The following is a 72,089-nucleotide window of genomic DNA, read 5'->3' as shown; positions in this document are numbered from 1 at the left end:
ATATCTTGCCTAGTTGATAACCTTGTCATATAGGTAAATTCACTTAGTTGCATATCTAGAGAATTTACCTTTTGTGTCAAGCCTAAATTGAAAAAGAACTAAAAATTGATTAGCACCTATTCACCCCCCCCCCCCTCTAGGTGCGGCATACGATCCTTTCAATTGGTATCAGAGCCTCGGCTCTTATTTCGGGCTTAACCGCCTAAGAGTATGCCGGAAGATGGGGCTTCGGAAGAGGCCGGTAAGATGGTCACCATGGAGGACATCAATTCGTTGAGATCCTCCATGGACGCTCAAATGGAAAGCATGAGAAAAATGATTTTCGAGCTTTTGACTCTGGTCCTTCCTAAGGCTCCCACCATAGAGGTAAAGGACACGGGTGTGTTAGAAGAGGGAGGTGCTTCGGCATTACCCTCCTCTACTAAACCCGTGGAAGGTGATAACTTAAACACTAACAAATCTCCCATTGCATCTCCTAGGGATACTAGTGGAGGTGAGAGCTACAATCGAGTAGCTCCACCATTTCTATCTCCCGATATACCGGTTCCTCATCCCCATTTGAACATTCGAGGCGACCCACCTAAGTTTTCCGTTGAGAATTTCGATACTTGGCGATTTGAGTTTCGCTCTCATGTTTGCAGTGCCTCCAATGAACTTTGGAGAATCATCTTGGAAGGCTTCAACCCTTACAACCCCGACAAGTTGACTAGAAGAGAAGCGGTTGATAGTCAACTCAACAACACCGCCTTGCACATGATTCAAACTAGTGTGGGGACAAAGGATTTGCCTCGTGTTCGAAACTACACCACCGCCAAGGAAGCTTGGGAAGGCTTGGCCGCTAGTTGCATTGGAAGTGAGAGCACGAGAAGGAACAAGTATAATGCTCTTCGGAATCAAGCCGAAGGATTCATGAGGCTACCGGATGAAGATCATCAAGTCATGTATTCAAGACTTCTCATCGTTGCCGACTCCTTCCGGCTTATTGGTGCAACCCACATCAATGACTCTTGGATCAAGGAGAAGTACATTGAATGCATGATGCCGTATGTACCCATTGATGTCAAGACCCTTGTTGGGAGAGAATGCTATTCCTCTCTCTCATCTCAAGATGCCGTGCACGAGATGCAAGCCCTCAAGGTGCTCGAGCAAAACTCTCATGATTCCCTCAATCGTGCCATTGGGATGTCAAAAGGGAACAATCTTGCCTTGACGGTCAACTCCGTTGAAGAAGTGATTCCTCAAGAATCTTATAGGGCATCTTGGAGCATGTCCTATCCGGAAGATTTGCAATGCCACTACCATGACCACATGGCCTTCCATGCAAAGTCGTTTTGGATTGATCCGTCCAAGGCCAAGGAAGACAACATCAAGAGAAACAACAAAAGTGGGTTCACTAGCTTTGGTCCAAAGACAAGATCATGCTACAATTGTGATGACAAGCGCCACTTCATTGCCGAATGCCCCTATGAGAATAGAGAGCTTCATAATGGGAGGCTCATTCCCAAGGACAAGAGCAAAGACACAAAGGGCAAATATTCAAAAGCCCCCAACAAGAAATTCTACAACAACAAGACCAAGAAGGGCAAGAGGCCCTCAAGAGTTGTGCTAGTAACAAAGGAAGAATATTCTTCTGATGAAGTGGGAAGCTCTAGTAGTGAGGAAGATGAAGAAAGCTCAAAGGAATTGGCCGCCATCGTCACCACCAACATTCCCTCTTCATCTCTCTTTGACTCTCCAAATGAGAATCTTCATATCAAGAATGCACATTGCTTCATGGCAAGGTCCTCCTTGGACACATCTATTGTGCTATCAACTCAAGAAGAGTATACCTCCGGAGATGATGATGTCGATGATGAAGAAGATGCAACCTCTAATGGATTGGTCGCTCTTGCCTCTCTCTCCACTAACTCTTCATCACCAAGTGAATCCCCCAATGAGGTCATTCATGTGGAGGAAGAAAGTTGCCTCATGGCTAAATCCTCCGAGGTATCATCCCCTAACCCCTCTATGCCTAACATATCTAGTGATCTAGGGGTTGATGATGCTAGTCTAAAAGTGAAACAAGAAATGCTAGAGTTTGATGATTTCATTCTCAACCTACAAGGTAACACTAAAAAGCATGTTTCAAATCTCATGGTTCGTATAGCTCAACAAAGTGATATTCTTGAGAAAAAGGGTCAAATAGAGAGAGAAGATTCTCTTGAAATCCATGCTCTTAAAAATGCTCTTGAGGAAAGTCAAGAAACTATAGCTTCTCTTGAGGAGAGGCTAGAAACTCTTGAAGAGCCTCAAGATAAAATTAACAAGCTCACAAAAGCTAGAGATCTTGCTAGGGCTAAGTCTAAAGTGCTTAAAAAGGAAAAGGCCCAATTTGAGGTTGATCATGAGAAACTTGTGAAAGATCTAGATGAACTAGACAAAGCTCACAAAGCTTTGAAGAGTGAATACACTCTCTTATCCAAGTCTTATGAGCAACTTCAAATTAGGCTTGCCTCATATGATGTGCCTAGTTCCTCTACTCCTTCATGTGATCATGCAAATGTTATTGAGGAAAATGCTAGGTTGAAGGATGAACTTGCTAAGGCCTCCTCTCCCCAAAGTAAATTTTCGTTGGATGATCTCTTGAGTAAGCAAAGATCAAACAATGGGAAGGAGGGCCTTGGTTATGGGGCCAAGGCAAAGAAGGCAAACAAGCAAAAGGTCAAGCCCGCACAAGAGAAGAAGAAAGATATCACTAATGGTGAAGCCCCTAAGGGCAAAACCATGAATGATGATGATGCGGGAAATGCTAACCCTCACTATGTTTTATTTAAAGATTATTATGGTGATGTTTATGCTAAATATGTTGGCCCATATGATGGTTATGTTGCTTGGTCTATTTGGGTCCCAAAGACCCTTGTTGCTAACAAAAGAGGACCCATTGAGAAATGGGTACCTAAATCCAAGAATTGATCTCATGTAGGACTATGCCGCCGGAGGGTCAAAATGGGTACTTGATAGTGGATGTACAAGTCATATGACCGGCGGCAAGAACCTCGTCAAGGAGTTGAGGCCCAATACAAATAATATCACCGTCTCCTTTGGCGATAATTCTACATCCGAGGTAATGGGTTTTGGCAAGGTTGTGGTTGCACACAACATTACTCTTGTGGATGTCATGCTTGTCAAAACCCTTGGTTACAATTTGCTCTCCGTTTCCGCCTTTGGCAAGATGGGTTTCGCCGTCTTTATTGATAATGATATTGTGGTCCTCTTGTGGAGCAAGACTCTAAAAGTCGCTTTCGTTGGGTATTGCGAACATAACTTGTATGTGGTGGACTTTTCGGGGACCACCACTTCAAGTGCGATGTGCCTATTCGGAAAGGCGGATGTGGGTTGGTTGTGGCATCGCCGCCTAGCCCATGTCAACATGAGAACTTTGCAAAGTCTTCACAAGGGAACCATATTGTGGGACTAATGGAAAATGTTTCTTTTGCCAAAGATCGTGTTTGTAGGGCTTGTGTTGAAGGCAAAATGCATGACTCTCCGCATCCAAGCAAGACTATCATCTCTTCCAAGAGGATCTTGGAGCTCCTTCATGTGGATCTCTTTGGTCCCGTTACTCATGCAAGTCTTGGTGCGAAGAAACATTGCTTGGTGATTGTTGATGATTACTCAAGATACACTTGGGTCTACTTTCTCAAGACGAAAGATGAGACTCAACAAATATTCATTGACTTTGCTACCGAGGTGCAACGCCAACACAACCTCCTCATTATGGCAACTAGTAAGTAGCACGTGCAATATATAATTCTAAAATATTTTCATATTTTATTTAGTATGCAGATGTTTATAATTTGTTTTTCTAAATTAGTCACCAAGACCAAAGTTTGGCTTTTGAAAAAACTAATACACCCTAAACGAAGGAATAGAAGGAGCAATATATCGGATTACTACAACTAAATTTTTAGTAAGTATGAAATAGAAGTGTACCCTCATAGAAAGTGATACAACTTTTTCATGGACATGTCATTAAGAGTATATATAGTATTGCGATTAGATGTCGAAAAATATTAAGGGTCTATCTTACCTAGTGTGACTTGCATTCAAAGCTAGACTATCTATGTTATATATTTTTGCGATATTTTTGAATTTCAAAATACTTTATACCATATTTATATATAAATTTATTACCTCAATAAATTTTATGTGACCCACACATGGCATCGTTATATTTTATATGAGCATTTTTTTGGTATTTGGCAGAATGCACATCAAGCTCTTTGTTAATCCTATCTAGTAATATAAATTAATATGTTTGCAAAGACAAATTCAGCTATGGTTTCATTATACTCCTAAATATTTTTCTTCTATCTTTTTGGTTTCTAAAGTTCATTTAAATTACGTGGCCTAAACATCTTTTGTAGATTTATTTTCTTCTCTTTTTAGCATCGTCTGCGTCCAATAAAATCTTGTGCCGATTTATTTTTCTATTTTCTTATATTTTCCCTCATCTCCATATGAGCGGGGAAATTAACCATACCACGAGCATGAAAATTTTGGTACATAGATGTATGGAATATGACTGAAAAAATTAGCCATAAGTTAGCTGAGTTTTAACATTAAGAACTGAGTTTTACTGAACTCACAATTTAACTTTGGATATTTCTATGCTTTAGATGCTATTTTCCGCTAGCCACATTATTTTTGTAGGCATTATTCATTTTCTAAATTACATCTATGTACCAATTTTCCCCGCTTGGTATGGTTATGTTTTTCAATCTTATTCCATACTCCCTCCATCTGCTAATAAGTGTATGTTTCCTTTTGAGGAAGTCAAATATTTTTCTGGAAGTTAAACATTTTTGAATTTAACCAAATTTTTACACAAACACAACATTATATGTGACATCAAATTACTATATAATTAAACTATATGTCGATATGAATTTAGCGGTATTAATTTAGTGTCATAATTTAGTGTCAACAGTAAAACGTGCTGGTCTGCTATGGGTATTACATGGGACTTGACTCTGCCGTTGGCTGATAGGATCATAGCTGCAGCAAATGTTTGGAGAAAGCCTTTCTTCCTGGAGTATGTCATCCTTGGGGCTTGGAACATGGAAGCAGAGAAATAGGAAACACTTTGATAATGTTGATGTCTCCATTCATTATTGGCTTGGTCAGCTTAGTGTGGATCTGGATCTTCTCAAGTCTAGGGCGAAGCAAGACCTTAGACACAACATAGATTCTTTTGTTAGAGAAATAAGAGTGTAATCTTTTTCAGTCCTTTATGGGTCCTAAAAATAGGACCCTTGTAAATATGTTGTAACTTTAACCTTCTTTTTAATTTAAGTGCAGTAGGAGTCTCTCCTGCTGTAGGTTCCTCAAAAAAAAAATTAGTGTCATAAATATTGCTACTTTTTTCTAGAAATTTAGTTAAAATTATAAATTTTAACTTAAGACATATCCTAACGTACACTTATTCTAGGATGAAGGGAGTACATCTTACTTGTATTTTATTTATCGAACCCGTTTTTTCTCACTTATTTGTTCAGTTCATGCTCATGTTCAACCTGGTAAAATACCATTGTCAAATGTCAATGGTCAGCCCCCTGTAAGAGTAAATCAAGCATCGAAGAAAAGTAAAGAGTAATCATGGAAGCAGCCACACTCGTCTCTACATCTCCCTCTTGTGAAAAGCAAGTACGGTAAGCAAAATCCCCTTTTCTACTGTATAGCAGTGAGCCAAGTCTACCCAATCTCCCAATCCATTGGCTCTCCCGTGCATGCATCTTCAAAATTTACCTTTTCCATGCTCTTGGAGGCGAGGCTTGACCAAGACGGGACGCGCGGTGGAGCAGAGGATATGTCATTGCCCACCAGCGAGGCCGCTAGTCATCGCCGATGGTTTGAAGTTGTAGGAGAGGCCCTCGCTGTTGTGGCCGCCGCTTCGGAGGCGCGTGGTTGCCGGCAGCTCGGCCACCAATACCGGGATTGTCCGTGCTGCCGGCAGGTCGACAACAGAGGTCGCAGCTGCGCCAACCCCATTGTCCGGCCCTGACGAATTCAGTCTGAGGGCATCTTCAGCGGGCCGACGCATATTTATGTCCGTTAGCGTTGGGCACGGACATTAAAAACGTCCGCATGTTCGCATGCGTCTGCCCCTTTTTCAGCGGCAGGGGACGCATTTATTCGACCGCATGCGTGATTAGAGAGGAGAGAGAGGGGCAAGATTCTATTTGTGTGGTTAGGAATAACCGCATGCGTGATGAAAGGAGAAGAGAGATGGCTACATGCAGACCAAACGGATACAAACGGACGCGCGGACGCGTCGGCACAGACGCATTCCTGGCGCATATTTGGTCCATGTTTGCGTCAGGACGGACACTGCGGACGTTTTGCGTCTAGCCGCTGGAGCGCGTTTTTTTGTCCGCGTAGACGCAAACGGACGAAAAACGTCTATTTGCGTCGCCCCGTTGGAGATGCCCTGAAGACTGCAACGCCACGCGCGGTGCCGCCAGTTGTTGGCCTTCCACAAAAGAACGTGTCATGTACAGGGCATGCTTGCCTGTATACGTACATATACTGATATACGCGATCCGGAGAGAGCTAAAAAGGTGCCAATCTGGATGTATAGAAGATGTAGCGGTGACACTTCAGCTCAACCAAGCCCTCTGGGCTGACAACAACAAGGTCCTCGAAGAACTAAGGAACGCTGCAAGGGAGACAAAAATAGAGCTGTTGTGAAAATGTGAGGTATGAGCAGCGAGAGGGATGCAGGTGATAGGATTTCAACCGGATGGAGGCATTGTGTGCGGAACGCAGGCCGCCGGCAACAAGTTTTATTTTAATATAAAAAATATCAGAAGCACTGCAGCTTGTGGAGTTGTCGGGAAGGATCGAGGAGCTGCCAAAACCTGCCAAAACCTGTGCGCGGGAGAGTGAGCGGGAAGTGAGTAGGAGCGAATCCATGCGCTGACAACCATTCGATGTGGCGATGTGGACGGCTAAAAGAGACTTTGCGTTGCTTGGTGGGTGGCTGGATTGGGTTTAAAATTCAAATTTCAAAACTGGTGCATTATAGTAGTAGAGATAAGAAGTGACAACGGCTCCGAGTTCAAGAACTATACACTCAATGATTTTCTTAGTGATGAGGGGATACGTCATCAATATTCCGCTGCTTACACCCCTCAACAAAATGGTGTTGCGGAGAGGAAGAACCGGACTCTTATGGATATGGCAAGATCTATGATGGCGGAGTATAAATCCCGCTATAACTTTTGGGCCGAAGCCATCTCCACCGCTTGCCACTCTTCTAACCGGCTCTATCTCCGCAAGGGATTGAACAAGACTCCATATGAAATACTCACCGGCAACAAGCCCAATATCTCATACTTCAAGGTGTTCGGTTGTAAGTGTTTCTATAAAATCAAAGGAGTTCGTTTGTCTAAATTTGCTCCTAAAGCTTTGGAGGGTATATTTGTTGGTTACGGTGCCGAATCTCACACTTATAGAGTCTTTGATGTATCCTCCGGGATTATCATTGAATCTTGTAGTGTGAAGTTCGAAGAAAATGATGGCTCCCAAGTGGGGCAAGTTGATGTATGTGCAGGTGATGAAATACCTCAAGATGCCATAGTAAGAATGGGTGTGGGATTTTTCCGCCCCATTGAGGGACACGGTGTGGCGTCTCGGGAAGAACTATGCTCTACCACGGTGGAGCCCTCATCCTCTCAACATCAACAAACCCCATCTCTTGAAGCTAATGATGCACCAACCCAAGAACAAGAATAAAACCCTCTCTCTCATGAACAAGATCAAGGACAAGATCAACCAAGAATTCATGATGGCTCCGATGAGTATCCATTTGATATTTGCGCTTCACCAAATATTGTCCAAGATCAAGCACATGAGGATGAGCAATCTCAAGAAATTGAGGAAGCTCAAATTCAAGGTCAAGACGGGGACCCAAATGATCAAGTTGATCAAGTGACACCTCCAAGGCCAAGAAGAACCAAGGAGGAGATCGAGGCCCGTCGTTTAGCAAGAAGAGATAGGACCCTTGAAATTCGTGGACACACTCATGACAAGGTCCTTGGTGATGTTCGAGCAAAAGTCTCCACAAGAAGGCAATTGGCTAACTTTAGCAATCATCATGCTTATATCTCCGTAGTGGAACCCAAGAAAGTGTTTGAAGCCCTTGAAGATTCGGATTGGGTGGAAGCTATGCATGAGGAACTCAACAACTTCAAGCGCAACAAAGTGTGGACCTTAGTAAAGAAGCCAAAGGAGTGCCGCAATGTTATAGGCACTAAATGGATATTCAAGAACAAGCAAGATGAGTTTGGAAATATTGTGAGGAACAAGGCAAGATTGGTGGCTCAAGGTTTCTCTCAAGTTGAAGGAATTGACTTTGGAGAGACCTATGCTCCTGTGGCTCGTCTTGAGTCCATCCGTATCCTTCTTGCTTATGCATCGCATCATAACTTTAAGTTACAATAAATGGATGTGAAAAGTGCTTTTCTTAATGGTCCTTTGCATGAAGAGGTGTATGTTAAGCAACCCCCGGGGTTCGAGGATCTCAACTTTCCTAACCATGTCTACAAGCTTGATAAAGCATTTTATGGTATCAAACAAGCTCCTAGAGCTTGGTACGAGCACCTTAAGGAATTGTTGGTAGACCGTGGGTTTGATGTTGGGCTAATCGACCCCACTCTTTTTACTAAGAGGGTCAATGGGGAGCTTTTCGTTTGCCAATTATATGTTGATGATATTATATTTGGCTCTACTAACAAAGCTTTCAATGATGAATTTTCAAAGCTTATGACCGATAGGTTTGAGATGTCTATGATGGGAGAGATGAAGTTTTTCCTTGGTTTTGAGATCAAGCAATTGAGAGAAGGAACCTTCATCAATCAAGCAAAATATCTCCAAGACATGCTCAAGAGGTTCAAGATGACCGAGTTGAAGGGTGTGGCCACTCCTATGGTTACCAAATGTCATCTTGCACTAGATCCCAATGGTAAAGAGGTGGATCAAAAGGTATATCGCTCCATGATTGGATCCTTGCTTTACCTTTGTGCATCTAGACCGGACATAGTGTTGAGTGTTGGTGTGTGTGCAAGGTATCAAGCTTCTCCTAAGGAGAGCCACATGATGGCTCTCAAAAGAATCTTTCGATATTTGGTTGATACCCCGAGATATGGTATTTGGTACCCCAAAGGCTCAAGTTTTATTCTCAATGGATATACCGATGCGGATTGGGCGGGTGACAAGGATGATAGGAAATCAACTTCCGGGGCTTGCCAATTCCTTGGTAGGTCCTTGGTGTGTTGGTCTTCTAAGAAGCAAAATTGCATATCTCTCTCCACCGCCGAAGCCGAATATGTTGCCGCCGCAAGTGGATGCACTCAATTGTTATGGATGAGGCAAACTTTAAAGGAATACGGTGTCATTTGTGACAAAGTGCCTCTATTATGTGACAATGAAAGTGCCATCAAGATTGCCTATAATCCGGTGCAACATTCAAGAACGAAGCATATTGAGATCCGGAATCATTTCATTAGGGATCATGTTGCCCGTGGTGATATTGAGCTTATCTATGTTCCTACCAAAGATCAACTTGCCGATATATTCACGAAGCCTCTTGATGAAGTAAGGTTCTCTTATTTGAGGAATGAGCTAAATATCATTGATTCAAGGAGTCTAGCTTGACCATCTTGCAAACACACCTTTGTCTCAAAACTTTATTTGGTTTAGATGTGGGCATGGAAATAGGGGGAGTGCGGTTTAAATTATTGAGCTATCCCTCCCCCCATAATGCCAACATTAAGAAATCATTCTCTTAATATCATGTTGATATGTGAGCTTCAATGATGAGTAGTGGCTTGGACCCAAGATATATCTTCGCGGTGTCATGTCACAACACTCATATATGGTGGCCTAGGCCACCACACTCTTCTTTGTGAAGAGTTGGAGTTATTTGGATTTTATCGCCTTTTATTTGACAACTCCATGTTCTTATGGGAAATCACTCTAGTTTGGCCTTATTTGCTCATATCTTGCAAACTTGAGTGATCATGTACCATTAACAGTTTGAGTCTTCTAAACCTAAGCCTACACTCATCTATAAGCCATTTCCATCTTTCTCATTTGTCATGGTTGATAAAAACTTGGAGTTTGAGGTTTCTCGGTTGGATGATCTAGGTTGCTCCATCTTATTGGTAAATATGCATCTTATATGTGAGGTGATAGTCTATTGCACCACATATGGGTCCGCAAATAACCAACTAAAGATAGGCGGGATTGACGGTGTTCTGAAATCTTCCAGAACACCGGATAATCCGGCCCCCTGGCGACCCGGAAAATCCAGCCCGGCCGGATTATCCGCCCTAAACTAGGGCCGGATTATCCGGCCTGGGCTGATCTTGAAAGGGCTGAGGTCGAGGCCGCGGGGGGGAAACGGTTCAGACCACCCCCCACGCGCCTCTCTCTCCTCTCTCTCCTCTCAAGATCGCCGGAGCTTCCCCTCCTCGCCGGAGTCGCCCCGTCCACTCCCTCCCGGAGTTTTTGGGTGGATCGGGTGCCCCTCCCTCCTAGCTACCTCCTCCTCCAAGCAGCTTTCGCAATGGAAGCGGGTATGACTCACAATCCCTAACCCTAGGTGTTGTGATTTGTATGTGCTATTTTCTTGGTGGATTTGGTGTCTAGTTGTTCCAAATTGCTTGTAGTGTACTCCTCTTGCATGCTATAAGGCCGATCTGTTCCAAGACAAGTTGTTGATTGCAAAATCTGCTAGATTCGCAGGGCTGGATTATCCGGCCCCCGCGAGGACCGGATTATCCGGGGTGGCCGGATTATCCGCCCCCTTGGGGCACCGGATTATCCGGCCTGGAGCTTCATCGCCACTGCAATTTTGATTCAATCTATCTTGTTTTAGACTTGTACCAGCTTATAGTATGTTTCTAGAGTGCATTACTGTATCATACATGACTTATGAGCATTATCTTCTCTTTGCTATCCATCTTTGCTATTCACAGGTCGTACTTCTCGGGGTACTTCTCGGAGACGCCTAAGGTCTGATCGGTCAAGTGATGAGTTCGTGCCCAACGCTCCTCGCAAGTCAACCTCATCTAGGCACAAGAACAAGGCATCAAGGGAAAACTACAAGGCCATGGACCCTATTTCTTATTCTGCTATCCGCATGAAGAACTGGTATGAAGACCTCCCAAGGGATGAAGAGACAGAGGGCAGGAAATTCTGGTGCATGGAACAGGAGTTCATCTATAAGGATATCTATGAGCCCATGAAGAAAGTACGTCCCATGCAAGCTATCGATGTGGAAGTTCTGGCAGTCAACGATCACTTTGCAGATGCCATCTGGGTGGCCGGTAGGATGGGCTTGAAGGATTTGATGAAGATTCGATGTGACTATAGTCCAGAGTTGGTGAAGCAGTTCTTTGCCACTTTGGCCATCCAGAAAGATGATGACCGTACTATGGAATGGATGTCTGGCTCCACTCACTGTACTGCCACCTTGCGCCGTTTTGCTGCTATTCTTGGAGTTCCTGCAGAAGGAGGCCGCCGTCTCCATGGACCTCAGAAGACAGATAAGAATGCACTGTTTGACCTCTATACATCTGCTGGAAAAGTGGGAGAGACCAAGGGGCTGCTTAGCATTTATAGTCAGTTACTCAGGTTCTTTCGGTCCACCATCGCTCCTAGTGGTGGTAACAATGATGCTCTCCGGGGAACTCTTGTGGATCTCATGTACCTCAGCTTTCGGTGTGCTCGTGATGAGAATGAGGAACGTAACTACACTATTGATATCATGGACTACATCTTCCATGAGATTCATGATGCCATGGTCTCCCGCACCACTATACCTTATGCGCCCTACATCCAGCTCCTCATCAACAACACTGCGGGCGTGAGTGGTGAAGACTTGAGCGGGTACCCTATGATGAATCACTCTGTCAAGAAGGCCTACAAGCTTAAGCCTGTCTCTTCTGCTGTACCTCCACCTGACTCCTTCATGGGTGCTGCTCGTTCTAGTGGATTTGCTCCTACTCGCCATCCCGACCTCCCTGCTATGAAGAAACAAGTGAACAGGCTCAGTTGGTTTCAGCGTTACATCCTTTGCATGAACATTGAGATCCATAAGGAGAACTTTGCGGCCAGCCGGGAGCGGGCTGAGATTAAGCATACTCAGGCGGTTATCCTACACAAGCTCAGTGGTGAGCAAGGACCCCCTCCTCAGCCTCCATCTCACCCAGGTTACAGCGGGTGGCATTCCGCACAAGTTCCGTGGAGTGATCTTGATAGTTGCATTCAGAGGTCCAGTCTCACTCGCCGTTCTCCGGATGCACCTGACACTGATGAAGAAGCAGAAGAAGAAGAAGAAGAAGAGGCGCAAGAGTCCGATGATGATGATGCCTCCGAGTGATCCCCATGGGGCGAGTAGCATCGCGCTTGTCCCCTTTTTGGCGTCTCGATGCCAAAGGGGGAGAAGCGTTGATGCGTGCAGTTGACACGTCCGAAGGGAACCCCAAGAGGAAGGTGTGATGCGCACAGCGGCAAGTTTCCCTCAGTAAGAAACCAAGGTTTAATCGAACCAGTAGGAGTCAAGAAGCACATTGAAGGTTGATGGCGGCGGGATGTAGTGCGGCGCAACACCAGAGATTCCGGCGCCAACGTGGAACCTGCACAACACAACCAAAGTACTTTGCCCCAACGAAACAGTGAGGTTGTCAATCTCACCGGCTTGCTGTAACAAAGGATTAGATGTATAGTGTGGATGATGATTGTTTGCAGAAAACAGGTAGAAACGATTGCAAGTAGATTGTATTTCAGTATAGAGAATTGGACCGGGGTCCACAGTTCACTAGAGGTGTCTCTCCCATAAGATAAACAGCATGTTGGGTGAACAAATTACAGTTGGGCAATTGACAAATAAAGAGGGCATGACCATGCACATACATATTATGATGAGTATTGTGAGATTTAATTGGGCATTACGACAAAGTACATACACCGCTATCCAGCATGCATCTATGCCTAAAAAGTCCACCTTCAGGCTATCATCCGAACCCCCTCCAGTATTAAGTTGCTAACAACAGACAATTGCATTAAGTATTGCGCGTAATGTAATCAGTAACTATATCCTTGAACATAGCACTAATGTTTTATCCCTAGTGGCAACAGCACATCCATAATCTTAGAGATTTCTGTCACTTCCCCAGATTCACGGAGACATGAACCCACTATCGAGCATAAATACTCCCTCTTGGAGTTAACAGCATCTACTTGGCCAGAGCATCTACTAGTAACGGAGAGCATGCAAGATCATAAACAACACATAGACATAACTTTGATAATCAACATAACAAGTATTCTCTATTCATCGGATCCCAACAAACGCAACATATAGAATTACAGATAGATGATCTTGATCATGTTATGCAGCTCACAAGATCCGACAATGAAGCACAATGGGGAGAAGACAACCATCTAGCTACTGCTATGGACCCATAGTCCAGGGGTAGACTACTCACACATCACTCCGGAGGCGACCATGGCGGCGTAGAGTCCTCCGGGAGATGAATCCCCTCTCCGGCAGGGTGCCGGAGGCGATCTCCTGAATCCCCCGAGATGGGATTGGCGGCGGCGGCGTCTCTGGAAGGTTTTCCGTATCGTGGCTCTCGGTACTGGGGGTTTCGCGACGGAGGCTTTAAGTAGGCGGAAGGGCAGGTCAGGAGGCGGCACGAGGGGCCCACACCATTGGGCCGCGCGGCCAGGGCAGGGGCCGCGCCGCCCTAGGGTTTGGCTGCCTCGTGGCCCCACTTCTTCTCCTCTTCGGTCTTCTGGAAGCTTCGTGGCAAAATAGGACCCTGGGCGTTGATTTCGTCCAATTCCGAGAATATTTCGTTACTAGGATTTCTGAAACCAAAAACAGCAGAAAACAGCAACTGACACTTCGGCATCTTGTTAATAGGTTAGTTCCAGAAAATGCACGAATATGACATAAAGTGTGCATAAAACATGTAGATATCATCAATAATGTGGCATGGAACATAAGAAATTATCGATACGTTGGAGACGTATCAGCATCCCCAAGCTTAGTTCTGCTCGTCCCGAGCAGGTAAAACGATAACAAAGATAATTTCTGGAGTGACATGCCATCATAACCTTGATCATACTATTTGTAAAGCATATGTAGCGAATGCAGCGACCAAAACAATGTATATGACATGAGTAAACAAGTGAATCATATAGCAAAGACTTTTCATGAATAGTACTTCAAGACAAGCATCAATAAGTCTTGCATAAGAGTTAACTCATAAAGCAATAATTCAAAGTAAAGGCATTGAAGCAACACAAAGGAAGATTAAGTTTCAGTGGTTGCTTTCAACTTATAACATGTATATCTCATGGATATTGTCAACATAGAGTAATATAATAAGTGCAATATGCAAGTATGTAGGAATCAATGCACAGTTCACACAAGTGTTTGCTTCTTGAGGTGGAGAGAAATAGGTGAACTGACTCAACATTAAAAGTAAAAGAATGGTCCTCCATAGAGGAAAAGCATCGATTGCTATATTTGTGCTAGAGCTTTTATTTTGAAAACATGAAACAATTTTGTCAACGGTAGTAATAAAGCATATGTATCATGTAAATTATATCTTACAAGTTGCAAGCCTCATGCATAGTATACTAATAGTGCCCGCACCTTGTCCTAATTAGCTTGGACTACCGGATCATCGCAATGCACATGTTTTAACCAAGTGTCACAAAGGGGTACCTCTATGCACTTTGTACAAAGGTCTAAGGAGAAAGCTCGCATTGGATTTCTCGCTATTGATTATTCTCAACTTAGACATCCATACCGGGACAACATAGACAACAGATAATGGACTCCTCTTTTATGCATAAGCATGTAACAACAATTAATAATTTTCTCATATGAGATTGAGGATATATGTCCAAAACTGAAACTTCCACCATGGATCATGGCTTTAGTTAGCGGCCCAATGTTCTTCTCTAACAATATGCATGCTTAACCATAAGGTGGTAGATCTCTCTTACTTCAGACAAGACGGACATGCATAGCAACTCACATGAAATTCAACAAAGAATAGTTGATGGCGTCCCCAGTGAACATGGTTATCGCACAACAAGCAACTTAATAAGAGATAAAGTGCATAAGTACATATTCAATACCACAATAGTTTTTAAGCTATTTGTCCCATGAGCTATATATTGCAAAGGTGAATGATGGAATTTTAAAGGTAGCACTCAAGCAATTTACTTTGGAATGGCGGAGAAATACCATGTAGTAGGTAGGTATGGTGGACACAAATGGCATAGTGGTTGGCTCAAGTATTTTGGATGCATGAGAAGTATTCCCTCTCGATACAAGGTTTAGGCTAGCAAGGCTTATTTGAAACAAACACAAGGATGAACCGGTGCAGCAAAACTCACATAAAAGACATATTGTAAACATTATAAGACTCTACACCGTCTTCCTTGTTGTTCAAACTCAATTCTAGAAATTATCTAGACCTTAGAGAGACCAAATATGCAAACCAAATTTTAGCATGCTCTATGTATTTCTTCATTAATGGGTGCAAAGTATATGATGCAAGAGCTTAAACATGAGCACAACAATTGCCAAGTATCACATTACCCAAGACATTTATAGCAATTACTACATGTATCATTTTCCAATTCCAACCATATAACAATTTAACGAAGAAGAAACTTCGCCATGAATACTATGAGTAGAAACTAAGGACATACTTGTCCATATGCTACAGCGGAGCGTGTCTCTCTCCCATAAAGTGAATGCTAGGATCCATTTTATTCAAACAAAACAAAAACAAAAACAAACCGACGCTCCAAGAAAAGCACATAAGATGTGATGGAATAAAATATAGTTTCAGGGGAGGAACCTGATAATGTTGTCGATGAAGAAGGGGATGCCTTGGGCATCCCCAAGCTTAGACGCTTGAGTCTTCTTAGAATATGCAGGGGTGAACCACCGGGGCATCCCCAAGCTTAGAGCTTTCACTCTCCTTGATCATGTTGCATCATACTCCTCTCTTGATCCTTGAAAACTTCCTCCACACCAAACTTAGGACAACTCATTAGAGGGTTAGTGCACAATAAAAATTAACATGTTCAGAGGTGACATAATCATTCTTAACACTTCTGGACATTGCATAAAGCTACTGGACATTAATGGATCAAAGAAATTCATCCAACATAGCAAAAGAGGCAATGCGAAATAAAAGGCAGAATCTGTCAAAACAGAACAGTTCGTATTGACGAATTTTAAAATGGCACCAGACTTGCTCAAATGAAAATGCTCAAATTGAATGAAAGTTGCGTACATATCTGAGGATCACTCACGTAAATTGGCATAATTTTCTGAGTTACCTACAGAGAATTTTGCCCAGATTCGTGATAGCAAAGAAATCTGAAACTGCGCAGTAATCCAAATCTAGTATGAACTTTACTATCAACGACTTTACTTGGCACAACAAAACACTAAACTAAGATAAGGAGAGGTTGCTACAGTAGTAAACAACTTCCAAGACACAAAATAAAAACCAAGTATTGTAGTAAAAACCATGGGTTGTCTCCCATAAGCGCTTTTCTTTAACGCCTTTCAGCTAGGCGCAGAAAGTGTGTATCAAGTATTATCAAGAGACGAAGCATCAACATCATAATTTGTTCTAATAATAGAATCAAAAGGTAACTTCATTCTCTTTCTAGGGAAGTGTTCCATACCTTTTTGAGAGGAAATTGAAATTTTATATTACCTTCCTTCATATCAATGATAGCACCAACAGTTCGAAGAAAAGGTCTTCCCAATATAATGGGGCAAGATGCATTGCATTCAATATCCAAGACAACAAAATCAACGGGGACAAGGTTATTGTTAACAGTAATGCGAACATTATCAACTTTCCCCAAAAGTTTCTTTGTAGAATGATCAGCAAGATTAACATCCAAATAATAATTTTTCAGCGGTGGCAAGTCAAGCATATTATAGATTTTCTTAGGCATAACGGAAATACTTGCACCAAGATCACATAAAGCATTACAATCAAAATCTTTAACCTTCATCTTAATGATGGGCTCCCAACCATCCTCTAGCTTTCTAGGAATAGAGGCTTCGCGCTCTAGTTTCTCTTCTCTAGCTTTTATGAGAGCATTTATAATATGTTTTGTGAAAGCCAAATTTATAGCACTAGCATTAGGACTTTTAGCAAGTTTTTGCAAGAACTTTATCACTTCAGAGATGTGGCAATCATCAAAATTCAAACCATTATAATCTAAAGCAATGGGATCATCATCCCTAATATTGGAAAAAATTTCAGCAGTTTTATCACAGGCAGTTTCAGCAGTTTTAGCAATTTCAGGCAGTTTCTCGCGCTTTGCATTAGAAGTGGAAACATTGCTAACACCAATTCTTTTATTATTAATAGTAGGAGGTGCAGCAACATGTGTAGCATTAGCATTACTAGTGGTGGTAATAGTCCAAACTTTAGCTACATTCTTCTCTTTAGCTAGTTTTTCATTTTCTTCTCTATCCCACCTAGCACGCAGTTCAGCCATTAATCTTATATTCTCATTAATTCTAACTTGGATGGCATTTGCTGTCGTAACAATTTTATTTTCAATATCCTTAGGTTTAGCAGCCATTTTATTAATTAAAGAAGATTGTGACGCCGACATGTATGAGATTCGGTTTTCAGCATTTGCAAGTTTAGTTTGCAACCCAGAAATCTCCATATTCAGATTTTCAAGTTGATTTCCTATATTCTTCAACAAGGTAGATTGTTCATTCATAGTTTTAGTAAATAATTTATTTTGCTCATATTGTGATTGCATAAAGCTCTTGGTAGATCTTTCAATTTCTAACATCTTTTCCTCATTAGGTGAAACATATCTACCATAAGAGTTACCATTAGCAGGATATGGCCTAGAATTTTGAGCAACCAATGAGGCTAACGGAACATTATTAGGATCAATATTAGTCCTATCATTCACAAGCATAGACATAATAGCATCAATCTTATCACTCAAGGAAGAGGTTTCTTCGACAGAATTTACCTTCTTACCTTGTGGAGCTCTTTCCGTGTGCCATTCAGAGTAGTTGATCATCATATTATCAAGAAGCTTTGTTGCTTCACCAAGAGTGATGGACATAAAGGTACCTCCAGCAGCTGAATCCAATAAATTCCGCGAAGAAAAATTTAGTCCTGCATAAAAGGTTTGGATGATCATCCAAGTAGTCAGTCCATGTGTTGGGCAATTTTTAACCAAAGATTTCATTCTTTCCCAAGCTTGAGCAACATGTTCAGTATCTAATTGTTTAAAATTCATTATGCTACTCCTCAAAGATATAATTTTAGCAGGGGGATAATATCTACCAATAAAAGCATCCTTGCATTTAGTCCATGAATCAATACTATTCTTAGGCAGAGATAGCAACCAATCTTTAGCTCTTCCTCTTAATGAGAAAGGAAACAATTTTAATTTTATAATGTCACCATCTACATCTTTATATTTTTGCATTTCACATAGTTCAACAAAATTATTGATATGGGCAGCAGCATCATCAGAACTAACACCAGAAAATTGCTCTCGCATAACAAGATTCAGTAAAGCAGGTTTAATTTCAAAGAATTCTGCTGTAGTAGCAGGTGGAGCAATAGGTGTGCATAGGAAATCATTATTATTTGTGGTTGTGAAGTCACACAACTTAGTGTTTTCAGGAGTATTCATTTTAGCAACAGTAAATAAAGCAAACTTGATAAAGTAAATGCAAGTAACTAATTTTTGTGTGTTTTTGATATAGCAAACAAGATAGCAAATAAAGTAAAACTAGCAACTAATTTTTTTGTATTTTGATTTAGTGCAGCAAACAAAGTAGTAAATAAAACTAAGCAAGACAAAAACAAAGTAAAGAGATTGGGAAGTGGAGACTCCCCTTGCAGCGTGTCTTGATCTCCCAGCAACGGCGCCGAAATTTGCTTGATGCGTGCAGTTGACACGTCCGTTGGGAACCCCAAGAGGAAGGTGTGATGCGCACAGCGGCAAGTTTCCCTCAGTAAGAAACCAAGGTTTAATCGAACCAGTAGGAGTCAAGAAGCACGTTGAAGGTTGATGGCGGCGGGATGTAGTGCGGCGCAACACCAGAGATTCCGGCGCCAACGTGGAACCTGCACAACACAACCAAAGTACTTTGCCCCAACGAAACAGTGAGGTTGTCAATCTCACCAGCTTGCTGTAACAAAGGATTAGATGTATAGTGTGGATGATGATTGTTTGCAGAAAACAGTAGAACAGTATTGCAGTAGATTGTATTTCAGTATAGAGAATTGGACCGGGGTCCACAGTTCACTAGAGGTATCTCTCCCATAAGATAAACAACATGTTGGGTGAACAAATTACAGTTGGGCAATTGACAAATAAAGAGGGCATGACCATGCACATACATATTATGATGAGTATTGTGAGATTTAATTGGGCATTACGACAAAGTACATAGACCGCTATCCAGCATGCATCTATGCCTAAAAAGTCCACCTTCAGGTTATCATCCGAACCCCCTCCAGTATTAAGTTGCTAACAACAGACAATTGCATTAAGTATTGCGCGTAATGTAATCAGTAACTATATCCTTGAACATAGCACTAATGTTTTATCCCTAGTGGCAACAGCACATCCATAATCTTAGAGATTTCTGTCACTTCCCCAGATTCACGGAGACATGAACCCACTATCGAGCATAAATACTCCCTCTTGGAGTTACAAGCATCTACTTGGCCAGAGCATCTACTAGTAACGGAGAGCATGCAAGATCATAAACAACACATAGACATAACTTTGATAATCAACATAACAAGTATTCTCTATTCATCGGATCCCAACAAACGCAACATATAGAATTACAGATAGATGATCTTGATCATGTTATGCAGCTCACAAGATCCGACAATGAAGCACAATGGGGAGAAGACAACCATCTAGCTACTGCTATGGACCCATAGTCCAGGGGTAGACTACTCACACATCACTCCGGAGGCGACCATGGCGGCGTAGAGTCCTCCGGGAGATGAATCCCCTCTCCGGCAGGGTGCCGGAGGCGATCTCCTGAATCCCCCGAGATGGGATTGGCGGCGGCGGCGTCTCAGTAAGGTTTTCCGTATCGTGGCTCTCGGTACTGGGGGTTTCGCGATGGAGGCTTTAAGTAGGCGGAAGGGCAGGTCAGGAGGCGGCACGAGGGGCCCACACCATAGGGCCGCGCGGCCAGGGCAGGGGCCGCGCCGCCCTAGGTTTTGGCTGCCTCGTGGCCCCACTTCGTCTCCTCTTCGGTCTTCTGGAAGCTTCGTGGCAAAATAGGACCCTGGGCGTTGATTTCGTCCAATTCCGAGAATATTTCGTTACTAGGATTTCTGAAACCAAAAACAGCAGAAAACAGCAACTGGCACTTCGGCATCTTGTTAATAGGTTAGTTCCAGAAAATGCACGATTATGACATAAAGTGTGCATAAAACATGTAGATATCATCAATAATGTGGCATGGAACATAAGAAATTATCGATACGTTGGAGACGTATCAAGCGTTCTATTAGGAACTCTCTCGGGGATTTGCATGGTTTGGGCACAAGCATATGCGTTTATCATTCCTTTATTGCTTGTGTTCCCTCTTATTTGAACTATTTGCTTTGGTTGTGTTCCGTTTAAAACTATGTGCTATGTGGTGTGAGACATTGTTATGGTTTTCGGATTTCTATATGTTGAGATCAAGACTATTATATTATGTGTGATGCTATATCTCCGTATCATATATCTACACATGGGTATGATTTCTAGCACCATATCTCAACTTCATATATGTATATGTCTCTTGTTAGAGCTCATGATGGATACCTCTTGTGTTGAGGCACCTTGCTCCTATGTGTAGTGTATTTGTATTCAAATGCAAATTACTTATATGCACACATGTAGGGGGAGTGCCTCTATGTTTTGCCATCATGCTTGTCTCTATAATGATTCTTTTGCAAATCCGTATATTGTCATCAAACACCAAAAAGGGGGAGATTGAAAGAACATCTCTCATATTATGTTTTGAGTGTTTGATGTCAATGTATGTGATACACTAATGGTTGTTTAAGTGATACAGGAATTACATAGATACATTTGTATGTGTGTTGGATGTGGTCAGTGTTGTCAAAAAGCAGTTGCAAAAATAATCATCAGGCCGGATAATCCGGGCCGGATAATCCGGGCCGGATATTTCCAAAATATTCGGCCCCCAGAATTTTGGCTAAGGACTTGAGGAAATGCAGCTCAGTATAGGGGCCGGACATTTGCCCGGATATTGTCCCGGTTTTGTACCAGGGCCGGATTATACGGGCCGGATATTTCAAGAATATCCGGCCCCCTCGAAAATGGCTAAGGACCTGAAGAATTGCTTCTCAGACTAGGGGCCGGACATTTGCCCGGACATTGTCATGGTTTTGTACCTGGAGGCCGGATTATCCGGGGGGGGGGGGCGGATTATCCGGCCCTTACTTAGGGCGGATTATCCGGCCCCCCGAAATGCTCAACGGCTGGATTTTGGGGAGGGGTATTTATACCCCTCTTCTTCTTCCTTACCTCTTTGCTCAATCATTGCACAAGAAATCTGCCAAGCTTCACCACCATTAGAGCCACCTCAAGAAACACAAGATTTGCAAGATCTCCTTCCTCCCCCAACCAAAGCTCTTGATCTTTGGAGATTCGAAGGAGAAGCCACCGATCTACATCCTCACCGAAGCGATTCTCATTTCCCCCTCATTTGTTTGAGGGATCTCATGCTAGTGTTCCTATTTGGTTCCCTAGTTGATTTGTGTTGATGTGTTGTTGTTGATTGTTGTATTGTTACAGATTTGGGAGCCTCCAATTCGGTTGTGGATGTGTGCCCCAAGAACCTTGTAAAGGCCCGGTTTCCGCCTCGAGGAAATCCCTTAGTGGAAGTGGGCTAGGCCTTCGTGGCGTTGCTCACAGGAGATCTGAGTGAAGCCTTCGTGGCTGTTGGTTTGGCTTGCGTAGCAACCACACTCCTCCAAACGTAGACGTACCTTCTTGCAAAGGAAGGGAACTACGGGAATCATCTCCGTGTCATTGCGTGCTCCACTCTCGGTTACCTCTATCCCACTCTATCTCTTATATATTGCGTAGCTATATCTTGCCTAGTTGATAACCTTGTCATATAGGTAAATTCACTTAGTTGCATATCTAGAGAATTTACCTTTTGTGTCAAGCCTAAATTGAAAAAGAACTAAAAATTGGTTAGCACCTATTCACCCCCCCCCTCTAGGTGCGGCATACGATCCTTTCATCAGAGCAGCGCCTCCTCTTTCGTTCGTGCAGGCGGCACTGTAATCATGGCCAGCAAACTGAAACCGCTGGCGGCATCGCAATCATGGTGGTACAAATTTCGACCCTCGCTCTTCTGTAATTATGGTTATTAAGATCGTAGTTATTGTCAATTTTTCTTTCCTTCATATATAATGTGCAGCTAGCAGTCTTCTTTCTTTACCCCTTCCATCTCGTCTTTGGCCTCCCACTGTTCTTCAGCAATGACCTTGCTTAGGGTTGCTTTTCTGTCTTCCCAATATCTTTCTTCTTCTCAGTAGTTCCATGACACCAGTATTAGGTACCGATTTGACTTGTTGTTGTTTGTTTCAGGGATTGCCGTGCTCGTTCGTTTGGGATTCAGAAACTGCTAAGAGCACGTGTATGACTTTCAGCTATGACCATGGCTGCAGGACAGGTACAATCCCATGACACACTTCAACATGAAGCCATTTCTTTTCTGTATTCATAACCCGTGTATATCATAGGATATACCTTAATAAAGTAAAAAATGACAAAACGTTCACTTGAATGGGAAAAGTTATGCATTGGCACTGTCCTATTGCCCAGGCTGCTTCCCCATCTGACCATGTAAATTTCCGACCTCTGCGCCGTTGACATACATATGAAACTCGTGTTTAAAGGTCGTAGATAGCTGTCCAATTTTCATACGGTTATATTGTTTGTTGGATGAATTCACTGAAGACGATGGGTTAAACTTGTACATTGTGCAAGGAAAACTTAGAGAGTTGATTACAAGAGGTGAAGTCCGTTGCTCACAGCCAAGTAATGGTTTTAGGTCATGATTTTCCCCTACTTTTCCATTAATCTAGGTGAAAGAAGGCCACATCACAGTGGCCTATAAAAGTCATATTTGGTTGTTTATTTAACCTTTATTGCTTCCATGTTTTGCAGCTAATTAGCATCTTGGTGGCTGATGTTCAATTAGTGCTAGAAGTTATGGAAGATATTGGCAAAAATGTCCTCGAAATGATGTCTAATCAACATTCATGTGTTTTGTCTGAGTACCGAACTCCATGACGTTTGATCAAATGCGAAATTTTAGGTAAAGGCCATATGTTCCTTGCCATGGTATCTTTCAGCTCTCAGATTCTATTATGTGCTTATATCCTGTCACTATTCAGGGAAGTTCATATGGCTACACTGATTTAAATTGGGGTCCATATGTGTTCTCTCAGGCGAGTGAGGGCTGGATCTTGCCCTCTGCTCTTTATTTTGAATTGTTGCACTGAAGTGAGGATTTGATCTTGCCTCGAAACCAATCCAAGGGACCATTTACTGCCAATATTGAGCAACCAAGTAACCTGAAACAGCACCAATGGAATATATAATTTATTTTTCTGTCGTGAGTGATGCTGGTTTGTATATCTCAGAGATGATCTTCAGGAAGTACTAGAAATTCACTCTTTCAGAACGCTCGAGGTAAAACAAGCAATATTTTTATCAGTTCCTTTTAGGAGTAATCATTTAACTGTTATGTAGGTACTATTAAGAAATCAGGCCACATAGCACTCTGAAAGAAAGGAGCTTTGGCTGTTGGACTCACTGCATCAGTTCACAAGTATGCAGTACCACGAGAATGGACACTTGAGGGATGTGCACCGGTCGTGTTAACAGAGACATATGCCTTATACTGATGAGTTGGTAAGATAAACGAACAAGATAGATAGTAAATACGCTTCAATGTATAAGCATTTAAATTTCAGTAGTTAAGGAAAAGAATAGACAGACCAGTAGCTGATAAACAAAGGAAAGAAGCCGTCCTCGAAACCTCCCATCCTCTTGAGAGTCGTCCATCTTCTCAGTCGCCCGGCTCCTCTGCCCTCCTCCTCCGGCAGCGCTGCTGTCGCGAGTGAGCTTGGGAGAGGCAGCCAGGTCCCCCTGTATAGTAGGATTAGATTTAGGTTTAGAGTTGTGTCTCCCGAAGTGGGGTTTGGCGTCATGCCGATGCAGTGTCTGCCTCGGCTGTCAGCGAGCAGCAGCTGGGGTCTGGTGAGGATCTTTATTTTCTTTCTCCGGTGGTGGAGGGAGAGGGAAAAGGTCGGATCTGGAAGGACGCCTTCAAATAAGCTCGGGAAAGCAGGGATTCTTGCAGATCGGGAGGCACTGCCTTCTTTTTCTTGCCGTCATGGAGACGGGGGGAAAAGTGAGGGGATCCTCATGGAGATGCTCGATCCTGTCGCTATGCGGGAAGAAGGAGTACAAATTCTCTTGAGTACTCCTGAAGCACTGATCTACGGCGGAGTTCATCAGCGGAAGCCTCGTTTTGCTGAAGCTATCTATGGCCACGGGAGCCGCTCCGCGCTCGGTTGCTGGAAGAGCCCGGGCTTCTTCCTCCTTCATTGGAGGATCTTGGATCTCGGCGTAGGGTTCCTTGCTGGCTACACTCCAAGTGGTTGCGTCCCCGGAGGTGCTGCCGGTGCCTATGCTTCGAGGTCGTCGGCGATGCGCGGTGAAGAAGAAGCCCTTGATTGCTTTCCTGCTACTTTTTCTAAGGGCTTAGTTGCAAAGTGCATGGACCAGACTGTATTTTCCTTTATTATATTTAGGGTCCTATATGTAATTGTGTTATCACCGCTGAAGTAATATATGCTTCTGGGCCCTTCGGGGCCTATTCCCGTTCAAAAAAAAAAAAAAAAAAATTTCAGTAGTTACTATTAATCTCTTCTCCTCTGAATTTTCCAGTGTACTGCATGTATTCATTGGAGGCATGGAGCCACAAAGCATTAGCCTGTGATAGTGCAACCTTGGATGTACTGATCCATGTTTGAAGGTCGTAGCTTACATCACTAGAGAGCAGTGCCATATTTCCTAGAAAATTTCGTTGGATTCAAATTAAGAGCTATGGCATATGACAGCTTGAAGAGGGCCACTTTCACACAAGTCTTGAGTTGCGTGTTCTGATCCTTCCCGTCAGTCATGGCAGAGATCATGTTTTGGTAAATTCATGGCGTAGATTTTTGCTAGAATAGCTGGTCCCACAAACGTTGGATGGATGTACTGGATGCATGCTAGGTGTAGTGCGCGGTTGGAAAATCATGATTCAGGAAACTCATGCCTGTACATGGACTTTGTTTCTTTCCTCTTATTTTTTATGTGGATTAACTTCAAGTCAAACCGTATGGTGGTCATGTCAGTGTTGTTTTGGCTAGCTGAAAGTAGATAATCTGGGATTGCTATATAGAAGATCTTGGACAAGCCTATTGTTTAGTTACGCTGAATAAGTGTAGGCTTTTATGCAAGCAGTAATTGTTAAATGATGGGTGACTCTCTTTTGGTTAACTCCCTAGCTATTGTAAACAACCGCCAGGTTATCTGTGTATAAACCAACATCTATAATAAATTTGTAGGCAACCAAAACAATTTAAAACTGATGTCTATATATAAAGTCAATTACTTCTTGACACCGCTGCCATTGATCCTTCCTTCATTCAAGCACCCAGTGCAATCTTCTTAGACCGAGTTAGAGAGAACAAACAAGCTACTGTGGTAACAAACATATCATTATAATTAGAAAACCATCACTCACAAAAATTTCGACATTGCGAACACACAGTCTTTATTATTTACCATTGATAACATATGGTAACTGAGAATCATAATATACTATCACCTTTAAACTGGCAATACGCTCACAGGCCACAAAGGTCAAAAAGACCAAGAAAGCAAAAAAAACAATTGTAGCCCATTACCCCCATATAAAAATACTACATCTCATTTTTTTAACAAAATATTAAACTGTCCATATGGTCTCTAACCATATCTATAATTCTCTCACATATAGACGGGCGCAGCAACGCGCGCAATCATGGTCTAGTGAAACAAGAAATCAAAGAGATTTGGAGGCATATAGCTATAGTACTACTTACAGGATAATCTTGAAATGTAAACTCCGGTTTCCATTCACCCCTAGCAGTCGTGATGAATGATATGTCTAAAACGTATCTTTAATTTTTGATGATCCATGTTTGTTTTACACCAATTTATATATGTTTTGCTCATGTTTCGTTGCACTTTTATACATTTTCCGGTACTAAACTATTAACAAGATGTCACAGTGCCTGTTCCATGTTTTCTGCTATTTTGTATTTCAGAATTTTTTTACAGGAAATATTCTCGAAATTGGACGAAACAAAAGCCGAAGTCAATATTTTACCGTAACGAAGATGAAGCCCGAACGGGAGATGAAGAGGAGCCACAGGGGGGCCAAACCACCCCTTGGCGCTGCCAGGCCTAGGCCAGCGCCAAGGCACAGTGTGGCCCACCTAGGTGGCCAACGACATCGCACATCCGCCTATTTATTCACGATCTCGGGAAAACCCTGAATACCCGAGTCTCCATCCAAGAAAAGTTATGTTGCGGCCGCCATTGCAGAACCCATCTCGGGAGGGTTCTGAAGCTCTTCCCGACACCCTGCCGCGGGGTGAAATCATCACTGGAGGCATCTACATCACCATGACCGCCTCCAAAGTGATGCATGAGTAGTTCATCCCTGGACTATGGGTCCATAGCAGTAGCTAGATGGTTGTCTTCTCCAATTTATGCCTCATGTTTAGATCTTGTGAGCTGCCCTACATGATCAAGATCATCTTTATGTAATGCTACATGTTGTGTTTGCTGGGATTCGATGAATAATTGTATACTATGTTGAGGTCGATTATATATTCATGTTATATGTTATTTGTGATCTTGCATGCTTTCCGTTGCTAGTAGATACTCTGGCCAAGTAGATGCTTGTGACTCCAAGAGGGGGTATTTATGCTCGATAATAGGTTCATGCCTCTAGTTTTCTGGAAGAGTGACAATAACTTCTAAGATCGTAGATGTGTTGTTGCTATTAGGGAGAAAACAATAATATTTTATCCAAGGGTAATTCTATTGTTTACTTTACACAAATTGCTTAATGCGATAATATGTTGCTTGCAACTTAATACTGAAAGGGGTTCGGACGATAACCGGAAGGTAGATTATTAGTCATAGACGCATGTGGATTACGGTCTACGTATTATGTTGTAATGCCCAAACGAATCTCATAGTAATCATCTTGTCATGTATGATCGATATTCTGTCAATTGCCTAGCTGTAATTTCTTCACCCAGCATGTTATTTATCTTTATAGAGAGACACCTCTAGTGAACTGTGGACCCCGGTCCTTTCCTTTACACTAACAAATTCACCTACTTCAATCATGTTCTGTTTACTTACTGCAAGCTATGTTCTCTTTAATTATTGCAAAAATCTCCTTCCACTCGATACATTTAATCATTTGTGTTCAGCAAAGCGGTGAGATTGACAACCTCACTGTAAGTTGAGGCAAAGTATTTTGGTTGTGTTGTGTGCAGGTTCCACGTTCTTGCTGATGCCGGTTGACATAGGCATGACGAATAAGCATGCCGAATAAGGCACCCGGATTATCTGGCAAGGATGATATGAGGCCCACGACCCGAAGATTTCGAGGCCCAGAAGCCCGGAGAATTTCAGATAAGGAATATAGAGTTGTATTAGGAGTTATGTAACGATACGGGAAAGGCCCAACGCGTCTTCTCGATGTTTGTAACTTATACGACATGAAATCCCTCGGCTCCGCCTCCTATATAAAGGGGAGCCGAGGGAAGAGAAAATGATGGATTCATTGTCAACAAAACCACCGTAACTCTAGTTGAAACATCTTTGTCGACTGAAACCTTCAAGATCTACTTGCCCTCTACTTCTTACGAAACCCAAGTCTGCAATCTGTAGGCATTGACAAGTTAATACCTTGTCAATTGGCGCCGTCCGTGGGGATTGGAGGTCGGAAGGTCGTAATTTCGATGGAATCGTCAACATCATCATCTACTGTTAGCAACGTGATGGACGGAGGTAAATGAGTCCAACCTGATCTCGCCGATTTTGTTCCTCACCCACCCGCCCGTTTGCACGCATATGCTCCTTTGAATGAATTGAATAAAAAGGGTGTTGGTTTTGAGTGGGGCGCAGCCCAAGATCATGCTTTTGATGAACTGAAAAGATTGTTAACTTTTGCACCGTTACTTGCACTTCCTGATTTCAATAAGCAATTTGAGATTGAATGTGATGCTAGTGGTATTGGAATTGGCGGTGTGTTGATGCAAGAGGGTCGCCCAGTTGCATATTTTTCTAAGAAACTTTCTGGTGCTAAGTTGAACTATCCTATATATGAAAAAGAATTGTATGCTTTAATTAGAGTTCTTGAGATTTGGCAACATTATTTGTGGCCAAATGAATTTATCATACATTCTGATCATGAAGCTTTAAAATATCTGAAAGCCCAATCTACATTGCATAGGTGTCTTGCTAAGTGGGTTGAGTTCATTGAGTCTTTTCCATACATTATTAAGCATAAGAAGGGAAAAGATAATACTGTTGCTGATGCTCTATCTAGGAAAAATATGCTATTAACTCAACTTGATGTTAAAATTCCTGGATTAGAAGTACTATGTGATTTGTATGCCACTGATCATGATTTTTTTGAACCATATCGCTTGTGTGCTATTGGTAATGCATGGGAGAAATATCACATACATGATGGGTTCTTGTTTAGAGCTAACAAACTATGTGTTCCAGAATTGTCTGTGTGTTTGCTCTTATTGCAGGAATCACATGCTGGAGGTTTGATGGGTCACTTTGGGCGTGAGAAGACGCTACTCATGCTAGCTGACCACTTTTATTGGCCAAAGATGAGGCGGGATGTGGACAGGTATGTGAAGAGATGCATTACTTGCAACAAGTCCAAGTCCAAGCTGAAGCCTCACGGTTTGTATACTCCGTTACCGACACCTACTACACCATGGGAAGACATTAGTATGGATTTTGTGTTGGGTTTGCCGCGTACTAAAAGAGGTCATGATTCTATATTTGTGGTAGTGGATAGATTCTCTAAAATGTCACACTTTATTGCCTGCCACAAGAGCGACGAAGCGTCGCATATTGCTAACCTGTTTTTCAGGGAGATTGTACGTCTACATGGAGTCCCGAAGACTATTGTTTCTGATCGTGACATCAAGTTTATGAGCTACTTCTGAAAGACACTTTGGGGAAAGCTGGGGACAAAGCTACTTTTCAGTACTACTTGTCATCCCCAAACTGATGGTCAAACTGAGGTGGTGAATAGAACAGTGTCACAATTGTTGAGATCCATGATCAAGAAGAACCTGAAGGAGTGGGAAGATTGTTTGCCGCATGTGGAGTTTGCTTACAACAGGGCGGTACATTCTACCACAAAGCTGTGTCCCTTTGAGGTGGTGTATGATTTCAAACCCATTACTCCACTTGACTTGTTGCCTCTACCCATACATGAGAGAGTCAATATGGAGACATCAAAGAGGTCAGATTTTGTACGAAAGATACATGTGAAGACTAAAGAGTTGATAGACAAGAAAGGCAAGAGCAATGTTGCAAGGGTGAACAGGAAGCGGAAGGAGATGTTGTTCAAGCCTGGTGATATGGCATGGGTACATTTTCGCAAGGATAGGTTCCCGAAGCTACGGAAGTCCAAGTTGCTTCCTCGTGGTGCTGGTCCTTACAAAGTGCTTGCCAACATCAATGACAATGCATACTCTATAGATCTTCCAATTGATGAGTTTGGTGTCAGTAATTCTTTCAATGTGGCTGATTTGATACCATATGACGGAGAAGACCTTGGAGCGTCGAGGTCGACGCCTTTTGAAGGGGGGAGATGATGAGGACATCCCTACTACACTACTACCTCCGTCATTGCAAGATGAAGACGATGCTGCTGTGAAGCTCAAGTCCAATGAAGTTAGGATTGGACCTATGACAAGAGCTCGTGCGAAGCTACTCAAACAACATGTGAACTTGTTCCTAAGTGATATTTTGATCGATGAGAACTTTATACTGCCCTAAGTCTTTTTATTTATGTATGATCAGGTACGAAGAGGGAGCAAGCATCGCACGAGGAGGAGAGGAGCAACTGGATAAGAAGCTGAACATGTAGCTGGACATGGAGCTGGACATGAAGATATCCCATGGACGCGCGAGGGAGGAGAGGGAGGCATGCGCGAAGGAGGAAGAAGTCCAGGCCGGTGCACAGCCCGGTCAGACCGGCCGCCACGCCGGCGCGCCCGGTCCCAGATCCGGTCCAACCGGACTCCGGACCGGACGAGGCCGGCGCCGACCGGATTCTCAGCCGGTGCTCACCGGGCAACATCCAGGGGCTCTGGACCCCTAGCTCGGTCACCACCCGGTGCCAGACCCGGTTGAAACCGGCCTGCCCGGTCCCAAACCCGGTCGACCGCCCCCCTGACCGGCTGTGCCCGAGTCTGTCTCGACCAGATCCGATCTGGGTCGGTATTCAATGTATTTTCTCGAACCTTGGTCGTCCTGAACCCCTATATAAGTGTCCAGGACGCCCCCCAAATTAGGTTTAGACCACGTTTAAGATAAACTCTAGTTCATAGTTGATTGCTTTGCAACTCTATCGAATTCATACACCATATTGCATCGATTTGGTGCTTGATACTGAAAGTCTTGTGTGATCTGCTGTTCCATTGAGAATTACAGTTGCAACTTACCGCTTCGTGGTCGGCGGTTACGTGCGCAAGTGTGTGGAGTTGCGAATATTTTGCAGGATTGAGAGCTATTGCATTGGAGACAGGGATTGATCGAGAGACTTCGTCGGCGTCATATAATTTATCTCCACCTCCTCATCGTGTTATCTCCGATGTGTTCATCGTGTGTTCATCACCACCACCATCGCTTACAGAGAAGATCGAGCAACCCCATATCATTTGGTGTCAGCTAGGGGAATCGAGGCCAATCCAGAGAAAATACAGGCTATCTTAACGATGAGAAAACGTACACTCTCACATTTATTTTGCCAAGACTTTGAACATATCTTTCCACTATTTTAGTCAACCGTTCTCCACCATAAGTGCGCTGGCCTCCCATCAAACTTTGCATTGGCTCTAGTAATACGTAGCATTGATTGTTAATCATAGTATAGCAAGGGTATTTAGTAACCCTATCAAACTTCAGTAATGGGGGTTCCAGGTAAGTGTCACAATTCTTTATGGCATCACATAATGTGGACTGAGTTATGTATTCAGTACTTTTTTTTTGCGGGTAATGTATTCAGTACTTACCATGCGACTGTAGCAGTTGAGCAGTACAGTGTATGAAAATGCAAGAGATGTACTTTTAACTCCACTCGTACTGAACCAAGTAGAACTTTCAGCGCTGACCATAGTTGCATATATCCAGAGGTTCAGCAGGTGGTACAAGATAATCAAGTTGAGCTGGCTGTAGGGTATCAAGGTACTTGCTCCTGCTCGACGCGGCTGTGGCGCTCAGTGGCAGCTCAATAATGCCGCTGCGAGATGTACTTGGATGATTGGCGACAAACAAAGGCCATGGCGATGGCCTGAGTATGTGCCCATGTTGCTTGATGCTCGCAGCTACATCCAGTTTGAATTCAGGTGTCAGCAAAGCAATGCCATTATCAGACCATCTTGCCGAACACCTTGTCGACACCATGGTGTCCAGTTCGAGGACAGAAAATGGTTGCCGTGACCTGGTTGTTGCGGCCTCTGCAGGGGCTTTGGGGATGGAGTCGTCGTTGTGAGGACTAGTGACACTGCCGCGAGGTTGTCGCCATTGTGAGCATGTGCCAGGCCACCCGTCGAGCAGGTGGCGGGTGTCAGAGCAGCAACTCCAACGGTGTCATGGTCTCCATCACTCTCTCCCGAGGCAGCAAGCTTGGGGAAGACATCGACGGTGGCCTCACTGCTTGGGCACTCCATCAAGCACGTGGTCGGCATTAGAGAAAATTGGCAGCTCACGTCGATGGTGGTGACGCTCTGGTCTGCCCTGCACACGAGCAGTGGGCTGTGGGAAGACGTCAGTGAGAATCTCCGCAGGTATGAGGCTATCGCTGACGCTCAGCCTTGTCGACAGCCATCGATGTGTCCTTCCCGATTTCATCCTCCCTTATCCGAGCAAGGACCGATGCGCTGGTGATGCTAGAAGGTGACCGCGACCGCACGGCTGTTTGAATATCATCCTGCAGGCCCTCAACATACTGGTGGATGAAGCACTTGATGTTGAGATTGGAGTTGAGATCCAACACACGGTGAAGACGCTCCAGAATGCTTCAGCTCCATCAACGAGCACGTGTGTAGGTGGAAAATACTCAAGGACATTTCTTCAAACGGGTGGTAGACTTGAAGTGGGGTGGTCATTGTTTTGTGAATTTTGTTGGCTCTGATATCGAATTTTCACGACCCAATCACAGGGATGTGACGAAAAGGAGAATCGGTAACAATATATGGGTACAATTTGAGGATACAAGAGAGTTTGAGGCGAGGAATTAGCAAAGCAAGGAGGTGAGTTACAAGAGCAGAAGGTGAACGGTGAGGAACTAGAGCAGGGGAAGAGAAGCTTGGGAGACGTTTCAATCCTTCGATCCTTAGTAAAGCCCAATCGATGAGTACCAGCATAAACGGACCGTAGTGAAAAGCGTGCGAGGAATAACAGACAGTCAAACCAAGAAACAAGGTAAAGGAAAGGAAAATAATCTGATGCACCGAGTATATATATTGTTTCCTGCAGCGTATAATGAACACATGAGTGTATAGAAGAGAGACAAGCGAGCCAGCAGCACAGCAGCGAAGACCAAATTAACCTCTGATAATAAATCTACTAATCCATAATCATCATCATGTACTACTATATATAAGTAGTGTAGTTCCTAGGCGTTGGTCCGTCTCTGCTAACCAGCCCTTGCCGGCTCTGGTTGTGATGGCTTGGCCCTTGTATGTACACATTGAGCACCAACTAACTCTCTGGCGTCTTTTACCACGCTATGCTTATATCTTCGTTGAGGTCAAACAATAAGTGGCCTTTCTCGTCGCGGCTGTTGTCCTCAATCTTTGGCACCTGCTAGCCAAGAAGATGAGTTTCAGTTGGACATTGAAATCCCAAAACAGATCGAACATGCAGCACAAAACAGTGTAGAGGTTATGAAAGAAGAAGAGTGCTTAAGCAAGTAAAGATTCTGATGGGGGGATCACGTGGAAGGGCTGAAAAGTAACAACAGTGGAATAAAATAGTAGTAACAAACAAAATAGTCGTGATCGCTAGGGGAAATACAGATTAGCTCTCGGATGCCACACACTCTTATAATTAGAAAGATAAAATAAAAATAAAAATATTAAAAAAAGTTCAAAAAAATTTGAACTTTTTTGGGAATCAAAGATGATCGGGTATTGTACTTGAAACAAAATATTCCCTAATGCCATCATCTATAGTACCACGCAAAGCATTATCTTAAGGAATCTGCTGCTGGCAAACACAGTTAGTACACTAAAATACATACTAGAAGAGTTTATCTGTAATTAGTTTAGCTAGTAATTCGATTTGAACGAAACGAGTCGCATCCCTCGTGGCATCAAGAGGAGGGACCCACGTCCAGACTGACACCTAGTAAAAGCCGAGTCCGCTTTACAACAATCCTATGAGGCTATATGAGCCAGCAAAAGGTTTCTTCTCCTTCCCAATAAAGAAATTCAACGAGTTAACTCAAAAAAAAAAAAACACAAACCATAGAACCGGCTGGACCGCCCGCGAAACAGCACCGGTAACCTCCAAGAAAGAGGAAGCCGGTCTATATCTTGCGTGGCAAGCCAGAAAGAAACAAAATTTACTGCCCAAGGAAGAAAAAGAAAACTTAGGTCAAACTGGATGCTCCCTGATTCTCTCAGAACGGGGAAGAATACTCGCAGCCCAGGACAAGCTCGGGTAAAAGACGGAGGAAAAAAAAATGATATACTGGTTCCAAATCCGCAGCTAACGACACACAATAATTAGCCATCAATTTCAAATCCTCTTTCCTGGTGGTACAAGAAGAAGAAGAAAAGGATTATTTTTTTCATTTACGAGATTTCGGTGGCTGCTGTATTGGTTGGACGGGGCGAGGAAATCGGGAAAACCGAACTAGCCTGCGTGCGGCTACGCACAGCGCCGAGGCGACGGTTTCTCTCTCTCTCTCTCTCTCTCTCTCTCTCTCTCTCTCTCTCTCTCTCTCTCTCTCTCTCTCTCTCTCTCTCTGCTTTCCGCGGACCGCACGAAAACCAACCGGTCACGAAAACGACCCGGAGTCAGTAAAACGCCGCGTGACAATTTGCGGAAAGAAGTGTTTATTTTTTTCTATGGAACACAAGAACTTCATCTTCTAGATTCTATCCATACTCGTAGAACTGCAACTTGAAGGTCGCATCTGAAACCTACGGCAAAACCAAGATGAAAGCTTTCCACAATTGCGAATCTAGAAACGTTTTATGGCAACACAAGAAACAGAGCAATCAGCTATACTGCAAAGAATGGGCAAGGTAATAGAACTCACCGCAACTTGAACGGCCGTCGCCGCATCCTGGCCGTGGGCGTGGGCGTCCCGCCGCGAGCGCTTCGCCGGTGAGCTGCACCCCTCGTCGCCGCTGGATCTGCTCGCCTTGCGCTTGGCCCCTTCATCCCCGCTGGACGACGCCCCGGATCGAGCGGCGATGGCGTAGTCAAAGGGGGTCTCCGGGCTCGACGCCGCCATCAAGGCCTCCTTCCGCGCGCCCACCTTGACGCTCGGGGAAGGAGCGGATCCGGACGCCGACCTCCGCCGCGCCTGCCGGACGCGGGGGTGCAACCACGCCCTCTCCTCCTCGCTGGAAGATGCGCCGGATCTGGAGGGGACTGGCTGCCACAGCCGCGCCAAGAGGCCAACCCAGGACGGTGACCACCCGTTGGGGCGCAAAGACACAGGCACCGGGTCCCGTGGCCGCTTCGGCCATCCCTCCGGCAACGGCGGCAGCTCAGCCTCCCGCTCCGCAGGCGCAGCGAGTTCCTTGGAGGGCGGAAGGATCCAGTCCGGCCACTCCGTCAGCGTCCTGGTCCGGAGGGTGAGCAGTATCCTGGCGGCCGCGGCCGCGACCGATCTGTCGTCCTCCTCCATGGAGAGAGAGAAAGAAAGAAAGGAACACGCTCTTCTCACGCCGCCGCCGCCTCGCCGAGAAGGAGGTGTGTTTTATCTTGCAGAAATACAGGAAAAGAGGGAGGAGAGGAGAGGGGAGGTGGGTTTTATAACTAGCTAGAGGCCGAGGCGATTTGGCGAGGGGGAGAAGGAGACGGACTGCAGTGGGCCGCCGCCTAGACCCGGTGTTCGTGGATCTCTCTTGCTGCCCTGTGGGTCCCGTGCCTTTAACTTGCAGGTTGGCCGCCGGGGGAGTCGGTAAACCACGCTCTCGTGACATCGACTCGCTGGCACGTGGGCCCCACGCTTCACTGGGTGCTGGGTCAAGGTTCGATGCGATTAGGTCTTCACGTGGGGCCGATGCGTCCATGATTACGTACCACTTTTTCATTTATTTTTATACGGTTTCGTGAGGGAGTTGTCTCCACGCGACCACGCTCTCGGATTGTGAGGAGCGGAGGAACAGCTGTTTTGTACTTTTGGACTAGTTGAATACTCGTGGATTGCTACGGATCCTATTTTTCTTCATGGTATGTTAATATAATATATGCCAAAACTTATATATATGAAAAAGAGTGCCACACGATATTCTAAAAATCCATAAAATTCTACCTCGTTTGAAGTAAAAAAAAAATATTACTAACATATTTGACATCGTTTAAATATAAAAATAAGCACTCAACACACTATTTTTTATTAAAAAATGTGTACTCCTCGATGCTCCATAGATATTATTGTACGATGCTAGAGATATATTTTTCAGCTTTATATTCATGGTACTTGAGCAAGCCTACCAAAAAATCTTCCTCATCCTGTAAACATCCTGCATAACAATACTTGTCCTTAGCATATATAATTCACGTGGCAAACTTTCACCGCAGAATACCCATCATGCATATTGGATTCACCACTTCTTTACCATTCCATGAGAGAATAATGTAAATATAAAATAACCAGATATTCATCTAGATATTCGTCTAGATGAATGCCTTATCCTTATGCTAAATAGTAAAGAAACGTTAATAAAACATTTTTAGAGACGATATTCACCTGTATGGATTTTCTGAAGTACCAACCCGTGGTCTAGTTGAATGTTCGTGTATTGCTACCAAAAATAAATATTCAAAAGCAACTATATTTTTGTTAGAAAATATTCATGGAAAAATACATAACACCAATATAATGATGTGCTAAATTCGACTATTATGGATTTCATCGTCTAAGAGTGAAATCCATAATTGCCTAGCTATGTGTACGACGGTAAGCTGCATGATCCAGCTTGCTCTAAATCCATTATGTACTCCAATATCATGAAGTTAGACATTTCATAAAAAGAAAACTATAATTCAAAAAGTATATAGAGATTCAATTTAATATATACTTACCTTTACAAACAACAAGAGCAAGTGGACCGCCACATGAATTTACGTCATGAACAAAAAGCTCCATGATGGACTAAATTCGTCCACAAACAATTTGCATATAGATAATGTAATAAAATCACTCACAAATAAGTTGTGTTGTCTACAAATAAAATTAATAAAAAGATATTGGTAATGTACTTTTTAAATCTCACAACCAATTGAGTTGGTTCCTATCTAGTTATGTAGACAACTCAATCTATATTTGCACAAATATCTCGGACAATTCAGTCTTTGGAGTGTTAACCGCGCAAATTGCATAGACCACTGCTTAAATGACCGTCGTACTTTTAAATTATTAACAACGCAAACCGCATCCTCTTTCTGGCGCTGCAAGAGCAACCACAGATTCATCGCCATCCTTCTCCACCACCTTACATGTGGCCTTTCTTCGCTTTGGTGCCACTGCTCGAGACCAGCTTCTCTTTGTCCTTCCACATAGAGCGAGTCCATCACTCCACGGAGGCTTTCCAGGTGCATAGAATTTTGCTTCCGCTGTAAATGCATTCGCCATTATGTCGTATACCACTTCGGTTCTCGAGCAAGAAACTTTTCCGTGCATGTAGAGTATAGAAATAGAGAATGTAATTTCATATAGTTAGTCTATAACATTCTTCCAACAAATTATCAAACTTAACTGCATATTTCCATATCAAATATATTCGAGATACCTGGCCACCACTATATACAAGTTGGTCCTCCTTTTTGTATATGATGTTATCCTCATAAACATTTTACCGGTGGTATATACAAAGAGAGGAACATGATCCTTATGTGGCATGCATTTCTGTCATGCATAAATATCATAAATTGCTAGGAAATCTTCGGTTTCTTTGAAATTATCGATTATGTATGGTGCAAAAAAAAATCCCTATTCGAAGAAATATTCTTATAGATGTGCATCGACCTACCCATTTTCTGTGCTCCAGTAATAGCCCCTAATCATTTTCTCTGCTCCAGCAGTAGCTCGGCCTAGTCTTCCGTGGAGCCCATCTAAGTGAGATGTTTTCCTTTCACCTAATAATTGACGAGAGTAAGAACCCCAAGATAATACAATGGCAAATAAATAACTCTGCATATAAAATCTTGAACATATTTCAGAGATATAAAAATGTTATGATAGGTACATACGTGCAAATGAATCTCAAAAGCATGAATATGTGTGAAAGGCAAAAAATGTTAAACTTTGTAAATATCTTTTGTACCATCCAGGAATTGTGCTCCTCAACACTGATTTTTCATCAGACCAGTAGTCAAGAAATGTCAAAGGATCTTCGATCTTCAGAAGAAGATATAGTTAGAATACTTCCCAAAATCTATACCCAACTACAGTAATCTACAACACTTCACATAGCTGAAATTCATAACATTTGTAGTTACACATGTGAGAGGACAACATGAGTAAACTGGTAGAGATTATATCGATATGTGCGAAATCAAATCAAAAAATCAACCAGAGAAGATTTATGCAAAGAATAAAAAAATTGTCAGCAACACAAGCATTATCAATTATACATATACATACTCTATAGTTTACTCCAATTCGCTGAAGTGGTAAGAATCAAAGATACATCTCCTATGCCCATATAATCGTTGCATCATCTTATATTGGTGAACTAAGAAATTAACTTTGTTAGAGGATTAATAACTCGTTGTACCCATTCTCATATATACTTTAGTTTGCCTAGAACTTCCACAATTGGTAAGATCAAACTTTTATACAAAATAAGAGCTAAATTAGACACGGGTCTTTGAAACTACTAATTGATAAGTTGACTCGTATTTTCCTATATTGGGAGTTCAATCCACAAACAATTATATTGTCTTTTTTTGAACAAGAGATAGACCCCGAAGGGTCTAGGCGGTGCATTCATTGACGGCAGAGTGTTTACAAATTACAGAAGGACCCCTAAAAGAATTAGAAACTACAAAGCAGTCCTTCAAGTTTACAGCACACACCCTTGACAAAAAACAGGAAAAGCAATCAGGTCCAGAGTTGCTGCCGCCATCGATCTGAAGCCAACGCCGGCCATCTCCAACCTCACCGGGGACGAGACCACTTGGGATGTGGAAGACGTGGACCGCCGCCGTGACTCCATAGAAGGGCCTCCATGCTTGGAGGTTGAAAAGGGGATGCATCCACCGCATCCTGGATAGCCGCTCTTCGGCTCTAGGATTCGGAGGCCAAACCTGGGCCACCGATGTTGTGTTCTTCGAATTTCTGCACCGAACCACCACTTGGGCAACCCAGCGATGACTGGAACGGAAAGAGGCAGCTCCATCCCAAACTCCCTCCTCGCCACCACGGCAGGCCAGGGAGAAATACGGCACAAAGCTCCTCCGCTTCAGACAACGCCAGAGCAGGAAAGGACCTGCGAGCTTATTGGAGGCAGAGCACCGGCTACCTCTCCACCCTGCAGCAGTCCACCACGGACGCCACGCAGAGGAAAAAGGTCGCCGCATCCTAGCGCCGCTCGCCGACGCCAAGCAGAAGCTCCAAAACGGCATGACGCCAAACGCCACGAAGGGACACAAACTCTAGACTTAAACCTAAACTACACCTATACAGGGAGGGGTCCCTCGCCCACCACAACACCGGCAAACGCCAGAGAAGGGACGGGGAGGGGCCGACCGGCCCGGATCTGGTGGAGAACCAAGGGAGAGCGGTGGAGGGGACGAGAGCTTTCCAGTTCAGTTGTTTGAGTCTAAGTTTATATTGTCCAAAGAGAACATCAAATTGCTTTACCAATGACAACCCTGAAATTGTACCTTTGCAATCAGAAATCCCACTCCAACATCAGGCTCACATGCATCAGCTCATTTGGTAGTGTGCACACCTGCTATAGCACATATCTGCAGTAGAGATTTGTATTGATTCGGATTTAATAGGTGATTTAGTGGTAAATAAGGTAAGGTGGAGGAGCGATTTACCTTGAAAGTGATTAGAGGCCGTAAGATTAAATTGGATGGTCCGGATTGTTTTAATGACGACCACCAAAGTGCCACTAGTAGGAAAACCCTTATAGGCAAAAGCTTAGTTCTGTGGCGCACCACTAAAAATGCGCCACAGAAACTGTTTTTGTGGCGCACCAAGCAAGGTGCGCCACAGAAATAGCTTAATTTTGTGGCGCAGCAGCCGACCATGCGCCACAAAAACTTGGCGGGCCCCACAACCTGTCACCCCAATTATCAGTGTACGTATTTCTGTGGCGCACGCGGTGCGCTGCGCCACAGAAATTACTGTTTCTGTGGCGCACTTTCTTTGGTGCGCCACAGAAGTATTTGATTCTGTGGCGCACTTGTTCTGGTGCGCCACAGAACTAAGGGAACTTAGCTATATCATCCCGTGCCCTCCCCCGCCCACGCCTGTTCACCTACGATCCGCACCGCGCGCCTCTCCCCTCTCCCCTCTCCTCACCGCGCGCCGCCATGGTCGTCGCCATCGCCGTCGCCGTCGCCGCCGCCTTCCTACGCGAGGCCGCCGCTGCCGCCACGCTCCTCCCATCCCCGCCACGCAAAGCACAAGCTGCCGCTACGGCGAGGAGGGGCCGCCGCGAGGAGGGGCCGCCGTCGCGTCAAGGTGGAGGAGCCGCCGCGACCTCCACCCTTGCCGTCGTCGTCGGTGAGCTCCTCCACAACTGTTGTTGTCGTCGGTGAGCTCCCTCCCTCTTCCTCCCCTCCCCTCCCTCTTCCTCCACCGCGCGAGCACAACGAGCTCGACGAAATGCTCGCTACGGATGTATTGCTGCTGTTGCTCTGGATGCATTGCCCCTAATCGTTTTGCTTCATATGGTGTTCATATGCATTGCTGCTGCTGCTAGTGATGCTTATTGGAGTGTTCTATATGTTGTTCTGAACCTGTACAATGTGACAATGAAATTGTTCTGAACCGTACCTGTATATGGTGTTCATATGCATTGCTGCTGCTGCTAGTGATGCTTATAGAAAGATGTGACAATGAAATTGTCTATGCTTATAGAAATTGGAGTGTTCTATATGCTTATAGAAATTGTCTATGCCTCTGCCTCTGCCTCTCTGTACTTGTTCTATAAATCCTTGTCTGAACCTGTACAAGGTAATGAAGACTTGCTCACTTGGTATTGCTTGCTAGTTGGACATTTGGTTGGTTTTGATGCTACTGGTTCATTTAAATGCATGAAATGCTACTATGGTATGCTACTGGTTTTGATGCTACTGGTTTTGATGCTAGTTGGACATTTGTGACTCTCTCATGCTATCTGGTTGATCCATGACTAGATTACCAGTAGCTTTTGCTGTTGAAAACAAAATAGACATTTAAATGTCTATATTCTGATGGTATAACTAGCTGTGTGGTGCTAGGTGAGTTTGGATGGCTAGTTAGGGATTAATCCATGTTGGATTTCTCTGGTAGTGTCACCATCCTGACATACCAATGTTCCCTTGGTGCTTTCCTTCGGCTGATCTTCGGTTTGCTTCCACCAAATGGCTTAGTAGCAGGATGATGATACAAAGCTGGGTATTCTACCCATTTTGGCCTGGCAAGCATGTGGTGACTCACCGGCTGTGTGTCTTTGTTGGGCATGCACTGCTTGCACAGTGAGCTGTTGTTTGCATCTGCCCCATGCTATATATGTGTATTTGACCATGCTTATGATGGATTTCTTTTAAGGACTCTAGCTAGATTAGAGGGGAAAAAGTTGCTGCTTTGTTGCCTATGATAATGGATCATAAAATGTTTCCCTTTGTCCCCTGGTTGCCTCCTTAATTGATGCCTTATGATCCAAATTACTATATTATTGGATTGAGTGATATGGCTACTGCTTGTTTGCTCTCCAAATTACCAAGTGATGAATATATAATCCCTTTGGAGCATCTGCCCCATGCTATATATGTGTATTTGACCATGCTTATGATGGATTTCTTTTAAGGACTCTAGCTAGATTAGAGGGGAAAAAGTTGCTGCTTTGTTGCCTATGATAATGGATCATCAAATGTTTCCCTTTGTCCCTGGTTGCCTCCTTAATTGATGCCTTATGATCCAAATGACCCAAGTCCCTTGCATGATCCCATTTGTCCCTAATGTTGCTTAAGATGAATAAATTCCCTCTAATCACCATTTGGAGATCAAGACTAGTTCTTGATTTCCATTAGCTAGACTCCAATATTAAAAATGTCTCCCAAATATGGAGACAAACATTTTAACATTACCCCAAGTGATTTACTTGTCGATGATTAGATGGTTGGTCGATCACTCGTACACTCGGGGTGGAGCAAGTGAGGCTTGGTGTGATGGCACAAATATCAATATCTTGTGCATCCTACCTGGCCTCACTTACTCCATCCCTGGATGTTAATATTTGTTTCGACCAACAAAGTATGAGGCATTCCATTTAGTTGATACCACTTGGCTCTTTCTTCCATTTTAGTGCCGATGATTAGAATGTTCGGTCAACTGTACACTCCGGGGTGTCGCTAGTGAGCCTGGTGTGATGGCACAAATATCAATCTCTTGTGCATCCTACCTGGCCTCACTAACGCCATCCCGGGATGTTCATATTTGTTTCGACCAACAAAGTATGAGGCATTCCATTTAGTTCATACTAGCTACTTCTTAATTGCATTGGCCTTTCTTCCATTCTAGCTAGTGCCGATGATTAAATTGTTTGGTCACTTGTACACTCTGGGGTGGGGCCAGTGAGCCTGGTGCGATGGCACAAATATCAATCTCTTGTGCATCCTACTCCGGCCTCACCGACCCCATCCCGAATGTTAATATTTCTTTCGACCAACAAAGTATGAGGCATATGATATCTAGTTGAGATACCACTTGGCTCTTTCTTCCATTTTAGTGCCGATGATTAGAATGTTTGGTCACCTATACGCCGCAATATACTTTGTAGACGAGCTCCCCTTTCCCTAGCCGCCGTTCCGTGAACGAGTCCTTGACGAGACAACAACGCCGACATGCCTCTCCGGCGCAGCACCACTTTTCTTCTCTCGCCGTCCAGTACGTGAACGAGTCCTTAATGCGAAGACGGTGCCAGCCTCCCTAGCATCATGCCGACCCCTGTTGTCGTGCTTCAGGCCGTGTCGATCACCGGCACGGTCTTTGCATCAAGGACTCGTTCACGTACTGGACAGCGAGGGACTGGCGTGGTTCTGCGCCGGAGATGCAGATCGGCGTTGTTGTGTCGTCAAGCACCCGTTGACGGAACGCCAACCGGGGAAAGGGGCCCTTCTGCAAAGTATACGGCGGTGTATACTGCAACTATGGTTTCTGACCATAGTATTTGTGTTGACCAACAATGTATGAGGCACTTATTCCATTTTGTCATTCCATTTGCTTTGAGATTTTCAAAATGCCAATGATTAAAATGTTTGGTCACCGTACACTTGGGGGTGGCGTAAGTGAGCCTGGTAAGATAGCACAAATATCAATCTCTTGTGCATCCTACCTGGCCTCGCTTACCCCATCCCTAAATGTTAATATTTGTGTTGACCAACAATGTATGAGGCACTTATTCCATTTTGTCATTCCATTTGCTTTGAGATTTTCAAAATGCCGATGATTAAAATGTTTGGTCACCGTACACTTGGGGGTGGCGTAAGTGAGCCTGGTAAGATAGCACAAATATCAATCTCTTGTGCATCGGACTTGGTCTCACTAACGCCATCTCTAAATGTTAATATTTGTGTTGACCAACAATGTATGAGGCACTTATTCCATTTTGTCATTCCATTTTCTTTGAGATTTTCAAAATGCCGATGATTAAAATGTTTGGTCACCGTACACTCGGGGGCGGCGTAAGTGAGCCTGGTTCACAAATATCAATCTCTTGTGCATCGGACTTGGTCTCACTTACATCGTCCCTGAATGTTAATATTTGTGTTGACCAAATATGTATGAGGCATTTATTCCATTTCTCTTGTGCATCGGACTTGTTGGTCTCACTTTCTTCCATTTTCATCATAGTAGGAACTGGATGAAGGACCCCGATGCAAGCGAGCCTGGTGGGTAGAGATGACGGAGCAAAGGAGGAACCGGATGAAGACTACTTTGTATCTTGAAATTGTGAATTTTGTATGAATTAAGAGTTGTATGCAAAACATTTGACACTTGCCACTATATATGTATCTCGATCGGGTTCTAAGTAATGTGATGATGATGTCTATGTTATATCTGTGCAATGTACATGATATTTATATTATATCTGAATGTTGCTGTATATAACCTGTGTATCTGTATTGCTGTCTATAAACTGCATGTGTATAGCAGGCAGAACAAAATCGTGTATAATCGTGCGCCACAGAAACCTTATTTTTGTGGCGACGTTTCTGTGGCGCAGCTCCCATGCACCACAGAATCCATTTTTGGTGCGCCACTGATGAGGCTTTTCCTACTAGTGTGCGTTGAGTGTCAAACTACCAACTCCCATTTAATAGTAAAGATTATCATCTGCCGTGTTTGGCTTGGAAAAAATAGAAGCAAACGGGAGTGGAGAAGCGGAAGAACTTGGATAAATAAATCCAGCCAATTGGAATCCTGCAACGTATTCCCTGGGCTTGGTCGATCAAGAACAAGATCCAGAACATAAAAGGACGGACTGTGCATGAACTTGTGTACCTAAAAAACGGATCTTACCATAAGCAAAAGTTGGAATTGTCATCTATACAGGATCAGATCAGGAATAAAAGAAGTACAATATCAAAGATACACAAATCCCTATCGAAGAACCACCCTGATCACCATCCCCATGCATCCAGTAAGCGTGCGTTTGGTTCCAAACCAAGAAAGGGATGGGACGGGATGGTCCTCATTTTGCATGCGTTTGGTTGCAGATTGCTAGGGATGGTACCATCCATCTAATGGAATATTCCCTGAAAAAGAGGGATCCCCTCGTCCGAGAAAATTGGCCGAACCTGGTCGTCCCGTTTTTCTAATCCGGCTGACACCGATTAATCATTCTCCCTCCTCCCTAATCGTTCCAGTCCGGCGGAGCTCCTACACGGCGCGGCGACCTCACCCTGTCCCCGGACGTCCGGCGAGCTCATATCCTCTTGGCTAGACCCGCCGCCACATCTTCCCTGTGGCGCCACTCCCGCCGGCCTCCATTCCCGCGTCCTTAGGTTGCCACAGGGCCTTGCTAATCCTGCACGCATGAGGCGGACAAGACCAGCGGGAGGCGAACGGCCGGCGAGCCCCGTCCAACGAGCGGTTGCTGGGCCTCGGCGACGACGCGCCACAGCCGGAGAGCTGGAGCATCGTCCCAGCCGCCTCCCACCCAGAGCGGTGGCGCTCCATGGCCGCTCCACCCGCATCGACGAGTTGGACCCGTTCGATGCAACTGTTGTTCCCCACAGCGCCACTGCCGGCGAGCTCGATTCCGGCGCGCGACGACTCCCGACGAGCTCAATTCCGTGGCTGGAACGCTACAGACCCCACCCCTCATAGCTCATGACCATGGCAAGCGGCGCCGCATCCTGCCGGGCACGTGGCGGCGTGAGCGCGTCCTGCCGGTCGTGCGCAGGCGACCCCACCACGTCCGGGTCCTCCACCGTCGGCAATGTCCCCGGGCGTCCGACGAGCTCCCGTCTCCGAGTTCCCGACGCCAGCCCTGCCACTGCGCGGACGCCGCACCCATCAAATCCTGGCCGTGATCTCCGCGCCTAGCTTTGGAGAGAGTTGACGCCGCGCGGCTCCTGTTCCCCATTTATTAAAGATAATTACAATTCTCCCCTGTTAATCAAGGGAAAATAATCCTATACGACCTGGGTCGTACAGCTCCCGTGCATGGACCAAGTGCAGCGTTTGACGCCTGTCAAAACAAATCTCAAAGCATTATCCCAGTTACCACATCGCTCCTCTTCCTACTACCTCTCCTACACTCAGCCGCCAGAATTCTACGCCCATGCTCGTCGAAGGAATCTCAAAGTAATCAGGCGACGATCCTCAGTTTCTGGTTAGATAATCCTGATTCCCACATTCAGCAGTTCATTCCCGAACCTAGTGTTGGTTGATTCGCCGAGGAGCATGGCCGTGTACGCCTGCGAGAGCAACTAGCGCAGGTCGATCGACCACACACACGAGCAGTGACGCTGAGGGAGCGCAGCGTGAGCTGGTGAATCCATCGACAAGCATGTCCAGGAATCCTTGCGGCGTAGAAGAAAGGCTGATTTGGTTACCGCTGGGCGCTGGGAATTGGGGATAATGGGTGTTAATGCTTTGAGATTCGTTTTAACAGGTGTCTAACGTAGGAGTTGGTCCACGCACAGGAACTGTACAAACAAAACATGGAGTCACCCTACCATGGACCATCCCATCCCCAAAATGTTGATGATCCCATCCCATCCCTAGCAAATCAGCAACCAAACGCACGCTAAAACCATACAAGAAGAAATGCATGAAGAACATCCATCCAGACTATCACCTAAATTCCCATCGCCGGCTGCCGGCTCATGCTTTCCCTTGGGCAGTGCGCCTGCCGCGTCGAGGAGCAGCCGGTGCTTGTGGTGTTGCTCTGCTTCACCGGCCGGCCCGGCGCTGGTAGGGGTGTTTCCTCGCTGGCCTAGACGATGGATCGACAGTGGCTTGGGGAGGTGGCTGCGATCGCGTATAGATGGAACTCAGGCTCGATGGTGGGGTGTCGCAGGTATGTATGTGCGTGGCTCCTGGGGTGGGCTGTACTGATTGACCCAATTGGATGAGAGATGCGCACAACTTTGTTTAGGTAAGTAGAGATTTGTATTGATTCGGATTTAATAGGTGATTTAGTGGTAAATAAGGTAAGGTGGAGGAGCGATTTACCTTGAAAGTGATTAGAGGCCGTAAGATTAAATTGGATGGTCCGGATTGTTTTAATGACGACCACCAAAGTGCGTTGAGTGTCAAACGACCAACTCCCATTTAATAGTAAAGATACACCTAAGTACTGGATGCCAGGTGGGCCCGATCGGTCATGATTAGATGGGTGCTGCACCACTGGATGTATTTACAGGGCGATATTTGCGGAGATGTGCCCTTGTAAGACATCTCATCCGAGTCGAGTAGGGCTGGCTGGATTCAGCATCTCCATGTAGTAGTAAGGTCATCTCCAACGCGCTCGCGCGTCTGGATGCGTCCAATCGGAAAAAAACGCGGCCGCGTGGACTCATCCCAAAAACGGATGTTAGCGGTGTCCGAGACGATTCAAACCCGGCTCAAATCTGGGACGAGTTTGCGTGGCCGCGGACGTCGATTGCTGGCCGCTCGCGTCCTCCTCTTGTCCGCCCCTGGTCCGCATGTCTATCTCCCAAAACACAATTTCCTCGCACACATCTCCCGCCGCTCCGCCGCCACCCAAGGACCGGCGATTTGGGAGCGGCGTCGACGCCGGCCACCGCCGTCGAGACGCCGGCAAGCGGGGCGGAACCATAGGTCGCGGCCCCGCGCTGCTTTCGCGTCGTCGTCGCGGAGTCGGGGGACGCCGTCCCCGTCGCTATTGTCCTCTCACCGTCGCGAGACCTCCCGCCATTAGCAGCTGCGCCATTGCCGCCGGAGGTGAGCTCTCGTTCACCATGTTTCCAGATCGCAAGTCGGCCAGGACGGCCATTTGTCTCCGCCTGCGAGGTGTTCGATGAAATAGGCGATCTAAAAATTATCCATTTCCATCTGTAGATCATGGTGGACAGCGACGACGACTACTTCTTCAAGAACTTCATCGACACGTCGTCAGACGAGGAGTCCGACGACGAATTTTTCGCGGACGCTGATCATCCAGGACCACGTTGTCTCCCAGATCCCCGTGTACCGGGGGTCCTTGCCGGGGCGCGCGGCCGCCTTGGACCGCAAAAGAGAAAGCGGTCACGACCAGTTCTTCACCGACTACTTCCAACCCAAGGCATTGTTCACGCCGACCATGTTTCGCCGTCGTTTTCGGATGTCCAGACCGTTGTTCCGCCGAATAATGGATGGTGTCAAGGCCTACAACGACTACTTCTGCGCGAAAGTGGATGCAATTGGCAAGGTAGGCTTCTCTTCGTACCAGAAATGCACGACAGCGATTAGGATGCTCGCATATGGTGTTGCCGGTGATTTCGTAGATGAGTACACGCGCATGAGTAAGTCCACCTGCTTGAGCATTTGAACTATTTTATATATTTTATATAATTTATTATGCTTTTATAGTGAATTTAGAAGCAAATAGGTACTATACGGCGCCGCGACCCAAATCTGCCGCGTTGGGCGCAGCGCGCGATCCAAACGGACGCACGGACAGGGGGGCTCCGTCCGCACTTCCGCGCGGCCACTCAAACGGCCCAAAACGGACGAGCCAGCGCGTCCGTTTTGGTCGCCGGGTTGGAGATGCCCTAACTGCGTCTCTCTTTGTCCACGCAATAAGAGTAACTCCAGCCATTGCCGCTCTTCACGGCTAAATTCGGTGTTAAATAGCGTCGGATTGGATGAAACTTTGGCGTGAGGAGCGCTGAAGTTTTAGCCGTCTCCCCAGCTAGACGCCCGAGATCGGTATTTTTGTCTTAGTTTCACAAATAAACGTTACAGTTTGACGGATTTGACAGATTTTGCCAATATTTAACTTATTTTTACGAATAAACGTTACAGTTCAACAAAACAAGCAAATAAGTTGATAATTTTTCGAATAAATCAAATGGAAACTAGTTGGTCTTGCCTTGAAGCCTCCATATGTGCTCCACCAGATCATCCTGCAGCTGTTGATGCATTGTGGAGTCTCGAATCTCCTAACGCATAGCGAAAAACGCAGTCCACGATGCCGACACCTGGTGATTATGCTATGCAAGTGGAACCGTATACTTTCGCTCATTCTCGATAATCATGTTGTGTAAGCACACACAACAGTTCAACAGCTCGCACATTTGATCCTTGGACCAAGTCAAAGCGGGAAACCAGACTGCAGCAAATCTATGATAGAGGACACCAAATGCATGTTCGACGTCTGTTGTGGGTATACTTTATGGGTATATCGATGGCGTGGTCTATATCCGGCGAGCCCGGGTGGCCCACAGATGGTGATGGTGGCATACGGCCCATCGGGCGGCCAAGTTACTGTTGATAGAAGATGGATGAAGTCCAGCCCTGGAACAGGAGACGGATCTCAACCGACCTATGCAGGTAGTCGGATCCGTGAAGTCCCATGAAGTGTCCGGATCCAATACGGCGTATAAGGAAAGGTGGACCCTTGACGTGCACGGCAATGTAATATTCCGTAGTTAGGCATTTTGTATTCCATCTAGGACTCTCCGTGTAAACCCTAGATCCTGGCGCCTTTATAAGTTGGATCCTAGGAGCCCTAGAGGCACAACCACAACTCATTGTAACAACGCGAAAGCGCCTAGATAATTCTAGACAAGCAGCAGTAGGCCCTGTCCTCGAGAAGTTGTTCCTAAGCTGGGTAAATCGCGTACCACCGTCCCGAGGACTCTCTGCCCAATGGCCCCTACTTCTTCTTCCCTCCATGAGAATCCCTCCTCTGGAGTACCGTCGAATAGGCAACGAGAGTTGGCGGCCACCGTGGGGCCAGCGGCATCTGGAGGCCGGAACCGGGAGGGTTCCGCCATGGGAAGCTACGACGAATCCATCGCTGTGGGGCGTGTCCTTTACACCGGGATTTTTCCGAGCGTCCTCAGGACGAGTGCCGAATTCCGGCTAAAACCGACCCCATCAAGCTCTCCATCGTCCCAATCGGCGGCATCCACATCTTTATCCGTGAGACCGTCGATTTCGACGGAAACGCCATGGTAAGTCACGCTGACGCGACCACCGCTGAGCATGACGCAGTAGCGAAGATCCGATCTGAGACGCAAGAACTTCCTAAGGAAGATTCCGTCTTAGATATGAAAATTTCAAAACCCACCCAATCCGCCCCTGAGCAGGAAATTACAGTGGAAGACCAATGCAGATCCGCCTGGGTCTCTCAGGTGTTAAAGAAGCAAAGGTGCCACTTCGTGCACTTCCTCGCACATACCGCAGGAACCGCCCCTCCTCAGAATGGAGCTGGACCCATGCAGGTTGAGGCTACCGGAGACAGCGACGCTCCGGATCAGCAACAGGCTGTCGGAGATAGCGACGCTCTGGGTCAGCAACAGGCTGTCGGAGATAGCGACGCTCCGGGTCAGCAAGAGGAAGCAGGAGAAAAAGAAGAATCAATCTTGGGCAACCTGAGCCCAACATCTGACGACACTTCCTCCATGGACACTGGAGAGTACAACCGTGCACTGAAGGAATTGGAAGGTGAGGAGCGATCTGAAGCAGAATCCGCCCAGCCAAAGGAGGTCTTTGCGACCATAACTGGGCTGGAGCAGGAAACTAACGACGAAGCTACTCCGACCAACACCGGACTTCCAGGCCCGTCCAATTCGGAAACTCCGTCTTCGCGGCCACGACGTCGCGCTTTGCCGGATCCCGGAGAAGGACGTATCCCTGAGCACGGGGAACATCTGTCCCCAGAAGAGCTCGTCGAGCAAGCAGGCATAGGCGTTATTGCGCACTTGGAAATCCTCAACAAGCCAATAATTCCGGATGAGGCCGCAGATCCGGAAGCTCTAGAAGCAAAAAAGGAAGGAGATGCTGGCTACTGCCAAAAGATTTACCAACACCGCAATGGCGATGCTGGAGGAAAGGCAAGAGGCAGAAGAAGCGATGGAAAGTTTCCTCAAAAGAGAGCGTGAAGCTGTGGAATACTTGGAAGAGGCCAAAGAACTTCATCGATAGTGGGAAGGCATCATCAATGATGTCGGAGCGGAACCAGATAGGATCCACCGAGAAGCCATTGCCCCCGGAAGATTAATATTGCAACCCCCACCGATCAACAGCTGCTCACAACTCCAAAGGATAACATGAAGAAGGCTGCGAAGCTTTTGGCCAAGAAAGATGAGCAAATCGACATCAACCACCTCCGTACACTCGTCTCTTCAGCAGTAAAGCAACAGAGTTAGGCAGACACTTCGCGCAGGTTGGAATCCAACCCGGAACTATGTGTATCCATCGCGCAGAAGGACGCCTTCGGAAGGGAGCATCGTGATGATGAATCGTGCACCGAATCAACAAAGCGCAGAAGGAGAACCAGAGAACATCCAAATCCGATCCTCGTACCCTCAAAAACACCTCCGATGGACCCAAAGAAGGGAAAGGGTCCGATGTACACTGGCAGGTATAAGTACCGGAACCCGTCACCTCTGCCCCGGATCTCGCGTCCTCCTCTGCCACCTCGCCGCCGTAGTCCAGTCAGAAACACCAGACCCCATGGGCCTGGTGGAATCAATATCAGCGACAACGTAGTACCTCAGAGGAATCGGAACACAGAGCGCACGCCGGAGCCTCGTCGGAGCCGGACGAAGAACGCGTGCCTGAGCCCCGCAGAAGCTGGAACGAGGAAGTCGGCCGCCATCAAGGAGAAGGCAGCCATCGAAGCCGGAGTCAGCAGTAGGAAGGGCGCAGGGAATCTGAAGGTGGAAGCAAAAGGTCCCACCGGCCCCCTCTGTCGTTGCCTAATCGACGGTACCCCGGAGGAGGGATCCTCACGAGGGGGAGAAGAAGTAGGGGCCATAGGGCGGAGTGCACACGGGACGGTGGTACGCGAGTTACCCAGCTTCGGAACACCTGCACGATGACAGGGCCTACTGCTGCTTGTCTGGAATTATCTGGGCGCTTTCGCGTTGTTACAATGAGTTGTGGTTGTGCCTCTAGGGCTCCCGGGATCCGGCTTATAAAGGCGCACAGATCTAGGGTTTACATGGAGAGTCCTAGCCGGATTACAGATAGCCTAGCTACGGTACAATATCTTGCCGTGCACGTCACGGATCCGCCTTCCCTACACGTCGTCCTGGATCCGGATTCCTCATGGGCCTCCATGGATCCGGGTTACTCCTATGTCGGTACGGATCCGGCTTACTGATCCTGGGCTGGACTTCTTCCTTCATGATCAACAGCAACTGGGCCGCCCGATGGGCCACATGCCTCATCACCGTCTGTGGGCCACCCGGGCTTGCCGGATCTAGGCACTGTCGATGGTACACCCATGAAGTATACCCGCAACAGTAGCCCCCAGAGTTCTCCGAGTTTCACCTGCAGTTTCCGCCTCGCTGGTCCATCATGATCTCCGGCAAACGTTGGTAACGCGGAGAAACTTGAAGAACTCCAACTTTGCATTTTCTTCTTTTTCCAACTTATAGCCGGAAAATGCTCCCATCCCGCGGGACTTCATCCATCGACGTTCCAAAGAACATTTCCGGGTTACTCCCTGCTCGAATGAGAGACAACTTATTTTCACGGAATTACCCGGAATCTTAAAAGACTCAAACGGTTCCAGAAATTCTTCATCTTCAGATCATACTTAACAACGGAAGTTCCACATTTCCCGCGCACAACTTCCTCATTTCCCGCGCTAAATTTTCGCAGATGCAAATCTTCAGCCGGAATTTTCGGGAGTGCATGGTTAAGTTACCTCCACGTCGTTTTACCGCAGTTGACCTAAACACGTGTCATCCATCCAACGGCGTGACCGCTCAGTTTCCACCGTTGGATCCGGATCCCGAATCTCCGAGCGCGGCCTATAAATACCCCGCGGCCCGGTAAAAATCCATTCTTTCACCCCCTCTCACCACATCGTCTTCCTCCTCGCGCCGCGCCGCCCGCCAGATCTCGGTTCCGGCGAGCTTCGCCACGGTGAACTTCGCGCGCCGCCGAACCAAGGCTCCCCTCGCACCAAGATTCCCACGTTTGAACGAGAAACTCGCTCCGCCGCCGATTCGTGGTCACGCGGGTCGATTTCCTTCAAGTACGGCGACCTCATCTTCGCCGGAGCTCCGTCGAGCCACCGCGCCATTAGCGGTAAGTACGCCGGCCTTGTAGAAGACAACCTAGTGTAGGAGATAGACTTAGCGATCCGGGTACTCAAACACTTTGTATGGGTGCAGCCGGAAGCATGCCACTCGAATCGTCACTTTGTACTGGTAGCTCTTCGAGTAGCCCGGATCCCAACCAAATAGAACCCTTATGCCCGGATCCCATATCATTCCTGCCGCCATATGTTTCCGACATCAGACTAGCTCAACCTTTTTCCGCATCTTCCAGCACCGCTCCAAGCCGGATCCCTACCCTCCAAGAGCTCCAAGAAGAACTCGAGGGACAAGCTCGGATGGCGGCAAAGGTGCAGGAGGCGGAAAACAAGAGGGCGTCCAAGGCCCGGATCCGCGAAGGAGAACGGGGTCAATGGTGGCCTTGCGCAACTACCGACGTGGAGCTTAGAGAGCTCCAGAACGAGGGCATGATCTCCACACACTGGAGTCTCACTCGTGACTCCGACGTCCCCAAGCCAGAAGCCGGAGAAATTGTCATGACCAAGGCTTGGGTGGAACGCGGACTTTCACTCCCTTGTTCGGAATTTTTCCTCTCCATCCTCAACACCTACGGGCTCCAGCCCCACAACATCTGCCCAAATTCATACCTTCTTTTGTCCAACTTCGTGACTCTCTGCGAAGGACATCTTGGGATCCGGCCAGATGTCAAGTTGTGGCAATTCTTTTTCCGAGTGAAGAAAGAAACCAAGGACAAAGCAATGGTGAACTGCGGAAGCATGACGTTTATGCTCCGCCCTAACCGTATGTATCCTCCCCATGATTCACACGAATCCGTCCGGTACTGGAATGCCGGATGGTTCTACGAGAAGAATGTTTCTGTTCCGGATGTCCACGAAGGCCTGCCCCAGTTTGTCAACGAACCTCCGGAAGAACTTGCGAGCTGGAGCTTCGTCCCTCCACTCGCCCTGACCCCAACCTTGGAGAAGGCTGCGCGGAGAATCTCCTGGCTAGTCCACGACAGACTGACCGGAGCCCAGCTCACACTTAGCTGGTTCTCCCGGAGAATCCAGCCTCTACGCTACAACGCGCGCCTGATGTGCGCTTATACCGGGGCGGATGATCTTCTCCGGGTTACCCGCCACGATCTTCCGGCCGATTCTCTGAAGAGAAGGATCAAGACGCTGGTGAAGATTCCGAGGGGCCAACAGGTCCCGGAACTGTTCAAGGACATTTACACGAACGACCAGTGTCCTCCGGTAAGCTTTGTTCTTTTCGTTGCTTCAAACTTCACAAGTTTTTTGATGTTTAACTCTAACTCTTGTTCATTTTCCTTCCAGCTCAACACTTTGGCGGAGGAAAACTTCCGCACCATCATTCGCGTCCCCGTCACCGGCGACACGGCGGAGGAGGCTCCGGAAGACGACGAGGAGGAAGAGGACCAGGCACCCCGTAAGGCGGCCCCTCGACCTACAAAGCGTCCCCGCGCCAAAGCTTCCGGCTCTGAAGCCGGAGCTAGCGGCGAGGCCTCCGCCAAGAAACCGAAGACGACAAAACCACCTCCGCTAGACTCAAGGAAAGCGGAGCGTGCGCGTCTAAGGATGCTCTCGACAACTGGCCAGGGCACACGCCCCATCATCCCCGGCGCCCCGTAAGTTCCCGAACATGATGCAATTTTAACTTAGCGAAATTATCTCTTGTCTAAACCCTTTCACTTGTTTGCAGGAATCCGAAAACCGCTGCCACGCGGACCACCAGCCAGGAGCCCATCACGAAGTACATGAAAAAATCTCCGGCTGTTGGTCCCTCTACTCCAGTTCCACCAAGCGCCTCCCACCCAACTCCTCAACCGTCGCCCCCTCAGGCTGATCCATCTCCCCCACCTGCCGCAAACACTCCGCCGGAAATAATTCCGGTTAGCAGCGGGCATGCGGATGTTGAAGATCCTAAGGCCAAAGGCCCTGCCCAAGAAGAGGCGGAAACACAAGGCCAAGGAGAGGCGGAAGTCACTTCTTCCGAGAAGGCTGGAGAGGCGGCGCGACATGGTCGTTTTTCCGAAGAACTTTGGAGATCCGGTGACACCACTTCTACCCCAAGGCGTATGCCACTAAGTTTTTCAACAAGCTGACTGAGGCGGAGAAGTGGGAGCTTGAACAAGACCTGCTCAACGCCATGCTGAACAACGCCTGGGGAAGGCCTGATTCCAGGACATCGGAAATCCAGGACTTCAAGAAAAACATTGGCCAGTTCTGCGACCAACTCATCTGCAAGCAAAAGGTACTCCCCAGTAGCCCCCAAGCATGTAAGCGGAAACTCAAAAAGTAGTTAACGCTTAGATGCTTAGAGAAAGATTACTTCCGGGAAAATATTTTAGAATGGACCAGTAGCCCCCAAGCATTATGGCGGAAAGGTTCCGGCAATGATGCTTTAAAAGAAACCACTGCTACAGGCGGAATTTTTACTCCTGCACTATTTAAATTTTACAGGAACAGCAGGCGCTGCACTACGAGCTGCACAAGAACATTGCCCTGCAGCGCCGCGTTACTCTGAGTCAGGCGGAAAATATCCGGACCCTGAAGGATGAGAATGCAGAACTGGCTAAACAACTGGCGGACGCCCAAGGTTGGTTTCCGCTTTATTCGTCATTAACCAAATTCCGACTTTAAATTTGTTGTTAACTTATGTTATTATAGGCGCATCCTCCTCCCTTGCAACAGCTTCGTCTGAACTTGAGAACCTGCGCTCCTCGTACCAAGAGCTGGAGACGAAACTAAAGGAGGCGGAACTTAAATGGGAGCAGGCAGCAGTGGCGGAGAAAAACTCCGAGCATATCAGGGAAAAGGGCGAGCTGGAATTGAAAAAGAATGCTGATAGCGAGACCATCAGGAGGCAGCAAAAAGAGCTCAATGGACTCCGGAAATATATGGAGACGGCGGAGCAGCACTGGGACTTGCTCAATGAGAACATCTTGGGTATGATATCGGAACCTTGTCAAGATATTTGCTCCGATTTTTTTTTACTTTGCGCTCAAATTGCGTGCTTATATCCTGATTATCTTTTATGCAGAGCCGCTTGGGTACCCGGAACAGCGCCGGAATTTGTTCCCACGGGACGACCTTCTGCAACTCGCGGGCGATGACTGCAAAGATCTCATCTCCGCCTCCCGCAAGATATGCTACAACTTGAACATCAAGAGGAGCCGCACTTGCGACGTGCGCAAGCTTGTTGGTAAGATGGATGTTTTGCCGGAGCTGGTGACAGATCTGCAAGCATCTTCAGCCCGAGGCGCAGCTGCAATGGCCTTGACCATGTGCCTAGCACATACTCCGGGTCTTGATCTTGATGAAGTGACCACGGGCGTTCCTCCGGATGCGGATGTCGGCGCGCTGCTGGATGCAGTGAGCGGCTACGACACCCGTATCGCGCGCAGGATCCGGCACGAGGAATTCTACGACAAGGTCGTCCTCCCTGCGGACGAGCCCTTAGAAGCGGAACTTCAAAAGGAACTCGAGGCCAAGGCGCGACCTGCGGAATCCGGAACCCAGTTTACCTGGACCAGCTCCAAGGATGCTCCCCAAGAGGAACCCAAGACCAGCACCGCTGCTTCTGAAGAGAAAGAAAGTGAAGAAGACGTGTCTTCTCCGGCCGAAGGCGCCAAGGAACAGGATCCAGAGGGCAAGACTTCTCCGGCTAAGGGGGAGTGAAAACTTTTATTCCTGCGAGAAAAACAATGCATCATTTTGGCCCCAGCGAGGGTTTGTAATAAGACTTTAAATTCTTAAGTAGCTAGGAACGAAACGATTATGCATGGGGCGGAAACACTTATCCTGCTATCCGTTAAATATTATGTGCATGTTTCGTTTTATGTCGTAAAGCAAGTGCGACTTCGTTATTTTCCGGCTTGCCCGCTTGACCTTCCACGAGCCGGAAGACCTTAGCCGGAAACGTCGCCGGCGCGACGAAGCCCAATGGCAGTCCGTCCATAACCGCGGAAACAAGCCCCCAGGCATAGGTGCCGGAAATCGCTACTAGGAATCCACGGGTTCGCAACAGATAACAACTTAATCAGAAAACTTAAGCTTATGTCCTAAAGGACGATTTTTGAAAATCACAACTTTCATACACGCCTAGGCGGAGATATCCAGCTCTGCGGTTTTAGTCGGAAAAAACATACACGATCTAAAATGAACAAGTAAAGGAGGTAAAAGACTCAAAGAGTGAACCATAAGCTTTATTTCATTGATCATGTATAACTATTACAGAGTTTAGGACTCGGAAAATATATGCTAAGTGTAGAAAGGACGTAGCTGTGCGATGTTCCAAGGGCGATCTGTTTCATCGTAGATGTCATCCGGATCCTCACGTTTGCGTTTCCGGTGCCAGTTAGCAGGTCTATCCCTCAGCTCACGGAAATCAACAAGGTAGTATGACCCGTTATGAAGCACTTTGCTAACGACGAAGGGTCCTTCCCATGGAGATTGCAGCTTATGGTCTTTCACCTGTCGAAGGCGGAGGACCAGGTCTCCTGCCATAAAGGAACGTTTCCAAACTCGACGACTGTGATAGCGTCGGAGCTTCTGCTGGTAGATGGCGGAGCGCTGGTCAGCTAAGTTCCGAGCTTCCTCGATCAGGTCCACAGATAGCTGTCTGGCCTCGTCAGCTGTTTCTTCATTGTAGGCGGAAACTCGCGGTGAGTCGTGGATGATGTCGGAAGGAAGCACGGCTTCGGATCCGTATACCAGGAAAAATGGGGTAAACCCTGTTGATCTGTTAGGGGTAGTTCGTAAACTCCACAGAACAGCTTCCAACTCGTCAGCCCAAGCTCCGGCTGCTCGTCGCAGCGGTTCTTCAAGGCGCGGCTTAATTCCTGATAATATTAGACCATTAGCCCTTTCAACCTGACCGTTAGATTGTGGATGAGCCACAGATGCAAGGTCCAGTCGGATCCCCATTGTGTCACAATAATCCCTTAACTCTCCTTGAGCGAAGTTCGTGCCATTATCTGTGATTATGCTGTGTGGGATGCCGAATCTCATCACGAGGCTGCAGACGAATTTTAGTGCCGTAGCACCATCGGCTTTTCTCACTGGCTTAGCCTCGATCCATTTGCTGAACTTGTCAACAGCGACCAAGAGGTACTCAAAACCGCCAGGAGATGATCTTTTTAACTTACCAACCATATCGAGCCCCCAGACCGCAAATGGCCAGGTGATAGGTATGGTCTTCAGCTCTTGGGCTGGAGCGTTTGGTTGAGTAGCGTAGTACTGACAACCTCGGCAGGTCTTGACTATTTTATCAGCGTCTTCTTTAGCTGTAAGCCAATAGAAACCTAACCGAAAAGCTTTTGCAACGAGTGATCTGGGAGCAGCATGATGCCCGCAATCCCCTGCGTGGATCTCTCTGAGGATTTCAATGCCATCTTGATTGGAGACGCATTTAAGAAATACCCCTGCTGCACTTCGTTTGTAGAGCTGTCCATCAACTATTGTGTAGGTTCTTGCTCGTCTGACGATCTGTCGTGCGAGGACCTCGTCCTCTGGCAACTTCTGATCGATGAGGTAGTCCAGGAAAGGCTGTGTCCAAGCCGGAGTGACAGCCATCACTTCCCTAGCCGGAGATACTGCCACCTCTGGGTTTTCCGGGTTAGCGCCCTTAACTGAGGGTATCCGGAGATGCTCCAGGAAAATGCCAGGCGGAATTTGTTTCCTGCCGGATCCGAGCTTGGATAGCATGTCTGCCGCTGTGTTGTCGTCTCTTCTGACGTACTTGACTTCGTATCCGAGGAAGCACTTGGCGAGCTCATCAACTTCGTCTCTGTAGGCCGCCATGACGGAATTTCTGGCGTTCCAGGTTCCGGCTACTTGTTGTGCCATCAGGTCGGAATCTCCACAGCATATGATGTGCTTGATCCCAATTTCCTTAGCGATGCGCAGACCGTGTAGTAGAGCCTCATATTCCGCCATGTTGTTAGTAGCTTCGAAGTGGATCTGCAGAACATACTGCAGTTCTTCTCCGGTAGGGGACTTCAGGGTGACTCCGGCTCCTGAGCCTTGATGCTGCTTGGATCCATCGAAGTGCATGACCCATGTTTCTGGTTTCGGCTCCAGACTTGCATCCGGAGCTTCTGTCCAATCTGCAACGAAATCTGCCAGAACCTGGGATTTTACCGCAGTCCTTGGCTTGTAAGCGATGTCGAAGGCGGATAATTCGATGCCCCACTTAGCCGTACGTCCTGTTGCGTCAGCGTTGTTGAGAATTGTTGACAGCGGAGCCTTGCTCACGATCTATCTTGGATGCTCTTGGAAATAATGCCTCAGCTTCCGGCTGCCTAGAAACACGCCATAAGCTAGCTTCTGAAAGTGAGGATATCTCTGTTTTGATTCCGTCAGCACCTCGCTAATGTAGTAGACAGGTCTTTGGACGTCATATTCATGACCTTCTTCCTTTCGCTCCACCACGATGACGAGGCTGATGACTTTGTTGGTAGCTGCCAGGTAAAGGAGCATAGGCTCTGACTCTGCTGGGGCTGCCAAGATAGGCGGGGAGGTGAGTATTTCCTTCAACCCTCGAAGAGCTGCATCAGCTGCGTCGTCCCAGCCAAATTTGTCTGTTTTCTTCAGTAGCTTGTACAGAGGTAGTGCCTTCTCGCCAAGACGGCTAACAAACCTACTGATTGCTGCAACACAACCAGTTAGTCGTTGCACATCTTTGAGACAAGTTGGCCTTTTGATGCACAGGATTGCCTTGATCTTTTCCGGGTTAACCTCAATGCCTCTGTGAGAGACTATGAAGCCAAGGAGTTTTCCGGCTGGCACGCCAAAGACGCACTTCAGCGGATTCAACATCATCTTGTACCTGCGGAGGTTGTCGAAGGTTTCTGTGAGGTCGCTGATCAAGTCGGATCCTTTCCGGGTCATGACCGCGATGTCGTCGACGTAAGCGTGCACGTTCCGGCCAATTTGGTCCTTCAGGCACCGCTGCATCGTACGTTGGTAAGTAGCACCTGCATTTTTCAAACCAAAAGGCATAGTAACATAGCAGTAAGTACCAAACGGGGTAATGAATGAAGTCGCCTTTTGGTCGGATTCCTTCATCCGGATCTGATGATACCCGGAATACGCATCAAGAAAACACAGAAGTTCCGCCCCCGCCGTCGAATCAATGACTTGGTCAATGCGCGGCAAGGGGAACGGATCCTTCGGGCAATGTTTGTTCAAGCCAGAGTAATCGATGCACATTCTTAGTATTTCAGTGTTCTTTTTGGGTACAAGGACGGGATTCGCGACCCAATCGGTATGGATAACTTCTATTACAAAACCTGCTTCTAGTAACTTTGCTAGTTCCATTCCTATGGCGCGGCGCTTCTTATCTCCAAAGCGTCGCATAGCTTGCTTCACTGGTTTGGCCCCCGGATTTATGTTGAGGTAGTGCTCGGCGAGTTCCCTAGGTACTCCGGACATGTCAGAAGGTTGCCATGCGAAGATATCCATATTAGCGCGGAGGAACTCGACGAGCGCGCTTTCCTATTTGGGGTCCATGTTGGCTCCGACTGAAACCTGCTTGGAAGAGTCACCTGGAATGAGGTCGTGCTTCTTGGTTTCTATCGCGGGCTTGAAGGAGGTTTTCTGCTCGGAGATCTGCTTCTTGGTGGTCTGCATCTCAGTCGGATCCACCGCGGCTCTGTAGCCTTTCAGCTCTTCTCCAGATATCACAGACTCTGCGAAGGCGGCTTCGCCTAACTCGCACTCATGAGCCTTTTTGTAGTCTCCGGATACGGTAATCATACCTTTAGGACCCGGAATCTTGAGCTTGTTGTAGATGTAGCACGCTCTTGCGTGGAACTTGTGGTAGGTGGGCCTGCCGAAGATGACGTGGTAGGAGCTCTTGAAGGGCACAACTTCAAACGTGATCTTCTCTTCGCGGAAATTATGAACATCGCCAAAAGCCACGGGAAGTGTGATGCTGCCGAGGGAGTTTGCCTTCTTACCCGGAACCACACCATGAAACTCAGTGGTGCTGTGTTTGAGCTGTTCCTTGGTGAGGTTCATCCGCTCTAGAGTCTCCAGGTACATGATATTCAAGCTGGCTCCGCCATCCATGAGGCACTTGGAGAAGTCATACCCATCTATGCGGGGACTTACAACCAAGGCGTAGCATTCCTTTGGGACAATTGCGGGGTGATCCTTCCGATCAAATGTGCACGGGATTTCCGACCACCTGACGTACTGCGGCACAGCCGGAACTATGGCGTTCAGGATCCGGGTAGCTGACTTGGAGGCGCGTACTGTTGGGGTTCCGAGGAAAGTGTGGTAAGCCCCCACGCTCTTTTTGTCGAATGGATTGGATTTACCTGCGGCTCCTGCCTTGGGATCCGGCGAGTTATCATCCTCATCCATCGCCTCGGAACTGTCATCCTCTTTGTCTTTGTTCTTGCCCTTGCCACCTTTGCCGCGTGGGCGGTGCTTCCGGGCGCGCTTGTATCCTGCCTCCGGGTCGTTCTTTAGATCATTGACCCACTTGCAGTTGCGGTTGGTATGAGTGGACTTCCCTGTAACCGGATCCAGGTGGGCCAGGCAGGGCATGTCTCTGTACTCCTCGTAGGTTTGCGGAGCGCGGGATCCGGCAGCAGTGACCTCGGAGGTGTGCTGCTGACCCCTGCCGGCTCCGCCTCCACGTCCGCGTCCTCTTCCGCCTCCTGGACCTCCGCGTTGAAACGCCATGGCGACCATATCGGATCCGCCACTTTTCTGGTCATCAGGGTTCTTGCGCTTATGGCTGCTGCTGCCACCGTTGTCACGGTTCTTCTTTTGTTGATGCAGGGGGATTGCTGTAGCCGCGAGATCACCGCCTGCGTCGTCATCGGCGGCAGTGTGATCGCTAGCGATGGTGATCATGTCATCCAACGTCAGTTTATTTGCATTGACCAAGCAAGTTAGCTTGTGTCGCAGCAATCCTCCTCGCTGCAAGCCCCCAATGAAGGCGTGCATTGCAGTGCGGTTGTCGATGTTCTCGCACTCGTTTCTGCATGCCAACCATCGGGTGAGGAAATTCCTCGATGTTTCGCCCTTCTTCTGGATGCAAGCCTGTAGGTCGCTTGTTGTGGCAGGTCTCTTGTAGGTGCCCCTGAAGTGTTTCTCAAAAGCGTTCTTCAGGTCGAACCAGCAAAAGATGGAGTTCTTCTCGAGGTCGCTGAGCCAGATCCGGGCTGGACCTACAAGGTACAACTGGAGCATGCGGCAGGCGATGTTAGGGGTTCCTCCGGCGAAGGTTACAGCATTGTAGTAATCCTCAATCCAGGTATCCGGCCTTTCGGTGCCATCATAATGCTTCAGATTTCCGGGTAGCTTGAGGTTCATCCTTGGCTTTGGTTCCTCTCGAATCATCCTGCCAAAGCACTTCGGACCAATGTAGTCGGTTCTGTACTCGTTAAGGCGGTCCCGAGCGTCGCGCGAGCCGTGGCGAGGGGACTTTGCGCGAGAGCGAGATCTCCGGCCATTGCCTCCGCCTCCACCTCCGCCGCCACCGCTAGGTGGTGGTGAGGGAGACCTGCGAGGTGGGCGGTCTGACTTTTTGCTTCCGCCATCTGAATCTCCTCGGCCTTCCTGGTGCTGGCTCCGGCTCCTGTGGCTGCCTTCGCCTTGGCGTTGGCTGCCCTGGTCGTTCCGGCGAGGCTCCGGGTCACGGCTCCGACGAGGCTCTGGGTCCCGGCTCCGGCGAGGTTCTGGGTCGCGGCTCCGACGAGGTTCTGGATCACGGTTCCGGCGAGGCTCTGGACCGCGGTCTTCATTCCGACTCCTCCTGGGCTCGGGCTCATGAACGCTGTTCTGGTTCCGGCGAGGTTCCGGCGATCGCTCCCTGTTTCTGTTTCTTGGCAGCACGTTGTCGCGGATAATAATCGCACCATGCCCTGGGGGCCTGGTGTTTCCGGCTGGACTACGGCGGCGAGGGGGTCGCGGGTAACCGTTGGGCGGAGGAGAGGGGTTGCGGTATTTGTCTCTTCCGGAGTACATCGCATCCTTTCCCTTTCTTCGATCTGACGGAGGCGTCTTTGACGGGACGGGGATCGGATTTGGGTGTTCCCTGGCCTTTCTTCTGCGCTCCGAGGATCCGGTGTGATTCATCGTCGGGATGCCGATCGGCGCGGGCGTCCTTCTGCGCGGTAGATACACAGTTATCCGGATTGGATTCCAACCTGCGCGAAGTATCTGCCTTGCTCTGCTGCTGCATTGCTGAAGCGACAAGTTTGCGGAGATAGTTGATATCAACTTCTTCGTCCTTCTTCTTCAGCAATTCCGCTGCTTTCTGCATGTTGTCCTTTGGAGTTTCCAGCGGCTGGTGATCTGCGGGCGTGTTGAAGGGTATCCTGCGAGGCGGAATTGCTTCTCTAACAATACGATCGGCCTCCGCCTGCGCATAGATCATCTTTACTTCCCACTCAGCCCTCATGCTCTTGACCTGCTCGAGTGTGGCAGTAATCTCGCGGTCCTATCTGTCGAAGTTTTCCAGCCAGGCTGCATGATCTGCCCTTCCTACCTTTAACGCAGCTTCGGTATCAGCGAGCCTCTTGGCTGTGGCCAGCATTTCCTTTCTGGCGGTCTCTAGAGCCTCCAGATCTGCGGCGTCGCCCGGGGTTATAGGTGTGTTAAGAACTGCTCGCGCGGCCACCTCCTCTGCTGACAGGATTTCCTCCGAAGAAGAATCCCTTTGGGGTCGCACCCGAGACATTGGAGATCCTTGTTGGGATGGTTGAGGGTCGGATTGGCTGACTTGGTCTCCAGATCCAGTTTGTCCCAGCGCTGCTACCGTTGCGAGAACCTGCTTAGGCTGGGCGGAGTCGACTTCAGGCTGATCGCCGAAACCATACTCCCCTAGCTTGCGGACGAAGTCATCAGATTCCATGGACGGGGTGTCTCCGGAAATTGGGCTCAGATTGCCCAAAATCGACTCTTCAACCGGAGCTTCGCTTTCTCCGACAGGCTGAGCCTGATCCGGATCTGCGCCGTTTTCCGGTGCCTCTACCTGCTCAGGACCAGCTCCGCCTTCTGGAGGGGCGATTCCGGCGGTGTGGGCCAAGAAGTGTATGAAGTGGCACCTCTGCTTTTCTAACACCTGGGAGACCCAGGCGGATCTGCATTGGTCTTCCACCTTTATTTCCTGCTCAGGGGCGGATTGGGTGGGCTTTGAAATTTCCAGATCTAAGGCGGAATCTTCCTTGGGAAGCTCCTGCGTCTCAGATCGGATCTTCGCGACAGCGTCCAGCTCTGCGGCGGTCGCGTCTGCGTTACTTACCAGTGGGTTTCCGTCGGAATCGACGGTTTCCCCGATGAAGATGTGAATGCCGCCAACTGGGACGATGGAGAGCTTGACGGGGTTTGTCCTAGCCGGAATCCAGCACTCATCCGGAGGGACGATCGGCAAATTTCCGGCGTAAAGGACGCGCCCCACAGCGATGGTGTCGTCGTAGCTTCCCATGGCGGAACCCTCCCGGTTCCGGCCTCCAGACGCCACAGGCCCCACGGTGGGCGCCAACTGTCGTTGCCTAATCGACGGTACCCCGGAGGAGGGATCCTCACGAGGGGGAGAAGAAGTAGGGGCCATAGGGCGGAGTGCACACGGGACGGTGGTACGCGAGTTACCCAGCTTCGGAACACCTGCACGATGACAGGGCCTACTGCTGCTTGTCTGGAATTATCTGGGCGCTTTCGCGTTGTTACAATGAGTTGTGGTTGTGCCTCTAGGGCTCCCGGGATCCGGCTTATAAAGGCGCACAGATCTAGGGTTTACATGGAGAGTCCTAGCCGGATTACAGATAGCCTAGCTACGGTACAATATCTTGCCGTGCACGTCACGGATCCGCCTTCCCTACACGTCGTCCTGGATCCGGATTCCTCATGGGCCTCCATGGATCCGGGTTACTCCTATGTCGGTACGGATCCGGCTTACTGATCCTGGGCTGGACTTCTTCCTTCATGATCAACAGCAACTGGGCCGCCCGATGGGCCACATGCCTCATCACCGTCTGTGGGCCACCCGGGCTTGCCGGATCTAGGCACTGTCGATGGTACACCCATGAAGTATACCCGCAACACCCTCGCAGATCTCCCTCCCCACCACCCAGTGGAGGAGGTGGAGGCGGATGCGGAGGACGGAGATCTCGCTCCCGTTCAAAATCCCCTCGCAATGGCCCGCGCGATGCACGGGAACGTCTCAATGAATACAGATCTGAATACATTGGCCCAAAATGCTTCGGCAGGATGATCCGGAAGGATCCAAAGCCAAAAGGCTTGGACCTCAAGCTACCCGGAAATCTGAAGCATTACGATGGCAATGAAAGGCCCGATACCTGGATTGAGGACTACTACAACGCAGTCATTTTTGCTGGAGGGACCTCCAATATAGCCTACCGCATGCTCCAACTGTACCTTGTTGGTCCAGCCCATACTTGGCTCAGTGACCTCGAGGAAAAATCCATCTTTAACTGGTTCAACCTGAAGGTTGCTTTCGAGAAGAACTTCAGGGGCACCTACAAGAGACCTGCCACAACAAGCGGCCTGCAGGCATGTATCGAGAAGAAGAGTGAAACCTCATGGAATTTTGTCACCCGGTGGTTAGCAACCAGAAACGAGTGCGAGAACGTGGATAACCGCATAACTATGCACGCCTTCATAGGTGGCTTGCAGAGGGGAGGACTGCTCTGGCATAAGCTTACTTGCCTGATCAATGAGAACAATTTGACTTTGGATGACATGATCACCATCGCCAGCAATCACACCGCCGCTGATGACGACGCAAGTGGAGAGCTTGCAGCCATAGCCATACCCCTGCACCAGCAAAAGAAGAACCGTGACAATGGCGCAGCAGCAACAACAACAACAAGCGGAAGAACCCCTCTGAATACCAGAAGAGCGATGGATCCGACATGGTCGCCATGACGTTCCAACGCAAAGGTCAAGGAGGCAGAAGAGGCCGCACCCATGGTGGCGGAGCAGGTAGGGGCCAGCAGCGCGCTGACGAGGTCACCATTGTCGGAACCCGTGCTCCCTAGACGTACGAAGAGTACAGGGATATGCCATGCTTAGCCCATATTGATCCGGCTACTGGCAAATCCTCCCACACAAATTGCAACTGCAAGTGGGTCAATGATCTCAAAACTGACCCGGAAGCAGGATACAAGCGACCCCGGAAGCACCGCCCACGCGACAAAGGAGGCAAGGGTAAGAACAAATGTAAGAACATGTCCATTGCCCCATGTGTGGTTTTGGTAATTGATGACAATCCCTATGGACTAACGGTTGCATTGAGAATCAATCTTAGGTCAAGTCCATAGCCATGTGTTGGACTCAAGGTTGCAAGATGGAGAAGACGGAGTACAACGATGAACACGGGGTGGAAGAGAGATGAAGACGGTGTTGAAGATGAAGAGAGAAGACGGCGTAGAAGATGAAGAGAGAAGACGGCGTAGAAGATGAAGAGAGAAGACGGTGTAGAAGATGAATGAAGATGGCGGCGTGAAAGTTGGAGGAAGATGGTGGCATGTACAATCATGAAGAGGATGAAGACGGAGCTTGCTCGATAGGATAGTGGGTCGCATCATCCGAGAGAGCTCAAACCTTGCATGCATTGCACCGTGTTTCTTGGTTGTTCTTGGTTCTTATCCATGAGATGAGTTAGAGCTTGTGTTCATTCTCATGACAAGCTCTAGCTCATCGGAAACGGATTCCGGATGCATCGCATGTTGCATGTGCGAGGGTGATGATTTTCCCGATATACCATATTGAGAGGTTACACCTCTATGACCATGAGAAAATCATCACTCACTCTTTTGCATGTTTTCACCTTGTGTAGTGGTAGCTCTTGTCGCCCTCTTTCTAACAAAATTGGTTTCACCGCAATCGGAGTTTCCTAGCTCAAGTTATGGATTTTACATTGCATCATATTTGAAAAAGAAAAAGAAAAAGCCTTTTTGGGCCGGGCGGTACTACCGGTGGGAGTACCGGCCCAACCACCGCTTCAGCCTTCCAGGCTTACTAGATTGAAAGCGGTACCAGGCCGGTACCGGCCCGGTAGTACCGTAACCCAGTTACGGTACCAGGCCGGTACTACCGCTCGACCCACTTCTTTCTTCCTCTCTCTCTAGACCAGCCTCCACCGCACCAGCCCACCACCGCACTGTGTCAGGCCGCCAGGCCCAGCTGGCCGCAGGGCGTGGCCGCGCGCGCGCCCTCGCGTCGCTCGCTCCCGCGCGGGAGCACGTTGACCCGCGCTGCTCGCCTGCTCCCGCCCTCGAGCCCCGCGCCGCATGCACACCCACACTGCCTGCCACGCTACTGCTTTGGCCCCACGCTCGCTGCGCGCGCGCCTGCTGCTGCCGCCGCATGCACTACTCTGCCACCGCTGGTTCCCTCTCTCTCTCTCTCTCTCTCTCTCTCTCTCTCTCTCTCTGCTGATTTGCTATTTTCTCGGCACAAGCGGTAGTACCGCTCCGAGCAGCGGTACTACCGGTTTGGGCTGTTTTTCTGTCTGCTTTTGCACAGTTTTGCGCGCGAGCGGTAGTACCGCTTTGACAAGCGGTAGCACCGCTCGAGCGTGGAATCTGACCGTTTTTCTGCCCCAACAGCTATATTTCTGGGCCCCTATTTATACCTCTCTTCCACCTCCGACCAAACAACTTCTTCCCCTCCATTCTCTCTCCTCCATTGTTGACCTTGAGTTGTTTCTTCCTCCTCTTGATCCCCCCACTATTTCTTGCATATTTTTGGGGGAAAGGAGAGAGGAGATCTAGATCTAGAGCTTCAACAATTGAATCCCTCTCCAAGTGAGGGGATCTTGCTAGATCTAGATCTTGGAGTTGCTTGGTGTTTCTCCTCATATTTGTTCTTCCTCCCTTATTCCCCCAATAGCTTTTGTAGCTTTGTTGGAATTTGGGAGAGAAGAACTTGGGCATCTTAGTGGTATTCTTAGCCATTGCATTAGGTGCATCGGTTTGGGTTCTCTCCGGGGTTTCGATCTCGTAGAGGGCGTTTTACATCTTAGTGGTGTTCTTGTAGCCTTTGTGGCCTTGTAGCCTTTTGTGGCCTTGTCGTCTTTGTGGCGTGGTGGCCTTTGTGGCGTTGTTGCTTTTGTGGTGTTGTAGCCTTTGTGGCCTTAGTGGCCTTGTCGTCTTTGTGGCGGGGTGGCCTTTGTGGCATTGCTGCCTTTGTGGAGGGTGTTAGCCTTTGTGGTTTTGGAGCCGGTTGTGGCGCGTTGGTGTCTTGGTGGCTTTGTTGCCGGTGTGGCGTGTTGTAGCCTCTTGTGGCCTTATGCTTGAGAGCCTCCGTGTTGTGGAGTTGCCTCAAGCTTGATACTTGGGAGTTTGCCCAAGCTTGTACGGGTTCGGTGAACACCCTCAAGGGTCCTTTAGTGGATCGAGGCTTTTCTCCTTGGAGGAAAGGCTCGAGGAGAATACGGTGGCCCTAGTGGATTATTGGAGTGCTGCCTCCACACCGCTCCAACGGAGACGTAGCTGTTGGAGATATGCCCAAGAGGCAATAATAAAATGGTTATTATAATATATCTTTGAGTTTATGATAATGTTTACATACCAAGCTATAATTGTATTAACCGAAACATTGATACATGTGTGTTATGTGAACAACAAGGAGTCCCTAGTAAGCCTCTTGTATACCTAGCTTGTTGATTAATAGATGATCATAGTTTCATGATCATGAACATTGGATGTTATTAATAACAAGGTTATGTCATTATATGAATGATGTAATGGACACACCCAATTAAGTGTAGCATAAGATCACGTCATTAAGTTCATTTGTTATAAGCTTTCGATACATAGTTACCTAGTCCCTCGACCATGAGATCATGTAAATCACTTATGCTGGAAGGGTACTTTGATTACATCAAATGCCACTGCGTAAATGGGTGGTTATAAAGGTGGGATTAGGTATTCGGAAAGTATGAGTTGAGGCATATGGATCAACAGTGGGATTTGTCCATCCCGATGACTGATAGATTTACTCCGGGCCCTCTCGGTGGAATGTCGTCTAATTAGCTTGCAAGCATATGAATGGTTCATAAGAGACCACATACCACGGTACGAGTAAAGAGTACTTGTCATGAGACGAGGTTGAACAAGGTATGGAGATACCGATGATCAAACCTCGGACAAGTAAAATATCGCATGACAAAGGGAATCGGTATCATATGTGAATGGTTCAATCGATTACTAAAGTCATCGTTGAATATGTGGGAGCCATTATGGATCTCTAGATCCCGCTATTGGTTATTGGTCGGAGAGAAGTCTCAACCATGTCTGCATAGTTCGCGAATCGTAGGGTGACACACTTAAGGTTTGATGTCGTTTAAGTAGATATGGAATATGGAATGGAGTTCAAAGTTTTGTTTGGAATCTCGGATGGGATCCAGGACATCACGAGGAGTTCCGGAATGGTCCGGAGAATAAGATTCATATATAGGAAGTCACTTTCCAAGTCTGGAAATGATCCGGTGAATTTATGGAAGGTGGTTTCTAGAATTATCCGGAATAAATCACTATGGAAGGAGGAGTCCCGGAGGGACTCCACAAACTCTAACCAGCGAACCAAGTGGGAGGGTGGAGTCCATGGTGGACTCCACCTCCTTGGCCGGCCAAGTAAAGGGGGAAGGGGAGAGTCCCTGTCCCTCTAGGTTTCGTCCATAAGGCAGTTTTTCTGTTGGGGTCTTATTCGAAGACTTTGGGCAAACCCTTGGGGTTCCACCTATATAATGAGGAGGAGAGGGAGGGGGCTGCCCATGGCTTGGCCGCACCACCTAGGGCATCCAAGGACCGGCGCCCAAGTTCCCCTCCCCTCTCCCCAAACCCTAGCCTCTCCTCCTCCATATAATACTCCCGCAGCGCATAGGCGAAGCCCTGCCGGAGTTCTCCACCACCACCGCCACCACGTCGTCGTGCTGCCGGGATTCCGAGGAGGATCTACTACTTCCGCTGCCTGCTGGAACGGGGAGGAGGACGTCGTCTTCATCAACACCGAACGTGTGACCGAGTACGGAGGTGCTACCCGACTGTGGCACCGTCAAGATCTTCTACGCGCTTTTGAAAGCGACAAGTGATCATCTTCTGCAACAACGAGATCTAATCTCGTAGGCTTTGGAAATCTTCGAGGGTTAGTCTCATGATCTTCTCGTTGCTCCTATCTTCTTGATTGGATCTTGGCTTGGTTTTCGTTCTTGCGGTAGGAAATTTTTTGTTTTCTATGCTACGAATCCCATCAGTGGTATCAGAGCCGTGTCTATGCATAGATTGGTTGCACGAGTAGAACACAATTGTTTTGTGGGCATTGATGCTTTGTTGTCTTTAGTTCGTGTACTTTGCATCTTGCGGCATGGTGGGATGAAGCAGCCCGGGCTAACTTTACATGACCGCGTTCATGAGACTTGCTCCACGCTCGACATGCAACTAGTATTGCATAAGTGGCTTTGCGGGTGTCTGTCTCTGTCACCATAGTGAAGATTCAATTTACTCTTTCTATTGACAACACTAGTATCACCGTTGTGGTTCATGTTCGTAGGTAGATTGGATCTTACACGAAAACCCTAAACCACGTAAAATATGCAAACCAAATTAGAGACGTCTAACTTGTTTTTGCAGGGTTTGGTGATGTGATATGGCCATAATGTGATGATGAATATGTATGAGATGATCATTATTGTATTGTGGCAACCGGCAGGAGCCTTATGGTTGTCTTTAAATTTCATGTTGAGTAGTATTTCAAAGAAGTTGTAATAGTTGCTACATGGGTGAACAATCATGAAGACGGCGCCATGAACCTTGACGCTACGCCGATGATGATGGAGATCATGCCCGTTGATGATGGAGATCATGTCCGTGCTTTGGAGATGAAGATCGAAGGCGCAAAGACTAAAGGGCCATATCATATCACATATGAATTGCATGTGATGTTAATCCTTTATGCATCTTATTTTGCTTAGAACGCGACGGTAGCATTATAAGATGATCCCTCACATTAATATCAAGATAATAAAGTGTTCTCCCCTCGTATGCACCGTTGCAACAGTTCGTCGTTTCGAAGCATCTCGTGATGATCGGATGTGATAGACTCTACGTTCACATACAACGGGTGTAAGCCATGTTTTCACACGCGGAATACTTGGGTTTGCTTGACGAGCCTAGCATGTACAGACATAGCCTCGGGAGAACGGAAACCGAAAGGTTGAACACGAGTCATATGGATGATATGATCAACATGTTGATGTTCACCATTGAAGCTACATCATCTCACGTGATGATCGGTTTTGGTGTAGTGGATTTGGATCGTGTACCACTTAACAACTATGAGGGATGTTGTATTAAGTGGGAGTTCATTAGTAATTAGATTAAAACATGAACTCATTATCATGAACATAGTCTGAGTAGTATTTTGAATTAATTTTGTAGTATTGGCATCCGTTTTCTACCATGCGCTAGTCATGTAATTGAGATAGATATACTGTTAAGTCTGACAAGAAACTTTACGGACTGGTACCGTATTGTTAAAGAATCAAGAAATGATTAAGTACTATTGCAAAATTTTAGTAAACCTCACATTGCTGATTCAAAGAACAATGATTTCAATTAGTACCTAGAATCATCTTGTCTCCGTGAAACTTGAAGTTCAAATCTGTTTGAAAAGTAAGGAGCTGAAAATTTTGTTTTCAGAAATAAGCGAGGTATCAGATATATGTGATATCTAAGACCTTGTTGCAAGGTGATAGAATATAATTTGGTGAGACTACATAAACTCATAAGTTTTATGGGAATGTATGAAGGTTGAAGACGCAGGCGTCCCAATCCTCCAACTATTGGGGCACTAACGATATTCGCATATCCATGAATTGATCATCCTTAGTATGCACCGTTGCTAAGACTCGTCGTTTCGAAGCATCTCGTGATGATCGGGTGTTATAGATTCTACGTGTGCATACAACGGGTGCAAATCAGATTTGCACATGCAAATACTGAGGTTAAACTTTACGAGCCTAGCATGTACAGACATGGTCTCGGAAAGTCATCATGATACAATGGATAAAATTATGAGTGAAATTGTTCATCATATTACAAAGTTACTAATAGTGAAATCTAGAACACTTGACATATGATGATCAAACTTCAAAGTAAAAACTTCAAAGTTATTGGTATTTGACCAATGGACCTAGAAGTTATTAAAGATGAAGTGTTTTATGAATAATGAGGAAAGCTAAAAGAGAAATTACAAAAGATATTTTGGCAGAAAGAAAAGAAAAGACTAGAAAGTATAGCTCAGGTGTATATAAATGATATACATATTATGGTTGTATTCCTAGTTAGGTCACACAATGAAATTCTTGGGTATTAGTACCATATTGGTGGTATGAAGTGTCATACAAAACAACGCAATACAAGAATACAATGGCCTAAGTGACTGACAAGGAAT

At 46.9% G+C, this 72,089-nt stretch overlaps 1 protein-coding gene across 2 annotated transcripts; it reads right to left on the bottom strand.

Annotated features, from left to right (window-relative positions):
* Positions 1-32,953: 32,953 nt before the first annotated feature.
* Positions 32,954-35,504, bottom strand: LOC127300992 (uncharacterized). Of its 2 annotated transcripts, none has more exons than XM_051331198.2 (2): positions 34,799-35,504; positions 32,954-33,336 (listed from the first exon to the last, which is right to left on the bottom strand). In XM_051331198.2, the coding sequence occupies exons 1-2, from the start codon at positions 35,393-35,395 to the stop codon at positions 33,250-33,252; spliced, it is 684 nt and encodes a 227-aa protein (XP_051187158.2). In that variant the 5' UTR covers positions 35,396-35,504; the 3' UTR covers positions 32,954-33,249. The 2 variants fall into 2 exon arrangements, with proteins under 2 accessions (XP_051187158.2, XP_071679342.1); XM_071823241.1 differs by having other exon boundaries at positions 32,954-33,333; positions 34,799-35,503.
* Positions 35,505-72,089: the final 36,585 nt, after the last annotated feature.

Source organism: Lolium perenne, chromosome 7 (genome assembly GCF_019359855.2).
Source record: "Lolium perenne isolate Kyuss_39 chromosome 7, Kyuss_2.0, whole genome shotgun sequence".
Classification (NCBI taxonomy): domain Eukaryota; kingdom Viridiplantae; phylum Streptophyta; class Magnoliopsida; order Poales; family Poaceae; genus Lolium; species Lolium perenne.
This window is presented reverse-complemented; position numbering and strand designations above follow the sequence as displayed.

Bases quoted from the DNA above. Each gene is read 5' to 3' on its own strand.
- LOC127300992 (XM_051331198.2), bottom strand. From the start codon at position 35,395: ATGGAGGAGGACGACAGATCGGTCGCGGCCGCGGCCGCCAGGATACTG. The intron at 33,337-34,798 runs GTGAGTTCTATT...CTTCTTGGCTAG, and splicing joins CGACGGCCGTTCAAGTTGCG to CAGGTGCCAAAGATTGAGGA.